The sequence below is a fragment of the Tripterygium wilfordii genome, chromosome 3, assembly GCF_013401445.1.
Source record: "Tripterygium wilfordii isolate XIE 37 chromosome 3, ASM1340144v1, whole genome shotgun sequence".
Taxonomy (NCBI): domain Eukaryota; kingdom Viridiplantae; phylum Streptophyta; class Magnoliopsida; order Celastrales; family Celastraceae; genus Tripterygium; species Tripterygium wilfordii.
This window is the reverse complement of record NC_052234.1, coordinates 1,411,878-1,470,280: the sequence shown is the minus strand read 5'-3', so window position 1 is coordinate 1,470,280 and position 58,403 is coordinate 1,411,878. Positions and strand designations below refer to the sequence as shown.

Here is a 58,403-nt window from a genome sequence, read left to right as displayed (position 1 = left end):
TCAAAATAGTTGGACATTTAGGTCCACTCCAAAAAACTTTATCCCTCATAAGTTCATTTTTATTTTTTACAATTATTTAAATCTGATAGCAGGATCTGAAGTTTTTTCAAAACAATAAAGTTATCCGACCAATGTTACTGTTTCAAAACAGTAACATTATTCAATCAATGTTACTATTTCAAAACAGTAACATTAGCCAGCCAATGCTACTATTTCAAAACAGACATATCCGATGGTCGTTTTGCACGGTATATGGCTGGGCATTGTCTGCTTCAATGAAAGGACTCCAACGGTGATGGTGGTATGGAGAACCGCTATCAGAATCGGCCGAATCTAAAGTTTTTTAAAACAACCATTTTCGATAGTTGTTTTGGGCCATTTTTGACTGGGCATTGTGCGTCTCAGTGAGGGGAGTCCAACTTTAGTGGTGGTGTAGCCAACCGTCGCCAAAATAGGTCGGATTTGAGGCTTTTGTCTTGCGGTGGTCGCGGCTTTCCAATCATTTTCAGGCCAAATGGATTGCCGTTGGCGGTGGTGGAAGGTCGGAATATGTACGTGTTGATGTGAGCTTCAGTTTAGGTTAGATACCAACGAGCAACAATAAGGAGAGAGGAGGGAGAAAGAAAAGAGAAGTCTAGTTGTTGTGGGAGGAAGAAGACAATGGTAAGAAAATAATTAGCATACTAATGATACCTTAAAGGGATAAAGTTTTTTGAACTGGACTTGAGTGTCCAAAAGTTTCACAAGTGGTACTGGCTTGGAATTTTTCCTATATTTAACTCTTTAATTGTTAAGATGGGGACTAGGAGAAGATGTGAGGCAAGTATGATTATTTGTACAGCAAATTTAATTAAAAGGATTAGCTAGGCTTACAATGTTTAATTCAATCTAACTGTATTGAGAAATATATATGGGTGCAAAAGATAAACATGTTTTAAGGTAATTTCATGTAAGGATAATATAGCAAGTTTAAACTGATTTTGGGCCTTAAATTCTTCGTTGTTCTTATTCAATTTATGAACTAAATTTAATCATTGTTCTAATATACCTTTCTATTGCTCCATGATTCAAAGAGTTTTTGCAACAACAACATGATGATGGAGCAATAGAACGGTATATTAAAACAATGATTAAATTCAGTTCATAAATTGAATAAGAAAAATACCAAAATTAATCGTTGCATATTAATAAATATCATGATTGATTAATCCTCCTCTGTTTGATCATTTATATTTATCTTACTATACATGAAGAAGAATTTATAAGAATATGATTTCTATAATATATGGTTAAAAATTAGAGAAAATTCTAAAATGTCTAATATTTTTATTTATTTATAAACAATATGTAGCAATAAATATTACCAAAATAATTAATTCCATACATTATAAGATTCATTGCATAGTCCTTTAAAAAAAAGACTTATTGCATGATATATTGATCTGGAGGGGTTTTCAAATCCTAATAGAGAGACACTCGAGTCACTAATTAGAGTGGTAAAGATGGTGTATCACTCTAATAAACATGGTTCGAATCCCCCTCCATTTCAAAAAAATAATCCCAATAGAGAGTTGATACCATATATGTAAGACAAATTGCATATAGTCCTTTAGTCAATAAAACCACAACAAGCTTCCATATTTTACATGAATTTTTTGAATTCAACTTAACTAAAGTTATATATTTCTAGAAATTTCATTATTAAAAAAAAAAAAAAAAACAATCCAAGAGAATCAATATTGTTCAAATCTCTAAACTTGGCAACCATTTATTTGGATTAACATCAAGTACAATGGAACAATAAGCAGAATCCACATCAGAAATTCCCACAGAACTAGAACTAAACAGCAACCAACCAATCCAAAGAAGCAAACAAACAGAAAGTAGATCCAGATTTATGGCAATTCTCTTGTCTTCAGGCTCTACTTTTGCTTCTAAGGTTTCCAGAGAATGGTGGTTTCTGCAATCATCGAAGTAACAACATACGGATCCATGTTCGATGCTGGCCTCCTGTCCTCAAAATAGCCTGACAAAATAATATAGAGACGGCAGTTAGTGTTTGTTTACACTTAACAGCCATACAACAATCTAATGCTAATTCAGAACTTGTATTAGTGCAAGAAGAAAAAGTTTTTGATGTAATAAAAGAACGCAAGAGAAGCATGCGACTGATGGATTCCATTCCTATGTCAAAAGAATTGGAATGGTAACAAGTTCACATTCATCTCTTCTAGCTTTGCAGATATAAAAGCTGATTGAAAGCATTTGAAGAGATGAGAAAAGAATAAATTGCATACCCTTGCCATCTTTCTCAGTATCACGCCCAACACGGATGGAGGCTCCCCTATTTGCGACACCCTGTTATTATTCAGAAATGAGACATTGTTAGATACAAAAATCCAGTCATTCAACGCTTTTTGTTAAATAAAAAATGGTGCCACATACCCAAGAGAAGGTGTTGATATCAGCAGTCTCATGGCGACCAGTCAACCTTCTCTCGTTACCCTCCCCATAGGCAGATATGTGCTCCTTGTGGCGCAAACCCAGCTTTTCAATGGCCTTCTTGATCACCTCGATACCACCGTCTTCCCTCATAGACTTTGTGCTGAAACAATAATCACAACAATATCTCAGTCACTGCAGCATATGTATATCAACAAGAAATAATTTAAGCACACCTACCTGTAGTTTGTGTGAGCCCCAGCTCCGTTCCAGTCACCCTGATCATTCATGATTCGATTTGTAATATTAAAAAAATTAATCCAACTACATTGGTGTCATTACAAAGTAAGCATAACTCCTTCAACCATTTGATTGTTATCTTTGAACAGAACCATCAGATATTATGATATTTGTTTTGTCTAAAGGAAATGTTAGAGATTACAGACGAAAGAAACTTAGTTAGAGGCAGATAACATACCGGGATTGGTTTTGGGTCAAAAGAAAGGACCACACCCGCAATTTCAGTGATCCTCTGTGACCAAAAGCACCAACCATATTAGACGGACACCCAAAAAAATTTAGAGATACTGTTGCTCGGGAAGAAAATAATAGTACCTCGAGAATGTATCGAGCTATCCATACTTGATCTCCTGACGTGATCCCAACAGAAGGACCAACTTGGAACTCCCACTGTGTTGCCAGAACAGAATGTCGAAAAATTGATAAAAAGAAATGCATGGATATTAACAGAACAATAGATAAGCCTTGTAGTGAGAGTCGACAATATCACGACCCTGCATATATATATATATAATACATACCTGGCCAGGCATAACTTCTCCATTGATTCCGCTGATATTAATACCAGCATACAGACAAGCCTTGTAGTGAGAGTCCACAATATCACGGCCATATGCCTTGTCGGCTCCTGCTCCACAGTAGTAAGGTCCCTGCATAGACACTAACAAATATAAAACACCAGCACAAAGCAGAGTGAAGACAATATTTATACAGAGTTTACTAAGTTAATGATATATAACCTGAGGACCAGGGAAGCCTCCAACTGGCCAACCAAGAGGCCAGTTAACATCCTTTTGAAGGAGAGTGTACTCCTGCTCAATCCCATACCTGCCACATGACACGAGATAAAATTTACTACTGTTTTTAAAGAATAAAATACAAGTATCATATGAAGTTCTCAGTTTCCCCTCTCTGGTCTGCTCAAGAATCAGTAACTCAACTCGGTCTTGTTTTATGAGCTGATCAATATTGCCAGGCTTTTGTTGATATGATTTAGACCTCAAATAATCCAGGCATACAAATATTTGCTTAAATATTTTTGATTAGGACTCGGTGTAGAGAAGAGACATTTTGGGCCCAATAAGTATTGACATATAAAGCCAGTCAAAAGCTAACCAACCACCAAAACCAAAACTTTAATCCAATTTGTTTGAATTCAGAGAATAATGAAATTAACCCATAAAAAATCCAATGAAAAAAGATAAACTTTACCATACCAAACCATCAAAAGATTGATGTACAAGTTGCCGAAGAAGTAATCTTCAAGGAAAAAAGAAAGCAACAAAGAAGGTTTGCAGTCATTTTCTATCCTATCCCCTAATGACAATAACAAGAAACAACCACAACCACCCATTTTCTATATCTTATTATTAGCACTGAGCAGTATTGTGTTTTAGCATTACTCACCATGGCTCCTCGGCGGCAACGTCTGGGTGGTTGAAGATCTTGGCAGCATTGAACCTCTTGTTTGTGGGTATGGGCTCGCCGGCTGGAGTATATGCATCACACATCACCTATGTTCGAAAAAGGCATAAGCAATCACCCTTCAGCTTTTATCATAATTATGGCAATAATAAAATTGAAAAAAGGCCAAAAAAAATTGTAAATAATCACCAGAATATTGTTTCCTCTCCTGAACGGATCCTTGAAAATCGCCTGGGGACTGTCAAAAGGTTGGAAATAAATAAATAAATAGAATCAAAAAAGATTCTGGAATCTGAATCAAATCAGAGAGATCTTCTTCTTCATTTTGATCAAACCATCGATTCACGTACTAGAGAATGACTTCGCTGTCCTCGCCGGGGGCTTGGCCGGTGCTGGAACCATCGTAGTTCCACTTGGGGAGTTTTGATGGGTCACTCACCGGTCCTGAAAGTGTCTGTCAATTCAACAAACACAACAGGATCAAAGTCAAACACGCAAGTTCAAAGACTCAACAAACAGAGAAAACTTACAAAAAATTACCCACCCTTGCTTTGCTTCTCAAGTCCATGCCAGATCCACCAATCCTGCAAAACCCAATTGCAAAATCATGGTCAAAATGACATAAAATGGTTGGAAACAATACAAAAAATGGATCATGTCGAGTGAGTAATACCATATGTATTCGGCTATGATTTTCTTAGTTGTTTTGGAGAGGTCGAGGTTGATGAGATCGTTGAGGAGAGACATGGTTGATTGGTTCAGAGATAGGGGAGTGAGAAATTGAGAGGTAGATAGAGAGGTGGATGGAAGAGTAATGGCCAATGGGGTTTTCTATAAATAACACGAGGACCGACCAACTACGAACACAATTTTGGTTTTTTTTTTCCCCAAGAAAAATGGAAATATCATTAAAGATTCTTTAACAAGGAATTTTCCCAAGAAAAATGGAAATATCATTAAGATTCTATAAATAAAATAAGCAAGAAAGGTAGAGGAAGAATATTCAACGAGGGGTAGGAATTCAACTACCCCGTCAAGGCTGATTTTGTAATTTTGCTTGTTTATTGACGTCAATATGCGCTGGCATTTGTAATTTGGAAGTTTCTTTACGGGGCAATGTTACGTCCCAAAAATGTGATCATAAATTCATATGACATTAAAATAATCATTGATTATAAACATATATATGGGATCCATTTAATATCTAATACTTCATCATTATTGGAAAATTTTCGGAATCACATTTCGGAGGTGTCGAGCATTTTCGTTCTTTTGTTTATTGCTATTGTTAATCATTCGTGATTCTTGCCATCCATCTTTTATTTCTCCCACTTTTTGGATATCTTTATTTCTGATAAAGGATATTCGCCAAGATTTGAGGAATTATTCCGGTTCACTCACTAGAGGACTCAATTTTCTCTCACAAGAATCTCACCCACAATTTGACTTGTGATTTGAGAGAAAATTCATTCAAATATTTGAGGATTTACATAAAACTAAAGAAACTCCAAAGAACAAACAAATTAAGAGGTGTGAATCTTCAACATCATGTACTATTTGGTACGAGAGATCATTTAGTTTCACCAATAATGCTTGCATAGATGATAGATTGGTATATCATGTTAAGAATAACTAGGCTTATAACCGTGCAATGTACGAGATTATTATATCGAATAATGTACAAAATAAATTTCATAAATATCATGATGAAATCTTGTATTTTTGTTTTTTTTTCTCTTCTACGTATATTACTTGAAAATAATTATTTATAAATTATGCGTTGAATTTATTTATTTTTTTAAAAAGGATAAGTTGAGAAATGTAGTTTAAATTAAATTTTACTATTTTTAAAAACTTTTTTTATTAATAGAAAAAACTATAAACATTTTATCACTCTGGGCATATATCAATTTTAATGTAATATTAATAGAACTTAAGAAAAAATAAATAAAAACTTGTATCTCAATTCAACTAGATAACTCTTTCCTGAATTAAACTTATTTCATTCAAATACTTGTTTTAAAATTCTTTCACCTGTATGTGTTGAACAATTAAGATATTTAAGCAAATAAATTTATAATCATGATGATGACTGAATAATTTATTTTAATTTTTATACATGCACAAATTATTAATTTCAAAATTAAAATTTATTTTTTTATATTAACCTTGTAGTAAAGAAAGATATAATATCACATGTGACTTAAAATCAAAATTTACAGATTTTTCTATTCTCAAAAAAATATTTATTGTGCTCAAAATCTTTTTTTAAAAATATAATATTTTACTTAAATAACATCATTTTATCATTTATGCGTTGAAGTAATATGAAAATAAAACCGATAAGTTGAGAAACATGTATATTACGTTTAATATAATATCATTTTTATCATATTTTTAACCTTTTATTTATATATTTGAATATAATATTTATAGGTTAGAAGAAAAAAGGAATAATATATCTTGTTTAATTAAATTATAAATTGAACTTGTCATCTTCAATACTTTTACGGAGCCATATCACTTAGTCAAGCACCCAAAAACTGCTTATGTCAATCAATAAAGCACTAAAAATTACACATGTCATTACTAAAGAGAGGTGGTTGAGTTGACAATCGATTGAGTTAGATATATGTGTATTCAAGATTAGATTCTAATGAGAAATATATTTCTCAACGTTATTTTTAAAAAAATATCGTTATAATAGAATTTATTTTCAAGAAGTTGACTATTCAAGCCCATTGAATAGTGAAATGCAACTTATCCATTCAACCTCTACAGACCTTGGGCTTTCGTATGGAAAGCCCATCAACTGTTCTATTTGTCAAAGAGAGGTGGTTCAATTGATTAAATTAGATATATGTGTGTTCAAGATTCGATTATAATGAGAAACATATTTCTCAACGTTATTTTTTAAAAAAATGTCGTTATAATAGAATTTATTTTCAAGAAGTTCACTATTCAAGCCCATTGAATACTGAAATGCAACTGATCCATTCAACCTCTACTGACCTTAGGGCTTTGCATCAACTGTTCTATTTGTCTTCTCAACAGTCCAATAGTTGGACTTTACGCAGGCCCACTCTGATGATCCAAAGTAAAACGACACAGCCCATCTCTAAAATCAACAAAAAAGAATTGTTATTTTATTTTACCTCATTTGTTTATTGAAAATTAACAAATATTAGTAATAATTTAATAAACTCGTCTGGTTTTCTGAGTCACAACCAGGTAGATTCAAGTATTCAACACCAGTAGGTAATTGCAGCGAAAGCTAAAAACTTCTATTTCTGATTTCCTTGTAAGGTCATACGAATACGAAGATCTAATTCTCGTTCGATTTTCTGCTCGACTCTCCACTGTTCCGTTGTCAAGGATTTTTCTTCGAAACTTATTAAATGGTTCTTCTGATCGGATCTTCTACACAAATCTTCGCGGATCTCTAGAAGGTTCATTTCGAATCACTATTTTCTGTTTGGTTCATGAGAAAATGACGTCTCGGATTCACCGACACGTCTGTGCTTCAGCTCTATGTAGCTGAATATTGTTCATGCACATGTGTCTTTATTTCGCTGTTCTTTTGATTTTCGCAGGGTAATTCTCTTTTTGTGGTTCATTTGAAGATCTTCTTCATGTTATTGACGACCATCAGCTTGGAAATCACTGAAAAAATTCAAACTCTAAGTCGGAGCAATGTTGCCGAATAGGTTTTCGATTTTTGGAAGCGGGAGATCAAACAATGCCGGCAATCTCAAGAGCAGACTCGAGCCAACGCTAAAATTAGAGACGGATAAGAATGTGTATAGACCTGGTGACTCCATTTTTATCACTATTGAGATCGGCAACCCCAGCAGCAATAGCGGTGACGAGAATTTCGCTTCTTCACTTTTGATTGAAAAGCTCGGCTTTGAAATTAAAGGGATTGAAAAGTTGGATACTCAGTGGTTCGCCACTCAAAAACCATTGCCTGGATCGAAGCATAGGAGAGGTTGGTAGTTTTATGGATGGTGGAGATATTTGATAATTGATTGTTCTTTCATTGTCTTCTTCAATTATATTTGAATTTTTTAAATATTAATATCAAAGGAAACTTTTGGTTTAGAGAACCTTAGGATGATTGGGTTTCTGGCTGTTGAATTAGAAGTTGGATGTTGAGGATGAAGTACAAAGAACAAAAGAAATTGCTACCTGTAGGATGTAGTGCCTTTTGGCATTTTCTTATTAAGTATTGTTTTAATTAATTCTACCCTACCTACTCACATTTAGGTGAACATGTTTTTATGGACTGCTCAACACCATGCGTAGTTGCTAACCACATTTTGTCCTCGGGTGCCACTAAAACATGTAAGTCTAGTTTCCTCCTTCTCAAAGTTATTCAAGAATTTGATTTTTATTTATGTTCACATATGTAACAAGTTGTGGCTCGAAATTTTCAATCTACAATGGTGATACATAAATAATTTGTAATAAGCAGGTTGTTGCAACTATGCCGTAAATTTTTTTCTGGAGGTTATGAGTTGCGGGATTTTTTTTCCTGATTGATGTCACTTCATATACAGTGAATAATATTATATTTCCTTTATGAAGTCGCCATAATTAAAAGTCTATATGGAAAAACTCTTGACATAATTTGCAGATGTGGTGCGGACTGTCTTGCCTAGCATTATACCACCATCTTACAGGGGTGCTACCATCCGTTATCTGTACTATGTCAAGAGTATCTTATCTGGTCAATGGCTGATACTGGAGAATGGCAACTCCGATCGGGAGTCAATGGAAGAACTCACTGAACTGGTTGGCAGTCATAATTCTCTCTTTATCAATTTAGTGAAACTTGAGTAAAATTTAATTTATAGTTAGCAAATGAATTTTTTAATGTAGTTAATTTAAGTCCCTCTTTATGAATATTTTTCTAGAGTGACATATTCATCAGTCAAGGGATTGTTGTCAATAGTTTTTCAGTCGAAAATTGAAGATGGAGTTTTTTATGTTTCCATCCTGCCTGGGGCTTACAATTTCATGTTTCAAGTATCAACTTATATGCAGATTTTGTGCGTGTACAATTTGGAGAGATACCTGAGTACCTGTTTACGTATAGTATGGATACATTACATTTTTGGTATGGAGTTGTAACATGATACATTTTGAATCTCTTCAGGAAGTTCGTGTTCCGCTACAGATATGGGTCACTCAGAAAAGCAATGGCTTGCTTATGGAAGAGACACAAACTGATGGTGAGTTGCTGACATTCTTTCAAGTCTCTTTCCCCACTTCTGTCTAATTTTAAGAAGAGTCAGCTAAATGATTATTTTTGGTTTATCGCTCATTCAATAACTTCTAGTTAATTCTATTAGTGAAAAATGACCTATTCTAGATTGTTAATATATACTTTAGGGTTTAAAGTTGGAAATGTATCTAGTAAAGTTTGGAATCTTTTCATCACTGATAATTATTTTTAGTCCAATTTTTTTTTCCTGAGTAAGTCTATTTGCACCCCACGAGATACTAAGGGCACCCCATTTTCTTTCCAAAAAGCCTACTCTCAAAACACCCCAGAATCCCTATCATTTTTTAGTCCCAACTATGTTTAACTTCCTTGAAACCCTAGATACCCAATTTGGTGAGCAAGTGCCACCAACTATGTTTTTTTTCCCCGAAGAAACTTGCAACTGTATCTTCCATCTTCGTCAGTTTCTTGGTTCTCTCTACCACCAATCTCTCTCCTTTCTTCTCCTTCTCCTTTGTAAACATTCTCTCCTTTGGGCTCTTTTAGGGTGATCTGGGTATCTCTGTTTTGAAGATGTCATTTCAATTCAGCTTTCTTTAGCACGATCTTTTTCTCCTGTCCATAATTGCAATGGTGGTATATAAATTGGATCTGGGTGATGTTTTCTATTCATGGTACTATTTTGTGTTATATGTTGTATTTTAAAGTGGGATTTCTTTTATTTAATGTTGCATTTTACTCAGTTTTTTTTTCCTCTTTTAATTTCTGAACTCTACTGTTTTTTGGTGAGATAAAGTAATTGTTCGTGCTTCAAAATTTGTTTATGCTTGAGAGCATGTGGTCATTGAATTATTTCTCACATCTATATGAAGAATTACTCGGCGAAAGAACACAAAAGATTCATGTCATGGTTTTCGAACGTCCTAATCAAACGAAATTTAAACCCTTATATCGGGAAAAGCCAGAGCTAAAATAGGAAAAGTTGGGGAAAAGAAAACTTCCTAACCTCTCTTAAGAAAGTTTCTTTTTGACCTCTACCGCAATTTAGGATTTTACTACGTCAAAAAATCTCATTATGTGGACAGTGGACATTTGCTGAATGATGATGTTACTTCTTTTTAACTTGTTTAAGGATCATTGAACATTATGTGGAAACATAGGGCAATTTTGAGGCATAACTAATGTGTTCCAATTTTGAGGCTGTGATGTTACTCATTTTAAATCTAACAGTTGTGTATGAATATTATTAAACCTTAATCATGGCTTATGTGTTGATGCTTTCAGGGATTGTTCCTACAACAACCATCCAGTTGGATATATTTTGGAAAGAAATGGATGGAGACTCTGAATGGGTAGGTTCTACTTTTTTTTTTTTCTTTGCATTCTGAATAAATTTTTGTTGCCTGAAAAATGGATTAATATAAAGGGACTGAGTCACATTTCTTTTTTTGGAATGACTTTCATCTTGTTTAAAATGAAGTTTTTCTTTCCCTGGAAATAAAGCTATGGTTCACTATGCTGATCTTTTGGTACAGACTAGAGCAAATGATGTATATGATGGAGTCGAGGAAGGGTATGAGAGCTCAAGAGATGAGATTTCATCTGTCTCTTCATATAATCCTAATAGAGAAAGTATGTACAAAGCCTTTGGAAGTTCGCTATCCTTGCAATCATCTATGGCGAGGTCTTCAAGTAAGGATGCTCAATTTTTTGAAGGAGAGCGTGCAAGTTTATCTTTGAATCTCCCCCGTCTATCAGTGGCTGAGGTGTTATATGATTATAGTGCAGGTGAATTTATCTTGAGAGTGATCAATATGTGTTGACTCCCTTTTTCAGCTTCGACATCTTATTGTGTTGTTCTTATGGATTTCTTGATAGCTACACTAGTGAAGCATGAGAGGAGAACATGTGGCCAAGTGGTTGAGTCGTAGGGATGCAACCTAGAGGTCACATGTTCAATTATGGGAAAAATCCTCTCGACATATTATGTGGGGGGTAAGAGCACCCACAATGGGGTGTTTTTGCTTGCCCATGGATGGCAAAAAGTTGTTTTTGCCGGGCCAGCAATCACTTTTCATGGTACAATAGTTGGATTTTGCTGGCCCATTTTTGTTGGGGCCAAGAGGGGGGCATGTTGTTTGCCTTGCCCCTATGTTTGCTCACTTTATCCAAAGTAGGATCCATTTCAACACACACACACATTTGTACCTTTAAATGAATACTAGGTCCCACCTCTATTACACAAAAATCACGTCAACAAATTTACAAAAGCCATCTTATTTCCATTCCCAGCCACATCAGCAAAACATGTCTCCCAATACAACCACATCAACGAAACACAAATCCCCCTACATTACCCATGCCCCAGCAAAAAACCACCATTGTGGCAATGGTTGCTCTAAGGTCTATGTAAATCCTGCCTGTCCCTGACCCCGCCCGCTGTGGGAGCCTTGTGCGTGGGAGTTGTGTACCTTTTACCTAAACTAGTGAAGCATGCATTTAGTTTCTTTTGAACTATACAACATATATTGGAAATTTTTTGGTGAGTTACTAAAGAAGTTTTTATGCAGATGTCTTGTTGCCTAACAAGTCAACAGCCATCATTTCTCCAAGCCAGCAGCAGAAAGTTAGAACGCCCTTTTCTGCAGATGACTCTACAACAGTATCCTCTGCTCCCGGGTCAGGATCCATGAAACCTGCAGCATGTAAGCTGGCATGCATACTTAAAAAAAAAAAAAAAAACAAATTTCTGATCCACTGTAGCGATTTAGCTCTTTAATATGTCAATTCTGGTAAACTTAGTTGCTGGAAACATTCTCTGCAGCAGAAGGCTTCATTCGAGGAAGTTCTTACAATATCAGGATGGATGATCAAGTTTTGCTTAGATTCTCCCCTAAAAATTCTGATTCAACGTATTACTTCAGTGATATGGTAATTACTGTTGATATAACATTATCTTTTGTTGTAATGGCAATTTTTACATGACACTTCTGTTGGTTTTGTGGGATTAATGGTCTCATTCCCTTGTGTTAATGGCAACAGATAGGGGGAACTCTTACATTTTTTCATGAAGAAGGAGCTAGGAGATGCCTTGAGGTAATTGCATGATACAAATAGAAATTGGTTGCAGATACTTCTGATCGGTGAAGTTTCCATAGATGCCTCTTAGCATTGACTAGAAAAATTGGTGTCGTTCAGGTTTCGATAACTCTGGAAACTTCGGAGACTATAAATCGGCGCTTTGTTCATCCTTCTCGGAGAAATTCCCCAACCATTACTAAGGTAGATGTATCGTTGCTCTGCTTTCTTATCAGTTTTGACGAGTTTTATGTCATATCTATCAACCATCTCTCAGCTGTATGGTTGGTGGTGATTTTCATTTGAAATGTCGGCTCTCTTCGTTTTGGCTAGTATCTAAAACTAGTCTACACTGCATGTCAATTCTGACATCACCAAGTTCGGTCTTGCACCCAGCCACCAATTAGGTGACTTGTTTAGTTGTCTATGTAATCTGACATGACCTGAAATAATCTGAGAAAGGTAAAGTTCGCCTAAAGAATTACTGAGTATAGGGCATTAAATTATTAGTATACATAAGAAAACCTTTTATTTTAATTTATTTTTATATACTGCTTTTACCATCATTTTGTGTCTATATTCACTGGCTTTGAAGGAGAAAAGGGTGGGGGTTGGTTGTTTTGTGTAGGTTAAACAAGCCTTTTTCATTACTTGCCATTATTATTCTGATTAATCTTCAGGACCTGCCAGTGAGTTGTAAATGTTGCAATGGCAAGCAATTTTGTTGACAATCAAATTTATTCTCTTAATCTCTGAAACTTATGCAGTCTGTAGGATTCACATTCGCTTATGGACTAACATTATGCTTTGTTTATTGTACTCTTGTTGATTAGTTTAAATTATTCTTTTGATTACGGTAGAATGAATGTTTAGGCAAATATATCATTGGTGTGGCAGTGGTACTAACTATCATTGCCTGTTCTTTAACTTCACATAAAATAATACATTTCACGCTCTAATGTACAGTTTTTGTAAAAAACATGCAGCATAGATAATTTACGAAATACTCCTTTTTCCTGTCAGAGTTTGCCCATGGGTGCTTTTTATTTATTGAACGTGTTTTATATTCTCTATGCTTCTTGTTGTTGATGTTATTTTTTTATTTGATAATAAAATATGCTTATTTGGAGATGCAACACTTAAAATTTGGAACTGAGATTGAGTTTTGGGATTTTAGATGTGAAAAGTGATCTTCTTATGATTCCTTGCATATCCAAATAACTCTATTTGTGGCTTGTTTCTTTTATTTCTTGTAGATTCAGAGTGATCATCATGAAGTTGTTGCGGATTTGGTGCAGACAAGCTTTCTTTTTTCCATTCCCATGGATGGGCCAATGTCTTTTTCCACTCCTCATGTCTCTGTGCAATGGGCTTTACGATTTGAATTTTTTTCTACTCCGAAGAATGTTGACTTGACAAGGTATTCCAAGTATTTAAGCCTTCGGAAATTTTTTGACCTATTATAGCAATTATTTTTTAGTAGAGAACACTAGTTCATGGAACATAGTTGACAAACATGTTTCAGATGGTTTTGCATTGGTGGCATGGAGTGGCTATAGTTGTAGGCTCATGAGGAGGGAAACAGAGAACAGAAGTGTACTATTAGGTCCAAAGTCCAAACCATCATTAGGATTGAAGAGTTTTAGGGGATGAGTTTGATATGATATTGGGTGACAGATTTGAGCGGCTAGGAGATTGTAAATCAAGTTGGCAATTAGGGAATTGGTTTGGGGAAAAAAATCTCACCTTAAATAACCTGCAGTAAAAGGGGTATCACTGCAAGGCTAGTTCTGAATCCATTGACCATCTTCTGTTGCATTGTAACTGGTGTAGAACCAATGTGGACTTTTCATAGCAGTGTTATGGCTAAGCTTATGGCATGGAATAATCTCTCCAACTTTAACACAAAAAAGAAGTTTCCTATGGCTATTCTTTTGTGTTTATGGAAGGAAAGGAATGGGAGAACCTTTGACAATATCGAATCTTTTGTTTCTGTTCTTATTGCCTCCTGATATCCTTGGTGCACCTGCTTGGTGCCTTATGAATACAATTCTAACAAAAAAGGAGAATTTGGCATCACCAAGTTATTTTTTTATTATGTTAGATTGATTCTTGTCTCTGTAGGAGCATTTCTTTCTCCCCTAGGATCCATGTTCCCCATCTTAAGATGCCATCGACACACCTGAGTGTTCTATACCTTCTGCTGTTCCTTAAAAATAGCAGTTCAAACATGAGATTTTGTTATATTCTTTTGTAAGGAATCGTTGTACAAATAATTTGGTAAGTTAACAGTTAGTTTTGGATTTCTTGTTATTGGATATATTTTTTTTGATTTTTTTTTTCTTACACCACTTTCTATATTAGGGTTTATAAACAAAGGTGAAATATAGTGCATGATTATGTGTTAGTCATAAGATTAGAATACCTTTTAACTGAAGATCCATAACCTGACCGACCGCAATTGGCCACTTTTGTATCCGTTTTGCTCCCTGCGCACTTATTTGAACTCAGATTTTAGAGCTTTTAGTATGGGTTTTTTTTTTTTATTTATATTGTCAATTTTATGTGGGTTTTTTAGCTGCGATTTATAGTAAACATTTCAGAACCTGTGTATATAGATTGCTAGATTTGTCCTTCTTTGTAGTTTTGATTCTGGACTCAGCACTCTCAGTGACGTAGAATGATTTCTGAAACACTCGGGTATTTCTCTTTTCAGATATGAACATCCTCTTCTGATAGAAGGCAGGGACAAAAGCGAGTGGATTCTTCCTCTAACCGTGCATGCACCTCCACCTGCTACTCCAGCTGTTCGCAACCGAAATGAGAAGCCTTTTTCTGTGGAACCCTTGTGGGTTCATAGCTGACAGGAAAGTTGTTAATCTTGCCAAACTTCGCTTGCCAACTATGGGCTTTGGTTGTCTTCACCCCCCCCCCCCCCCCCCCCCCCTCCCCCCCTTCACACAAAATTGTGATGCTCCAGGTTCTAATCTAGGTTTTCAAGAACTTGATTTAAGACATGAAGTTTAGCATCCTGGGGCACACAACAGTCAGGTAAGAACTAAGAAACCTTTTGTTGATGGTAAGGCCCCCAATTTACCGCAACCTTTTGTGGACTCACCAGTAGGATATGGAGACAGGCAGGCGGGTAAATCGGTAAACTGGAAAACCCTTGTAACATAAGAGTAGTCGGTTTGAATAGTCTTACCTAACCGATTATGGCTCCTTTGAGCCAATTTTGTGCAAGCTTATGATTTTGAGCTTGTTCTTTTTAACAGTGAGTTTTTAAGTGGAAAATTCTTTAGGTGACAAATGGAGCATCTGTAAATTTTGCGCTTTGTAATACTCCACCAAACTGTACAAATTCTTATTTTATACCACTGATTTTTTTAGGAAGTTGTAATAAACAGAGTTTATGAGTGTCTTATATTTATGTTGTTAAAAGCTTAACCTTTAATATGTAAAAAAAAAACAAAAATTGCTTGGATTTTCCCTAAAGTTGAGAACGATTGGGCCAAAACACACGGACTTGGGCGGCCCAACTCTGAGCCCAATATAGAGACCGTCCTCAAGTGAGCTGTTCATTTACAATTGCGTGGGCCTTATGGGGCCCAAGTTTGATAGGATTTATAGAAATAAAAAAATCCCATCAAATGGAAAAATATTGGAATAGAAGGAAAAAAAAGTGGGTCCTCCGGCCACTGAAATGCCAGCTGTGTCCGCCTAGCAAGGGATGATGCAGATCCAACGGCTCAGAAACATAACAAAAGGAGTGCGCCTCCAGCGAGTGAAAGGCTGCCCCCGACGGACATAACCAAACCCTAACCCTGTAACCAGTGTATAAATAAAGCGGCTCCAAAACCCTACTTCTCAAAAATATCTCAGAACTAGGGTTTTACTGAGCCCAGTTCTTAATACTTTTGTTTCGCAAACTAAGCAAAAGGTAGAAGAGAAGGCCGTTTGAATCTTCGTCTCTCTACTATGGGGAAGTCTAGCAAGAAATCAAACACGAAGGTATGGATTTTGATCCTGTATCCTCGTCCTTTTATTCTGTCTAGTTTTGTCTAGTTTTGAAGGCTTAATGGTTCTTCTTGTTGGTGTTCGATGGATGAATTGGAAGTAATTTGTCGTTGTCTTTTGTTTTAGGTCGAGGCGGCTCCTGCTGTTGTTGCTCCTACTCCAAAGTCTGGAAAGAAAGGTTTGGGCTGTTGTTTGATGTTTAATTAGTTTGCAAATTTATTCAGTGCCTTCGGTGATACCGAATTTGTATTTTACTAGTTGGATGGTCGAAGTAGTATCTGCCTGCATAACTACGTCTAACTATTGGCCCAGATGCATATGTAGTGTTGATAATTCGAATTCAGCAAAGTGTTTTATGTGAGATTTTTGTTTCCTGGGTCAGTTTTTGAAGCTTCTGAAGAATCTTACTGTCCTCGTGAAAGCTGTTCTTTTTGAATATATCATTATAGACAGGGTTGGGATGAGTGGATGACCTGTACTTTCTTTTGGGTCTGCCCCTTTGGTGATGTGGGATAAACCTCTATTTATCCTACTATTTTGATATATTTTAGTCGAAATTTCCAATAGGAGTGGCATACGCTAATACATTTTGTTTGTTTCTAAGATTCTTGTTGGAATTTTGTCATGTTTGCTTGCTCCATGTGCTTGAGTTTGTGCTATATAGATTGCAAATGAGTTTGTGCTATGTAGATTGCAATTTGCAAAAGCTCCCTGGTTCTGTTTTTGACTTTTTGATATTGAAGCTAGTTATTTGTGCAACTTGTGTTTTTGGATGTCACCTCTTTAGTCTTGTAAAGTTACCTTCTTGGTCTTTTAGGTAAAAGAACTGCTGGAGAGGATATAGAGAAGCTAGTGAGTGCAAAGAAGCAGAAAGTAAGCGAGCAGCAGGCTCTTCAGGAGAAGAAGAAGATTGAAGTGAAGACTCAGAAGAAGAAGAAACATGAATCCAGTAGTTCTGATGAGTCTTCTTCCTCGGAGTCTGAGGATGAAAAGAAGGTGAAGTTAGTTGTTGATTGATATTGTTAACATGTTTTATGGTTTGGGGTTGGAATCATGACTGATTCAAAATTTGTACATTTTTATATGCAATAAATATTCGTCCATCATCAAAGGCTTCCAAAGTGGTTTCTTCTAAGAAGCAAATAGTGGATCCTAAAAATGCCTCTGTTGCCCCTGCAAAGAAAGTAAAGCCTGCAAGCAGTTCAGAAACTTCAGATAGTGATTCTGATGAGGATGAGGTAAGATATTTAGACATGAATGCATTTTTTTTTTAATGTTCTCTTGGTATATTCATAGTTTTGTTTGTCTGATGTCTAAGAGGATGTTTGCGTATATTGTAGGGCCCCAAGTTAACAGTGAAATCTAATAATTTGCAACCAGCTGTAGCCAAGAATGGCTCATCTGCTGCTCAAAAGAAGAAAGTTGAGTCAAGTGATGACTCTGAAACTGATACCTCAGATGAGGAGTCTGATGACGATGAAGTAAGTATATAAAATTGTTTTGCATTTCATCTTAAATTTTATTCCTCACTTTAAGAGTATCTTGCTACTTCCTTAATAGGTTTTTGACTGATAGCATGAGTCAACTAATTTTTTTTTACTGATGCTGGGGGACCATATTTCAGGCTTTCTAACTTATATGAAACTATGGTCTTGTGGATTTTTATGACAAGGCTACAAATAAGATTTGTCTTGTTATCTGTCATAGGAGCGCAAATCAAAGGTAACAACAGGATCCAAAACACTGTCAGCACCAGCACCCAATAATGGTCAAGCAACTACTATGAAAAAGAAAGCTGAACCGAGTGATAGCTCTGATTCGAGTGATGACAGTAGCAGTGATGATGAGGTGAGAATATTTTTTTTCCTATCGAATAAGAACTTTAGCTTTTCCATTTATTGTATTGAAACAGTTTCTGTACTATGAATGTATTCTTTTGACAATGTTATAAATGCTGACGTCTGATAGGAATGGACGGAAATAACGTAGGATTTTTTAAAAAATTCAATGGAAACATATTTGTTCTTTTATTGTGCATTATTTTGAATTATTTGAAATATTACCTTTCTGTGGCTTGGGAATTAATGGTATATCTTGATTCACAGGAGAAGACAACTAAGGCGACTGAGCAATTGAAGAAGTTGCCTACACCCACCTTGAAGAAAACCACAGTTGTCGCCTCAAAGGAGGAGGAATCCAGTGAGAGTTCTGACGAAGAAGATTCAGACTCGGATTCAGAGGATGTGAGTACTGTTTTAACTCTCTTTGGGATATAATTAATGTTTGACTATTGTTGATGAGTTTTCTTGCGGTAGACTCTCCCTTGTTACTGTAATGAATTAAGACTGGATTATTGTTTTTTTGTGATTTTCTTTGTTTTTTTTTTATCTCATTTATGCCATGCAAATGATAGCAGGAAGATGTCAAGAAAGCCTCTGATGCCACTAAGAAATCAGCACCAGGGGCAATGCCCAAGAAAAAGGAATCTGATAGTTCTTCTGAGAGTGAATCTTCGGACGAGAGCGATTCAGATGATGATGTGAGTTAAATTAAATTACTTGTTTAGCTCTATCAGATATGTCCCTCCCTGTAATTTTCTGGGTTGCACTTTCTTTGTGCTTTAATAAAAATTTTTCATTCAAAAAAAAAATCAGATATGTTAAATATTTTTGTAGTTCTGGACTTCTGTTCCCTTTGTTTTGTGGAGATTTAGCCTCAAGCCAGGAGGGGCAAGCCAAGCTATTGTTATGCCTTCATTTCCTTGTCATTTGGTTTATGTCACCATCATGACCTAATTTTTTGTGGGATCATATTGTGTTTCAGGCCAAGGTTGCCAAGGTTGCCCCATCTAAGAAGACATTACCGGCAAATGAAACAAAGAAATCTACAAAGGTTAACCCTCCTGCTCCCCCCTCCCCTTTAACATTCTTGTGCTTAGCATAACATGATGAGTTCGTTGACCCTGCCCACTGCACGAGTCTTGTGCACGAGAGTTGTTTACCGCATGACTGAACTTGCGAACAAATCTTGTAACTTTTGTTAGATTGGATTGACTTGACTTTTTTTAAGAATAGTGTCATTGAAGTTCTCCTATAAGTTCAAATGAGTCAAATGAAACAATACAAAGTGCAATTGTCCATGATTTGTTTTGAAGGATAGACAGTGCTGGTTTTAAATTTTATTGTGCATAACTTTTTTTGTTCAAAATTTTTTTGGATGTTTCTGCTTCAGGTTAGATTTGATATGTTTTGGATGAATTAGGTGCATCTTTTTAAATTGTTGTAGATCATTGACTGTTGTGCTTAATCCCAAGTTCTCCTTTTTAACCTTCAACTTAAAATTTGTAGACAAATTTTGTTGTCTAGCTGAGTTAGGATGTGGGATGATATTAGTGTGTGGAGAGGCGATTGTATTTGGTCTTCGCGCTATTTGTTGGTCGGAGTTCATCATAATTTTGCTTCAATTTGTGTAGGAAAAGATGGAAATTGATGAAGATGACTCTGAAGAAACCGAGGAGGATGAAAGTGAAGAGGAAGAACAAGCTCCCAAGACACCAAAGAAAAAAGTATTGCTTTCCGTCTCCTGTTTTAGATGAAATTAAACTGGTATTCATATTTTTATTATCACACCCTGGTAAACGTATGCCAGGGTGTTGTAATTTGATGTCCTTTGAAATATATTTCAATGTGTTGATCTAGCAAGTGCATATTCTGGAGATAATTCAAAATTGAATGCTGTATTTGGGTGGTGTCCATTGTAGGTGCCCATAATTTATTTTTCTGGAGTCTAAAAGAAATCAACATTGATAAGAATGTCTGGATGCAATTAGTAGAAAGATAGAATTGTGTTTTTCTGAGGTCTGCCTTTAAATTTTTTGACGCTTTTTTGTGAATATGATAGCTCCTATGTTGTGTAGTATACTGTGGTTGTCACCTCTCAATTTAAGAAAAGTGAAGTAAAACGCTCTTCAGTGGTGTTTACATTGAGCTGATGTGGAGGTTCACATGTTGCCATTCAATAAGGATTTTTGGGAGATGTGATAGCTTATACTATGCACAGTTGATGCTCTATTCAAAAAGATATAATCAGCTCCCATTTTAGAGAAGTGAACTTTTCTGAGCGACTATGGAATATTACTTTCTTGCTAGCAAAGATGTTTGCATTAATTAGACTGATTTTGTGAAATGCAGGTCACTGATGTTGAAATGGTAGATGGTGAAGCACCAGCATCTGCCAAAACACATTTTGATACAGCCTCCCAGAAGAAAGATGTAATTATTTTTTATCCTCTCTTTTGTAAAACGCTGATTAACCTATTTGTCCCCCTGTATTAAGGCCAGTTTCATTATTAGCTTGCCTCTCATATCATCTTTTAAGCTAACACTTCTTTTTCCCCTATGCAGTCCAAATCCCCTATTACTCCACGTACGCAATCCACAGGATCAAAGACATTGTTTGTGGGCAATCTGGATTATAATATTTCTGTGGCTGATGCGTATGTCTAGTTCCCTAGCTTTTTTTAAGTCTGTAAATGCTGTGAAAGCTGGTTTTGTCTGACAGAATTAGTTTTGCAGGGAAACTTTCTTCAGAAATAAAGTTGCTGATGAACTTGTTGAGGTTCGTCTAGCGGTGGATCAAGAAGGGAAATTTAGAGGTTTTGGGCATGCCGAGTTTGCCACAGTAGAAGCAGCCCAAAAGGTATAGTTTGCTATCCTATCATGTTCTCTAACAAAGAAAATGTAGGTGGAATTTAATGTATATCTGAATTTTTTCACTGCATACTTTATTGAACAAGGTTGTTTATTCTGTTCATAGTTCATACATATGGATATCTTAATAATATCATGCTGGGTTACTTTTTTCCTTTTTTTGAGAGACAGTGTTTAATGATGTAATGTGATTATTTGATTATCATCATTCTGGGTCAGCTCCTTTTTTTTTTATGCTTTTGAGAAAATGGTAGTTTTTTGCTACACAACAATTTTGTTCTCTTCTTTTTAAATTTTGGTACTGGTTTGTTGGTTGTAATCAATCAATATAGAAGTGTTATCTCCAACTTGAGTTCAAATTGGTAGATTGTAGAGTTAAAATTTGATGATCATCATAGGTGAATGAACATATAGATCTATGCTCAGTGGTGAAGATTTTACCCATATTTTGGCTGCAGTCACAGATTTAACTTTGGTTGATAATTCTGTGAATAAAAGTATGGCAGCCATTTGCAGCATTTCAGCCATCTGGTTTTAGAATTTTATATTTTTTTCAGGTTTTTCTCGATGTTGGTGGGAAACGTATCTGCCTACTTTTTGCTTTCATATATTGTTATTGACTAGTAAATACAATCTAAATTACTTTTTTTTAGATGCCTTGCACTGAATTTTGTTCAAATGAAGTTTTCTAGTGACTCTCTTTCTCCTGCTTTGCAGCTTCACTATATTATGAGGTTTTTGGCATGCTTGGTAATTTTCTTATATTTGCAGGCTCTTGAATTGCAAGATCAAATGTTGGGTAGGCGTCCTGTTCACCTCGATATGGCTCGTGAAAGGGGTGCTTATACTCCGCACAGCGGGTACAGTTATACTAGTTTCTATGTTGCTGTTGTTCCATTTGATCAGTGAGTTGATGCCACTTCTCTTTTTTTTTTCCAAACTATTGTAGCAAAGAGAATGGTTCTTTCCAGAAGGGAGGAAGAGGTGAGTCTCAAACTCTATTTATCAAGGGTTTTGATAATTCACTTGGGGAAGATAAGGTAAATGCTCTAGCTTTCCTTACCTTTTGTAGTGTTAATGTTGAAGTTCCACAGCTCATCTGTGTGTACGAAACCTACAACAAACAGGTTAGAAGTTCACTTGAAGAGCATTTTGGTTCTTGTGGAGAGATTAAAAGGATATCCCTCCCAAAAGAATATGGGACTGATACATTGAAGGGGTGAGTATCTTCATCTTTTAGTCCCTTTTATGATTTTAATGCCCCAATTTACTTTGTGTCAATTTGTTGCTTCATCTATTTTTCTTTATTATTATTTATAATTCCGTTAGTTGTTGATGACTAAACTTAGCATGGTCTACCTTGTGTATGTGCACATAAATCCTTTTCACATATTATAATTACTAAATTTTGTACCTTGAATGAAATAGATGATAAGACTTCCTCTGCCGCTGTATAATTTCAGTTCATGTAACTTCACATATTTTTCTGCTCCCTCGAGTTGAGGCTGAAAATATGAATATTTGGGGTGTGATCATTCCAGCACTAATGTACCTTTTGCTATTAGAACTATGTGGTTTAATGTTCCTGTGCTAGAGTAGTATTAAGATGGGGCGACTACTTTGGAAAATACTCTTGTTGCACCCTTCATTAATATTGAAAAGAAGTGGAGAAAACATAAGATTAGTTACATTTAAAATAACAGTTTAAGAAGCAAATATTCTATGATTAACTTCTTTAGTTTGATTTGAATTTTAATTATTGTTATATTACTGGTTTATCTGCTACGATGTAGCTCATTGGTCTTGCTCTTATGGGTTTGGTTATAAAAACCAATCGCAGGATGGCTTATCTTGAGTTCAATGATGGCCATTCTTTCAACAAAGGTCTAGAACTGAATGGAACTGAAGTTGGTGGTAATTACTTAACTGTGGAGGAGGCAAAGCCACGGAATGATAATCGTGATGGTGCTAGTGGTGGTAGAGGTGGTCGTGGTGGTGGTAGGGGTGGTGGGGGCCGTTTCAGTGATAGAGATAGTGGAGGGCGTTTTGGTGGTCGACAAGGCGGCGGACGTAGAGGTGGAGGTGGTTTCAGAGGACGTGGAACGCCAAATAAACCAAACTTGGCCGCTGCTGGCACAGGTACATAGATTCATAGCCCATTTTGTGAGTTTATTTTAGTGATTTTAAATCTATGAATCATATCTTCGCTGCATTGCTTTGCACCTTCTTGGTCTGTTAATAACATCCTTATCATTGAATTGCTAATTTACTTAAAGAAGTGTTATCCTGTAAATTCTCACCTTTATAGTAAGGAATAATGTGGGCTGAACTTGGTCTTGTTTAGCCGAAAGAGAATTGCTGCAAATTTTTGTCTATTTATTTCTGTTGTAACCTCTGTCTGTTTTTCAACTTATCATTAAGTTATTTTTTTTTATTTGAGAATTTCAATAAAATTATCCTTTGGATATTTTAGTTTGTTCCATTTGAGATTTTTTTGTTCTGGTGGTCATTTTTTTAAAAGGGTAATATTACTGTGTTTTAATAATAAAATTGTTTAATGATCTTTTCTACTGTATTGTTTTAGTGAATTAAAATTGCTTAATGATCTTTTTCTACTGTATTGTTTAGTGAATTGAAATTGAAATATTGTATCATGTTTAATATATTAGTGTTTATGAATGTCAACAAAACTCGACCACTTCTAATTTGATTCAGATGTTGGACACGATTGTCAAAAAAAGGATTAGTAGTGGAACTATAATTTATAATTTAGTAAATCAGTTTATGAATAATAAGAAAGTTGACCATGTCAAAATTTGATTTAGATTTCGGACACAAATGTCAAAAAAGGATTTGTATTGGAACTATGATTTTGCTTGCTTAATGAATCCATATCAAGTAGGTTAAGAGTTTACCATCCAAATGAGTGTCATTGGATTTAGAATTGGCTCTGCAGTTCAGATTGTGTGGATATGTTCATAAAGATATGCCTGATTAAAATCAGCGGCCTTTTGCTCTTTTGCAGGAAAGAAAAAGAGATTTGATGATGATGAGTAAAGAGCAGATAAGCATATGGAGATGGGGCCTTTTCTTTGTTTTTAAGATATGTTTTTCCTATTTTATAGCAATGACATTTGAAATACTGACATGCTGCTACTTTGACATTTGTGCTTGCTTATTTTTTGTATTGTTCGGGAAGTTGACTTCCAAAATTTTGAACTATTTTTTTCGTTGGAATTGTGTTGTGAACTTGTGATCCTTCACTAGTTCTTTGATAATCATCAAAAACAAAACTTCATCGCCAACAAGAAACTCTCTCTTTGTGCATTTGAAATGAAGTGATTAATGGAGTCAATTATAACTTTGAATTGAAATCCTAGCTTGGGGACCCTCTTCCACATAAACAAAACTGCAGTCTGAATCAGGGTTTATGACTTTAAGCCATTCAGGGAGCTGATAGATGTTCTTTTCTCGTGTTGGAGAAAGACCCCAAATGGACCCTGACAGATTCTCAATCACCAGCTTGAGGTCAGTAACTGGCTTTGCGGATGTGTTCTTGATTATCACCTTGTGGCGGTAGTAAGTGGTGGTTCCAACAGTCCAGGAGCTAGTTATGGAGTGAAGGAACTTAACAGGAACGTCTGCAATGATTTTGTGAGTTTATTGATCAGTTGAATTACTTCTGTTTTCATCAGTTGAATAAGTTATCTTACCTGATTTTGAGTTGGCCGCTGCTGGTGTTTCTTGGTGATATGAACCTGGATTATGAAGATGGTGACGTTAGAATTATTATGTCCATTGAAAAAGACAAACTCTGGCATTGCCGAAGCTTTGATTTCCTTTCTTAATGTCAGTTACTCTCTAGTTTCTTGAGCAAAAAAGAGAGGAAGAACTCAATGATTACTCACCCAGTGTTGCTTTGTAGGGGGCTGGTGTTTGTTTTGGATAGGAGCCTGCCAGTCATGATAAGAAGATAGTAAATACGATATATACATTTAGAGACCCTGTGATTATGTTCAAGTCTATGACTGTTAAATCCCTACCTGTGGTGCCATATATGCTGTGTAACTTGGCAAATAGGCCTACGAGAGGAGCAGTGCCAGAAATCGTAGGCTCAGTTTGTTCATAGTTAGACCGATCGTCGTTAAAGTTATCGTTCTGATCAGGACCTCCAACAAGGGCACCATGGATAACATTTGGATTTCCTTCACTTCTATGGTACCATAACTCGAAACCTTGCACGCATTCAACCATTGAACGGAGAGTGAAAATAGAGGCAATTGAAGCACCTCTATGGTGAACATGAACTGGGTATTTAGGGCCATATCCAACCAAGTAACTCATGGTCTTGGGATTTTGACCTAGAATATAGTCAGCCTGCACAACAAACAAAATTATCAGGACATGAAATGAGAGACCTCTGCTGTTAGTGAGTGAATCCCAACTATGAGTACCTGGGATTTTGCGAAATTGAGAAGCTCCTGAGGTTGAACTATGCCCTCTGGACAAGTGAGCTTGGTATTGGCAACAGAGAGATAGTCAGAGTAGACAGCAAGAAGAAATGCAGAGGTGGTGGCATACTGCATGTTGTTCCATTCTCTCACATACACTAAGCCCCCTGGTTTTGAAGATAACACAAGCAAATGACAACATAGAATGTGAGCGCAAAGTTATCGAAGAAACTGCTGCAATGCGCGATTAGTTAGTAGCGCGATTGTGATTGCATACCAGGAGTTTTCTGGACATTGTAGCCGTCATTCTTTTGCAGACAAGCACAAGCAAAGTAATCAGCTTTGGCCTGATATTGCTTCAATGTCGATGCATATGCACCGCCATCTCCCTCCATCAACACCTGTTAGCAGCATTGGATTTTCAGTGGCTTACATATTGATCGTCACAGTTCTACTACTCTAGATAGCAAAGCTGAATTGTGTACTGAATTGGGAAAATCATAATTAGGGTTACCTTTGAAAGAAGGACCTGGAGACCAGCATATTTGTTATCCCAGGAAAATTCCTTGACAGCCCATCCAGTTCCACCCATATACACAGCATTATCCACAACATACTTCAAGTAATACTCATCACCAGTTGCTTGGTATAGCCACGCAGCCGCCCATAACAACTCATCCTTTACCAAGAACATACATTTTTAAGAAACAATATAACTGAAATAACATGAATGATTATGAACATAACTGTTTCAGGGGATTTCAGTAGTGTACAACTAACCGAATAACCGGATGAAGCATAGTATTGCTTAGCATTGGTGATGCAGTCATCGTAGAGACCTCGGAATCTATCAGCAAATGAGAATAGCTGCAACGAGCAAAGATCATCCGTCAATATAAGTTTGAGCTGCTTAATTACACTCCTTTTTTTATCGGAAAAAAATCTGTCTTTTGTATAGGCATTTTCACCTGTTTTGCATGAACCAAGAGGAGATTAGAATAAGAAGAGTTGTACTGCTTGAAGGCAATGGCAGATGCAGCTAACGCAGCTGCAGTTTCACCGGCAAGGTCTGAACCGGGATGATACTGATCCAGCTTGTATGCATTCCTTGGTGTTGTCATGTCCTCTGCTCGCTCCCAGCAGTAATGATCTGAATCTCCATCCCCAACCTGTAAATTTCCATTACTTCATTTACATCATCATATATATTTCAATCTATTTACTTCACAAATTATGTATATATATGTATATGTATATGTATATGCATATGTATATGCACCTGTGCCCATAGAACATTGGGACTAGGATGTGCTTTGATGAAGTAATCAGTCCCCCATCTAATGCTCGCAAGCGTATGACCCATTTGGTCTAAACTGGTGATTTCTTTCCTGTACTCAACAGCTCCCCAAGCCAACATTGTCACAGTAAATGCCATTGGCAGCCCAAACTTCACATGATCCCCTGCATCATAATATCCTCCCACTAAATTCACCTGCACCATATGACATCATATGTTAAAAATATGTTCCTTTCAATCCAAAAATTTTGACACTAAAACAACATTTCTGTTTTTATATTTACCCCTTGAAGGAAGCCGTCCTTGAGTCCAGAATCACCACGCCATTTGATTCGCTGGTTGGCCGGTATCTTACCGGACCTCTGAGCCTCGTAAAACATGAAGGTCTTGTCCAGTGCATCTCCATAGTTGAAGGCAAGCCCTGCTGCTGCTTTCAGGCTCAGCAAGCCAATTACAAAGAGGAGGTTGTGTAAACTGAACTTGTTCATCTCGTTGGCTTCAAGGACTGCTCGGGCTTTTGTTTTGATTGTTTCTACACAAACAAGAACACATATATATATAAGGAATTTGAACAAGAAGAAGTGAAATGATTCATTGATTTGGTTGGTTGAATAAAACACCAAAACATGGTGGTAGGATTCACGTTGTAGTGAGGCAGCAGGGAAGTAGAGCTTCCCACGTTGTGTTGAGGTTATGTACAAAATTGGTACTGCATTGGCGTGACACGTGGCGTTGATGGACTTCATTGTCCCCCCACAATAGCTGACCCACCAGAGACTTTATAGTTCCTACTTGTTTATTTTAAGTAACAACCATAGAAAAAGAAAACAAGTGTTAAGAAATATGATTCAAAGTCTTAAGACATACGGTTTTGTAGCAAAATGAAGACTGGTAGCCTAATTAATCTATGGGGCTAAACCGTATGGACTCGGGAGGTTCTGAATTCGATTCTCATTGTGAGCAAACCTTTGTGGCCACGCGTTAAGTTTTGGCTAAGCTTACCCTAACCTCAGGTGGGAAATTTATGTGCGTGCGGGCCTAATAGCCCGAGTTTAGGCTCATATCGATTGTTTGAAGGACAAACTTGTATGATGTCATTATGGGTTAAAAACAAAAAAAGAAGAAGTAATAAGACTAGGACTGGGTCGATTTTACCGGTTATTATTTGTCAACCAACCCATTATCGATTAGTCAATAATCAACCACCAACCGACACACCATGGAGTAGGGCTGATAATTTCACCCGACCTATTTAGCACCCCATTTAGTGCTCCCGTTGGAGTAATGATTTTTGAGCATGAGGTGTTAAAATAGCACCTTGAGCTAAAAAACCTCTAATCGGGTGCTATATGATTTTAACTACCAAAATAGCACTTCAAGTTAAAACAACATCACTCCAATGGGAGTTCGGTGGTGGGGTGGTATATTTAGCACTTTAAGAAAGGGAAGGGCAGGAGGTATAAATGGAGGGAAATGTAGTTAAGAGAGAAAATGATGTATTTTAGATGGGCTTGGCCCAAAAAAATCTTTTTAACACCCCATTTTAGCACTTTGGGTTGGAATTAAGAAATTATACCACTTTATTTTACACTATTTAAGGTGCTAAAATAGGATTTTAACACTCCATTTTAGTACCTTGCATTGGAGTCGCTCTTATAGAGGGAAACTAGTTGCATGCCCGCGCTTCGCGCGGCACATATTTTGATTGGAAAATAGAGATGTGTGGAAGTTTTTCGATACTTTGTTAACATGAAGAGCAGTAGAGCTTTAATTGTAGAAAATAGAGATGATTGTGAGATGAAGATAAAATATGTACAATACTTTTTTAATTTGCGAAGAAATTTTTTTTCTAATAGGGTGTAAGAAATTTGATGCATAAGGAATAAGTATGCTAAGAGTTTATCAATTTTTATTTGTGTCGCTAGTATTTACAAAGTGTTATAGGTCACCAAAGACATGTTTATGAGACAATATTGTATGGTTAGGACAACGATCTCTACAAAGTGACATTTAATATCGGGAAGTACAATGTAGCATAAGTATTATTTTTGAAATGATATTTTTGGAATAAAATTCTTAATATTTTTAGAATAAGATTTTTTAATTTATATTTTTGAAATGTTATGTATGACTGGTAGATTTGTGCCTATAATCACTTTGACCTTCAACAACTCATTGAATTCTACCGTGCTTTCCTATCACCACTTACATGTTCCAATACCAAATGGGCTGAATTTACTTACACATTAGAACAATATAGCATGAGAAAAGCTTCTCATGTTGTGTATGTTGCAATCCAAACAGACTACTAAACCTGACCAAACTCTAAACATGTACAATACATCAACTAAATACTACAAAAACACACAAAATACATTAAAAACACACAAAAATTCCCACAAAATGATGGTAATCAATGCCAAAAACACACAAAATATTTTCAAACTAAATACTACAAATGAATTTCATTAATTGAGTAATATCAAAAGACTCTCATAATGAGCAATACATGACCTTTGAGAAACCAAAACAACATCAAACCACTCCTATGAAACATTAAATTCCCATACAATTCAATATAATTTTAAAATTATTTGAATACTATTAACTGTATGAGTGTGGTTGTGAGTCTTAAAGTGTATAAATGTAGTTGTGGGTATTAAAGTTTTGCAATATATTTATGTGTGCGTTTGTGGTTCTTAAAGTTTCTAATATATTTTAAAATTTTCTTTTGTCTATGTAGACTTTTTTGTAAAGACGTCCACGTGGCACCTTGCATTAAGGAAAAGCCTTGTGGATCCTTAGTTATATATATATATATATAAATTGATGATTGATGATTGATTGATTGATGTTAATTGGATTCTAACATATAGGAGATTCTAGGGTAGGATAGGACAGGATAGGGTCGCGTCACTGAAGCAGCGCCATCTTTGTGTGCCAAGTGTAATACAAAACCATATAGTTTAATTTAATTTGATTTAATTATTTAAATTGACTCAATAAATAATAAGATTTGGAGTTTCGGAATCGTTAATCGTTCAGACTTTCCCGGAAAAACGGGAACCAACGTAAATCCTCTCACGATTATCTTCAACTTGTGGATCTGCAAAATCTGTTCATCGCTTGGGGTTGTGGTTGTGGATGGTGGATTTGAGATGCAGATGGGGCGGGAGAGAGAGGCGCGCTATGAGAGAAACCGCGGTTACGTAGATCATCGACTTGTCGGATATCAAGAGCATAGTCCTCCCAATGCTTCTTCGTTTTCACCTGGTGCCGGTGCTGGTTTTATCGAACACCGTGTCTCCAAATACGACACGCCCGTCGGCATCGCAATCAAGTATGGTGTTGAGGTAAACATCAATTGGGATCCATTTTTGCATTACCGGATCATGAATATCGTTTCAGTAATTGGTTAAGATTATGTGGTTGGATTGTTTGTATGTAAGTCATGCCTGAAATTTGTTGGCTCTTGCCGTTTTATGATTGTATGTTCCTTGTAGGATTCATTTTTTCCTTCAAAAGAGAATGTGAATGCAGAGGTGCTGATAATTTGGGAATATCCGAGTGAGTTTATGAATTGGTAGAGAAATTCACAAAGAATAGTTCCATAATTTTTCATTGAGAGAACTTTTTAAAAGTATTTCGTGTAGATTGAGCAGATCATTGAACTTTGTTAGCCACTGATCAAGCTTATGCATTTTCTTGTACTATTGTTTTATGTAATCTTGGGTAATATATTATTTCCCTGCCAGGCTGCGAGGCAGTTGATGTAGTGTAATTGTTTATGATATGTTCAGGTGTCTGACATAAAAAGGATTAATGGCCTGGTTACGGATCATCAGATGTTTGCACTCGAGTCACTTAAAATTCCACTACCAGGAAGGCATCCGCCTTCTCCTTGCTTGTCAAATGCCGCTTCTACTCCAGGGTGCTGATGAAATTAATTTTGCTCATTGTTCTATGTTATTGGTTTTGTACTGTGCTGTTCTGTTTTTGAATGACATGAATTTTATGTGAACTTCTTAGTGATGTTATGTTGAAGTGTAGCATTTTGTAGGTATACAAAAATCTGACTTGCTTGCAATGCTTTTGTGAAGCTAGGTCTTTTTCATGGGAAGGGAAAGCAAAACTTTTCTTGATGCGTGATAGTTGGATGCAGAGTAGTCGAGAAAGCTGTCTGCGTTGCAGTTGGAATATAAATCCACTATTGCAAAGTATGCATGTTTGAAAGTTTTCTTTACTGAGTGAAAGTTTTTCATTACCAGGGTACACCTCATGGTTTGAAATTTGGGAGTTTAATTAGGAAAACATTATGATCTTTCTATTTTTATTTTTTGGTAACACTATACAAGGATACAACTTGGTTAGCGCTTTCCTAATGTTGCCATTTTAGAGAATGAAAATACTAGATACTAGAAAGAACGTGACGGAGAAGTTGGAAGTTATAACTTGGAGACTTGGAGTGAGATCATATAATGAACGTCGGAATAGCTTTTTGGGTTTTTTTTCTCATTTGTGCTGGGAAATAAAATTATGGTTGATGCCTCTATTTTCAAAGTGGAATTGAATTTGCGCTTTGCCTTGTGGTGCTACATGTATGAATATTTTCTAGGGAAAGGAGATAACAATTTTATAGTGCACCAAGTGTCTTGACGGTGATTTAAAGGCTGTGGTCCTGTGGAGATGCATGGTAGTTTTGGTTGGTATCACAAAGGTAGTAGTGTCAGGTGTTTTCCTTGGCAATAGGAAGAGGCCTGGATCCATGATGGAAGGAGGGTGACAGGGTGACAGGGCGGTGAATTTTATATGTAGACGATTTTTTAGTCTGCGGTGAATTTTGATTGCCCTCCAGCATATTTTCTGGAGTGTGACTCTGAAGTCTGGACTCTGAGACTTTCCTGCTGTATTTTGTTCTAAACATTTACTTTATATTTGGGACCTGCATTTCATATGTTATCCCGTAAATTTTAATACCTTCCAAAAATGACACTTTTATTTGATATTTTCTTGATATCCAGTTAAAGAACTTGTTGAGCACAAGAAATTTTGATTTTTACATGTGCTTGGGAGAGATTGTGCAACTGTTGTTAAAAATAGAAAAATCCCAGTTTTCTGTTCAATATGCTGGTATTGTCCAAGATTAAAACCCATTCTTTGATCCGAGGAGTGACTCTTAAAGCAACTTTCATTAGATTGCGTAAGTGAGAGAGAGAAGAGAATGAGAGCTTTAAGAGGTAATGACTATGTTTTGACCATGGTAAGTCCTCCCTTCTTTTAATCTATAACACATTGCCATAATGACAGGTAGCCTTTAAATATAATGTATCACTACTTTACAGGATTCACCTTGGCTAACGATGGTGATATGTTTTGCAGACAGAGTAATGACAAGACCCGGGATTACCATTTGCACTGTAAGCCAATCGATTCATTCCAGTTCTTGAATTCAAAATCTCCCCAGCGAAAAGTATCCCCTGCAATGAGCACTTTACAAGGATATTATGGGCTTAAACCAGCAGATCAGGAAATTACATTTGAAGGTTGTGAAATGGAAACATACAGTAAAAGAGATCCTATTCTTCAAGAAGATGGTCTGTACCGTACGCCCTTCCCCGCTTCTAACAAGCCTTTGAGCCGACATCGCAAGTCGAGGAGCTTAGTCAATGACCTTCTAGATCAGAATGGTGGATTTGCAGAAAATGTGTCTGTAACTGAAGATGGAGAAAATGACAATGAAAAATCAAATGAGAAATTGGTTAGAAGGCGTCAGAAATCTGTAGCCGATTTTTCTCGCACGCAAGAAGTGCTACTGAAGGATGAAAATGGCAACGTGGGTGGGTTTTCAATGATCAAAGGAAAAGGTTTAGCCCAGAGACAGAAAACATCCAGCCGAACCGCTCTAACATCTGATGCTGAATTAGGTGGACTGAACCCAATCCCCTTTGTCAATGCTGAGTCTCATTTGGCCAATGGATTTTCTAGAGTCAGGAAATCCTCAAGCACACCGAGCTTGCAGGATGAGGAGAATAGCTGTTCATCATCTATCTGGCCAACGTCCAAGTGGAGCTTGAAATCAGATTGTCAAGCCCGTTCCATTGCACCTGCTCCAAGACCAAATTCAACAAGTTGGAAAAAAACTGCAGTTGACTAGTTCAGGTTCTACCATCACATTTTTTATATTTATTTTTTCGGGTCTTCAATCGCTAGCTGTTAAGAGGTTAAATTGTGGCGAAGGAAACAGGGGAAAAAAAGGTCAAATAGTACAATAGGGATGTATATTAGTCTGACGAGAAAAAGGGGAAGTTTTTGGCAAAGCACAACAAGAAAGTTCATATACATGTAACCTGTTTATTACGTATTAACATACATATGATTTGCTCCTGGGATTTTGACATGGATGATCTTCTTTCTCATCCGTCAGACTGGTCAAAGACATTGGAAAACTACAATATTTAGGAATGAGCAAAATGTATGATCGTTACTTCTAGATGCTTTTCATTTTGTATTTCATGTCACCGTTACTGTACATTTTCTTGAGTGTTTGTTTATCAATACATTGATGTTTCAGAATCACAGGGATTATCATCCCTATGTTTGAAAGAACTTATCATTCTGTTTACACAACCAGATACCCCAATGAGTCCGGCTTATACCTGATTCTCAAGGATTTGGTAACCTAAACAGAACCAACTGATAAAGAAATATTTGAACACATTTTGTTTGTCATTTGATATTTCATCTGTTGTTTTTGACAACTTTTTTTAATTATTATTTAACAAATCATTCACTTTATCTCTGTAATTGTTCAACACATAAATCATTCAATAACAAAATCTCCGTAGCTATTCAACAATCAAAAAGGTAACAAGAAAAAAAAAAGTCATAATGAACATCACTATAACTACAAGGAATTGACACACTGCAACAGTTTCCTTTACACCCTTTATCATCAATTCCACTCTTGGGTATGTATCATATCATAGCAAGGTGACCCAAACCCAGGCAGAGTCACGTTTCCTCATAAAAATGGATGACATAATTACTATACATATAAAAAAGGAATGAAACTTGCATTTTCTTGGGCTGGCACATTAAGGCACTGGACAGTGGAAATAGGCATCAACCAAAAAGTCTTATCTCAAAAAGTCTCTCCACCACGCCCCCGGCCCCGCCCCCCCTCCTCATTCGGTCTACTACTTTGCATCAAGTGTAATCTTTATCAGCATGTCTAATTATCAGCATTCAAGTTATCAAGTAACTACAAAAAAGTTAGTCCAATCAATAGCAATCTGAAACTCCAAGGTACTCAGAAACTGATATAGGGTGGGAGAGAAAAGCTAACCACATTTCTTCCATAACTTCATTTGCATGACCCTGTATCAGACTACCGTGCAATTCTAGGTCACCTATCCAAAGGTTCAAGTTGATCGAATCCCACTAAAGTGATCTCAACTGCATCAATGTTGTCAAGTATTTTGGACAATGCAGTAAAAGCAAACATCCACTTCTTAGCTCGAAATAACACCAAGTAGCATGGGCAATCTGAGACTCCATAAACTGTAAAGTGATGCAAGAATGTGAATATTAAGGTGTTAAACATTGAGTGGAGAAGGCAACAGAAAGTATCTATAACTCTGAATATCAAATACTATTCAATATATATATATATACACACACCAACGTGTGCAATGACGCATCGTGGAAACAAGCAAATCAAACACAAGGCTGAAACACAGAAACCATCCTGTTGCTAAAGAAGACACTAGGGAGAATCATCTTTAAAGGGGCAAAGATAATCGTATATGAGAACTGTTTTCAATCAATATAAACATTCTGACAGTTGTTTCGAGTACTAAAAGCCGTGTAAAACATTTTTATTTTAGCCTGTTGTCAATGCCAAAATTCTAAACCTTAGCCCTTGGTGGCATCTATGTTGAAACACAAAAGACGTAAGCATTTCATATTTAATGGTTGCCAAGATCTTTAACATTATAATCTATACTTCCCAACCTGAAAAAACATGATGCGTAACAACCATCTTAATTTACACGCAAGTCTCTGAAAAGAAATGGTAAACAAGTCGTAAAGCATGAGATCACTCTCCCTTTCTCTTCATCCGCTCAAATACTTACATGAAACATGTTGCAATTAATTTTAGGATATCAAACAGAACTTATCATTCTTTGAAAAAAAACATGTTGCGATTACAAATTATCAGTGCTAGAAGAATATTTGCATAAAAATGTTATAGACAACAGTAAAAATCATTAAATTAAAATTTTCTTCATCGCGGTACAGGAAGAGAACAAGGAAAATTCCTTACTCGTTCATATCTGCTAACTTTATAATTACAGTCATATCTGTCATTTCGGCATATTTAAGATAACTTGCACACAAGAGATGGAAACATGCCGACATCCTGATAAACTTCAACCCAAAACTATGACCACATAATGTAAGTATACATTCAAAAATATACAAAATTATCTCACTGAATCATTTCCTTCAGCAGTTTCAACTATGATAATAAAAATTATTGTAATAACCAATGAGAGAGATTGCAAAGATTCAATAGAAGGTGAAGATTTATATTAGTTATATTGCTTCTCCCATCCTAATAACCTTACTTCCCTTTTCCTAATCTAAAAAGATTTCCAGTAGAAGAAACTACTTGTACCTTAAAATAATTTAAAAATGGATAACATTTATCCAAAAAAAAGAAAACATCAATAATTACTCTTCCCCAGAAAGATAAGAGTTAAATTAATATGACATAGTAAAATAAAACATCTAAGCACTTGCTATGTTCCCAAACAACAAAAAGAGTACTTCAAACAAGTGCCTTCTATCCATGAATCATCTCGGACAGAGTCATTAATACCAAAAGAGGGCATCACTATGAAAACTTCACAGAATTATATCCCAGAAAACATAATATTCCAATCTTAAATCAGAAAAAGTGTTGTGTTCAGCTGACCTAGTCCTAGAGTATAAAGATATAAATAAGAGGTTGTAAGAGTTTCTCCTCCTTAAACTCTCTTTTCTTAACTTCCCGCAATTTAAACCCCTATTTGTTGTTGCCGTAAGTGTGGGCTTTGTGTAAGAGTAGCCCTAATGTTGGGCCTTGTTTGTTGTGTAAGTGTTGAGCCGTCAAATTGTCCAGCCCACAGTTGAGGGGGAGTGTTAGAATATGTTACAAATTATGTAAAACGCCCCAACCTAACAAGTTAACTTATTAGGTTGAAAGGCAAAGTAACTAATTTTAATAGAAACTTTAAAATCACCAAACTTAATCCTTTATGCAATGCAAAAAAGTCAGAGCAATACCTGCCGATAATAACTCTTCTCACAGTCCCCAGCTTCTGAACACAAAATACTATCAACTCTTACAATCTAAGGCTTAGTTTGATGTTTCTGGTGCTTATTTAAACAACTTAAAAAGCAGCACATAAAAGCCTTTTCAATGAGTGAGCTAACATTGCTTTTATAGGAGTTACTCCTCGTGAGAAATGGTTTTTATTAAAAAATTTAGAAGAGAGGCTACTTCTCCTTGTTGGTTTTACTTCTAAAACTACCTTTTGCTTAAATTTTATCATTTGCAAAATAAGACAATTTTATAATTCTGTGATCTTCTATAATCTGCTTTCAATTAATACAAGCAATGCCAAACCAGGCCTAAATTCTTTATAAACAAGCTGGCCCAAGCCAACAAGCATTAAAAATTAATACAGCAAGGCAGTAGATAGGCACTACAATCATCCAATTACTGAAATAATTGAATCAGTTCAAAAAAAAAAAATTCAAAAACAAGGGCGAAAATAACTGCATCAAATAAGGATCATTAACTTCAACCTTTCACTTGAAACAATTTACTTTATATAATTAACTTGGTATAATAACACAACATAAGAAATAGATGTACTAACCAAATCAGAAAAATGGATCTACACTTCGAAGCAAACGTTTGATGGATACATTTGTCAGGAAAAAATACAATATACAGAGTCCTGCCAAGAGTCTCCACAAGTTCTCTAGCTTTGCTTCAAGTGGCTGCTAGAATTTGTCCATGACAAGGACCATCTAAGGAGGAGATATTACAATGCCTATCCATAACCTTTCACACTAACCACAGAACTGGGGAGGAAAATAACAAAAATTTGATAAATCAATCAGTAGAGGCAGGAGGAGAAGAGAGAGAGAGAGAGAGAGATGGAAGTAAGACCATTAACATTGTTCCTCCATACTATCACGAAATAGTTATACCCGTTGAGAAAAACTCTTTCCTATATCTCTTTTCCCTCAACCTCATAAAATTTATAGTAAAATATTGTTCGATAGATGCAAAGAGAACTTACGTGAGTTGTAGGCTTCGGACACATTCTTAGGTTGGTCGCCAACAGTTAAGGGCAGGCATGTCCGGTCCACATGGCAAAATTTGCGAAACACCAAGCCCTACAGAACGATAACATCAAGAATTTCCTTGATAGAAACCGGACCTCAAGCAAAAAAAATGTACATAAAGTCAGAGATAAAGCAAAACAAATCACTCTTTTACAAGGCAAGTGCACCTGGGCTTGGAGCACCAGCTTGTAAGTTGTTAGGAACAGGATGCTGAAAGCTCAAGTTATTTGCAGATGGCCTTTCCAGGGGTGGTCGAAAGTAACCTGCCACATATGGCACTTTAACTATTGGAGAGAATTATCATCAACCAAAGGTATAGATAATTATCATAGATGTCACATTGAAAGCATAGGTACGTAAGAAATTATGTGAGCTACCATAGCAAGATGTGATTAAACATTAAACATGCACGTTGTACATGCATGTGCTTGTTCACACTTGTAGAAAGAGACGGCCTATTTCACATTTTTACCACAAATCCATCCTACTTGTGGAACTCTACTTGCCACCTTTCATCAAATTCTAGACAGTAAATTTAGAACCCACTAGTAATATATATTTCACCTCCAATTACTATGGAGTTTGGACTTCCCTTAACTATTCAGAAAGCGTTCCATCAACAAAACTGGCACAACCTTGTAACCTCAAAAGCAGGAACTCCAACCACAGGATCAAGGCAAGCCAACAATTAAAAAAGGTCATACATCAAGTGATAGACAATACCACCATCCAGCATGTCAAATCTAAGCAATTAGATAATTTTTTTAATATAATTAGCAAAATATTCATTTCACTCATTTTTATAATGGTTTGGATAAACCCCTAAACCCCAACATTGATGGGGATGAAGGCTTTGATATGATCATGGCATCTATCGTATGACAAATAAGGTTGGAGAGGCAACTCCAACATCCAACACATAATTTCAGTCATAGCCAGCAGAAAACTACAGGTAACCAAAAAGCCAATTATAAGTGATAGCATCAAATAACATAAACTAATAACTGGCCCCTAACTATCACCATCAACTCAAACCTCACCCAACATACACTACAGAAAAAATATTACATCAAAATGTAGTATCAATTGGGTAGCTGCATACTCTCAAGGTAAGTACTGAACAACAGAATTCAAATAAAAAAATCCACAATGCCAAGCAATTATAAAGACAATCACATCAAATAAGATAAATTAATAGCTTTCCCACTCCCTATTAACCATCAACTAGAACTTCACCAAAGGTACAATGAAGAAAAATATTACTTAGGACAGGAGTAAATGTTGAGCACAGTTTCAGACAAAAAGGCAAAATAAAAATAACACACCTTCATGGACATAAGAGGGGCCCGGATTAGATGGAGTTCTCCTTCCACCCATCAACATCCCTCGTGAATTCTCTGCAGTAAATTCACTTGACACCATCCTCCACTGTTCATCAGAAGGGACAAATCGTCTGTGCCCATCAGGATGAGATGGTAAAGGATATGGAAGGGGATAAGAATGCTGAGGAGGTTGCAGATTTGCAGGATTTGGATAAGAGAAATGGTTGGATGAAACTTGCGGTATGCTTGGATGCAAAGGTCTTTGCACAAAAGATGTAGTACTTGGTTGAAACTGCTGACTTGGTTGAGGCGCCTGAGCATTTAAATACATGTCATTATGTCCATAATCCATTGACCTTGAAGAATTAAATCCAGAAAGTTCTCGAGAACTGCAAACCCCCGTTGGCACAAAGCAAGATGACTGCTGTGTTCCATTTCCAGAAACTGGGGCAATTTGGTCACCCTGCATATAGAAAAAAATATATATACATAATGTGATAAGTATCAATTCAGACTAAAAAAAAAAGAGTAGAAACTAAGCCTAACTTACTCCAGAAGTACAAAACTTGTGAGGAATAGGTGCTTGATATGCCAGCTGTGGTGATGACCGAAGCGGTGCTTGAGGGGGTAACAATGGTTGGGCCAGCAATGCAGGCTGAGTTGGTACTGATGGCTGAGGTATAACCGCAAATGGAGGCCCTGATGGTGGTGGCGGACAACCTGAAGTTGCTCCTGGAGGGGGTGGCTGTGATGGAAGAGTGGGGAGTGGTGGGGGTGGGGGTGGGGGTGATGGAGATGATGGGGATGGGGATGGGGGTGGTGGTGGTGGATGAATAGTGGGTGGGGGAGGTGGGGAAGGAGGCAAAGGTGGGGGCAGAGGAGGAGAGTCCGGTGGTAATGGTGGCGAACCCTCTGGTAAGGGGGCCAACTCGCTGGAATTAGTTGAAGCTGACTCCATTATCCTATCTAAGCCCATACGCTGTGAACCCAATTCGGAAGCACAGCTTGCAAACAAAGGTCCATCATCCTTTGAGTGTCCAGAAACATCCTCCATTTCTAGCTCACCATCCACGTCCTCTAAGATGCAATGACGCTTGTCATTTGAAGTAATAGCACAAGTTTCTGATTCTCCAATCACAGAAGGTAGTTCATCTAGTGATAAATCACCTGCTTCCCTGTGGAAATTGCTTGGAAAATCGTCTTCATCATCTTCAAATACACGAGGACATAAAAAGCCGCCAGGCAATTGAAATGTAGCATTACTGATAGATAACCAAAAGAAAACATACGGTCAGTGCCTCACAACACACAGTAAAGAGAAGAAATACATAACGGTGAGTCATTCTCTCAAAACATGGAATTTAAGTAAAAAAGGTTCTGACCTGCCATACTCATCAACAAGCATGCCCTCCATTTCTCTAATGGGATCATCCACAGCACGCTCAGCTCGAGATGGTCGACGAAGGGAAAACCCAGAACCCGTTTCTTCATTTGAAACCCCAATATCATCCATATAGCGACGCAATACAGATTCAGGGAGGATTTTCCTCTCAAGCCACAAACGCAAAACCTGGTAAAGAAGACAAATCATATTATACAGAACAAAAAACCCAAGAATCCGAACAGATATTGAAGTAAAAACAATACCTTCATACACTGACGGCGATTTTCACGAGCACCAGGTCCAGGAGGAGCAGCAGCACCCAGAAGCCGGGGCAGTGCCGCTTGAACTGTAGGGATGTAAGAAGCACCAGCAATACCTGAACAAAATAACAGGCAAATAAATCACATCAGGGCATAACATGAAATAATAAAACAATTAAAAGAAGAAAGGCAATAAATATTTTCTTTCAACAAATTATTAACAAATAACAATCATGAGAATGTCAAAAGAGAGCAACCCAATATCATTATACACAGAGACATATACTAGTGCCACATTCTATCAACCTTCTTAATATAAAAAAAATGCATCCTACAAAATATTAACTGATATACCTAATATGAGAGAGAGAGAAGGGGGTGGGGGGGTGGGGAAGAGACCTTTATCTTTATGGGAACACTGGGTGATTGAATCCACAAGAAAGAAGAGGTCAACTTTACGATGAAGACTAGGCTCACTCTCCAACTTCCGGATGAGAAGTTCCACAACCTTCATAAAAAAGCATGCATTGTAAACATTACACTAATATAGATGAAAACCAAACAAGATTAAAATCATCATTATCATGATATCATAATTAATCCGTATATGAAAATAAGTAAGGATCTATTGCATAAATTTTCCTATTAAGAGTCACAATATTAATATCATCTCTATCTAAATTCCCTTCACAAATTCAAGGGACTATACGGTATACCATAATTTGTCTATCTGCAACAACTATCCCCATGATTACTAATATTTTTGTTGGGTTAATTGATTGAGTCGCCACAAGTACTCGCACTAGAAGACCTACGAGGTCAAAATGCATCACTTTCAGATTATCATCTCCAAAAAAACCCACATTGACCTTTAACTTTGAAGCTATATGAACACAAATTACAGGAAAAGAATTTTTACAGCACTCGGTGATCTGATAAAAAATTTACTACTCCAAAAAAAACAAAGACAATTCTTTCTACGGCCCACCATCATCCAAAGCCAAGAAATAACATCAGAGGTTCTTCTTCAATAATCTCCAAGAGAATAAGCAAACTCTGAATAGAGTGATAATTAATTATATTGCAAGTGATGTGAAAGCAGACAGCTTGTAGAACCATCAACCATGCAACCATGTCTATGCAAGATGGCCGGCCACCTAAAATCCGAGCAATTAAATATAAAGGAAAAGAAGATAATAGTTGACTCACTACCAAAACCAAGTAAAGGAAGTAAAAGTAAACGTATGGAACTAACCAACAACCCAAACTACTTCCTCATTTCCTACCTCATTTGCAATACCGTACTTGGCACAATCAATGGCATGACGAGTTGCTCTTCCAATACTTTCTTTAGTCCTTGACAAAGTTTCTATCATCCCTTCGAAAGAGTCACGGGCCACAGCTGCCTCAGTACCACCACTCAATGAGCCTCCAGCAGCCCTATATCCTGAACTAACTCTCCTCTCCTCAACTTCTTCATTATCAGGTTCATTTCGTGATGCTGACTGATGGCTATGAGTTGATGGTGAAGTAAAATTAGTTTGAGATACCTGTAATTCAGCATGTACGCTGGTGCCGGAGGAAAAAGGCTGAAGTCTAGAGGGGGTATCAGTGGAAGGGGAAAAAGAAGAAGAATTTGCAAGAGAAAATTGTTGCGAGTGAGCTTGTTTCCTTTTTGCCTGAGCTGCAGCTATAAGATTCTTCATGGAAGTAACAGAGTCTGCAGTCTTCGAGTCGATCAATGAACTAATTTTATCTTCATGAACAGCTTCTAATCTGCAACAGCAACATGTAATGAAGATTATAACAGATCAACCACTTCGAAAAGAAACACTATAATCATATGATAAATAACCAGGCATACATTTCAGAAGATGAATGATACCCGTTTGAGGCTTCAGTTACAACAGTAGGCTCACTCAACCGTGAAACCACTTTTGGGAAGGTTCTTGGTCTTTCTCCAGAAGAAGTTTGCCTGTTTTTTTGACTTGCTACCTCATTTTGGCTAGTGTTCACAGGATCAGAAATCACTCCCAAACTCTTACTAGACACAGCCGAGACCTTTTTCTGACCACCAGTACCAGCAACTTTGACCACAGGTTTAATAGTTTTATGCTGCTGAACAATTGGTTTGGTACCAGGAAACAAGTTAGGAGACTTCATAGGGGAAATCAAGACTGGTTTTGGCTTGGGAGAACTCAAGATTGTTTTGACCTCCTCGGACGATGAATTCTCAGGTTCTGATTTTACCGGACTAAGAAAATCACGAGTACCAGGTCTCTCTAATCGGTCCAGTGACAGAGAAGCAATGAGCCTAAGACCCGTGGGATCCTTAGCACTCTGCTCAGCGTTAAGGGAACTCTCATAATGTGTGTCAGCACTTCTTGAAGTTTCACGAACAGATGGAGGTGCTTTAAAATTTCCGCCCAATCCCCCGTGAACTGGAGTTTTGGGGTTATCATCATCATCTTCCTCAATGCGTACTGCTCTCCTCCTTCTAGGAGGTTGAGGAAGCAGAATTTTATTGCCACTAGAATTCTTCATCTCCAGAGAACTTTTGTCCACTGGATCTTCGGATTTCATAGTGGCAGAATCAGACATGGCCTCAAAGGCACGTCTTCGACGCTTTGTCAGTGGAAGCACGGTTTCATCACCAGAATCATCAGATCCAGTTTTACCTTTTCGGGAATGATCTTCTGATTTAATTCGAGATGCAGATCTTTTCAACTCTGATTCTTGTAGTGCAGCAGGCTTAGAACTTGCTGAATCTCTCTCCATGGTTTTCTGGTGAGAACCCTTAGTCCCATCAATCCGCTTAGCCCTTTTGTTTGAATGAAGAACTTCATTATCTCCCTGCACTGATTTTCCAAGTCCATATTGTGCTCTCTTTTTCTTCTCCGAGAACTCATTCTTTAAACCAACATTTTTTTGAATTTCATCTGATACCTCGGAACTTTTTCTGGCCTTCGCCAGGTCTCTTACTTTCTTAATGCCAGTGATATCAGAATTTGATTTGACAGCATCCGGGGAACAATCCTTCATGCGCCTAACAGAACTATTGGCTTTTAATGAAGTTTCCTTCGAGCTACTACGTTTTTGTCCACCCTCAGTTCCCCTTTTGGAAAAACCTACCAACTTCTTTGACTTGTGACCATTTACCACTGTCCGTCGCCCATTATCAGGCTGCTGAATACTTTTAACATCATTCAGATCACCAGTCGTCTCATCCTTTACTTTGGAAGGATTGTCCCAGCTAGACATGGACGATGATTCCTCTGCTGCTTGTGCATCATTTGATACATTATCTTCATTTCCAGAAGATGTAATTGGAGATACAATGTCCTTTGCAGGACATGGAATAGTCAGCTTTTCGTCTTCACTCTCAGGTTCACCTTGTCGGCAAGAGTTGTGCTCCAACTTAGTTCCAACGTCTCCTCCATGTCTCACTGAACGTGTTTCATCTTTTATGTCGATCTCTATACCATCATCTTCTATCCTATTAATAGAGGAAGCCTCATAACCTGAAGCAGATCTATCAGTATCGCCTCTCAAAGCGCTTGGTTTCTCTTTATGCAACTCTTCAAATGCAGCACAGATCTCCTTCACTGCTTGGGCAAAGAACCTGGGTTTACCTTGACACCGAGCAATCAATTTACTCTTTGCCTCGCTAGTGAATGCCTGAATATCGGTGGGGCTAACAAAAGCACTGCGAAGTGAATGAAAATAAAACCGAATGAGAATCCAATTTGAAGCAACAGCCAACTCAAATCAAATTGATAATCAAAATAAGCATCAGAAACACAAAGAATATTTCATGATAAAAGCAAACCAGAAATATTATTTAAGATACTGTTCATTTAACTCGACCAAAATTTAACTCCAATGCCGGTTATGGTAACCAAAGCAAAACATTAGTACAAAGGCAAAAACTAAAAGTGACAAACAACAGCATATTTTAGTTAAATAGCCTACTGAAGAGACATAAATGAGCCTGGGAAGCAAATCTCCCTCACAAGCAAGAGTGAATATGTAGAGACATACATAGTACGTAAATCTCAATTAGCAAGTACTTGTAGCAAAAACTGAAGAATAAATTACATCAATATTAACTGTACGATTGCTTCCTTTCAACTCATTCAAATTTTCATATTAAAATGCATTACTCATATCTCAACTTAGGTTTTAGCATTTGAAAATTTCGATACAATATAGGTAGAAATTTGAATTGGAATATACTGACATAAGGAGAAAAACAAATTAGAAATTTTTTGACTCATTTCATACTAGGGTTTATTCCCGAGGAACTTCACACAGATATTGGAATTAGCTGAAAAAAAACTATTGATAAGAGTTTTAGGGGAAAATCTAAGTGAGAGTTCAAGGAAAATAATTGTTCTGTTTCAATTAGGGTGTATTCATAGAAAAACAAAATTGTAGATATTGTAGAGAGGCAGATGAGGTGGGGAAGAAAGAATAATATTTACCAGCAGAGATGTTTGCAGTTGGGTTAGGGACGAAGATATTTAGTCCAAGTCAAAGAAAAAAGACGTGTTTAAAGAAATTAGAAAAAAGACAAAATCATAAAATAGGGAACTTATTTTTTTGAGAACGGGTATGTGAGCTAGAAACAGACTATTTTTAGAAATTATAAATCCTCCCCCCCTCCCCCCAAAAAAAAAGTGAAAAATGGAACACCCCACTGGAACCAAACAATACCAGAGTCAATGATTTACTCAAATTAAAAAAAGGTTTTGAGGATAATGCTCAAGTGTGAACAGCTTACCATAATTAAATACTCCTTTTCAGCATTAGCTGTTCATATTAAAAACGTGCTTGAAAACCAAATTTAGTACAAGTGAGAATGTTGAGGTGGAACATGATTGCACATAGAAAGATAGAATGATAAAATGGAAATACTAGGTCCAGAGTAGAAGTAACTCCATTAGAGACAAGATGAGAAAACAAAGATTAACCAAGATAACTTGAACCCAGTAGGACAAAATGGAAAAATTAAGTAGAAAACTATAAAATTGAAAGGGGAAATACAAGGGTGAAAGTAATAAGGATATGGATGTGAAAAAGTAATGAAGAGTTATAAATATGTGGAACAAAAAGAAAGGTGGAATAATGATCAATGAAGATAATCAATCTAGAATAGATACAACTTCATTGAAGATAAGATGAGAAAAAATCATCAAAAATGAATTGGACCCAATATGTAAAAATGTAAATAGGAATTTGAATATAAAAAAAGAGAAGTGTGTGAAATGTGGATGGAAAAAGAAAAATGAAAGGAGAGCCTACCCTTATATAGGATTTATCGGCAATCAATGTGGATTGCAAGTGTTTTTCAACTATGTATGGATGAGCATACCATAATATTCAATAGGATCAAGACTTCATTCTCACATTTATTTTCATCGTGGAACCAACATCAACAGAGTTTGAGGATTTACCTATCCAATTCAAGTTTTTTCTAGTGCAAAAAATCCCCCCCCCCCCCCCCACCCCAGGTCCATGGCTTCCGCAACATGCGTGAGAACAAGCTCATAGATGTGGTTGCAAAGCATGTGGAGCAACTTAATCACTTTAGCTAATAGCAACTTCCAAATATATTTACTCCTCAATTTTATTATTTTAATAACCAAACAACCTTTGAAATTCGAAAAATTTAATAACTACCTTCGAATCCCAACATATAGAGCCAATACCTTCAGAATCTCTATCACGATGCCCCTAAGTTATGATCTAAGCATCGTTTACCTTTCCCTTCAAAGTTGACTAGATTCTAAGCAATTAATATTACATCTCTTTCAACTTTCAAGCCATTAAATATCACCAGCTGGCCAAAAACTTAAGATGATGGGAATGGTTGTCATCTGATTATTTAACCATAACTCTAAAGTTGCCCCAAAAAAGTGCACCGAACTTAACCCTAACCTAAGAGGCCAAACAACGACATTAGTTTTTAAAGCAATCGTCATTTAGCCACAAGCTTAAGGTGATGATAGGGTAATCATTCAATTATTTAACCACCAATCTAACGAGAATAAGGTATGATAAACTTGCCGCAAAGAAAACATCCAGCAATATCAACATTTTTCCTGAAAAGCAATAAGGTTTTGCATTTAATGGAAAATCTTCACAAACGTGAGGCTTCTAAACTTCATGTCTTCATGCAAGCATTTCCCATTTTCAAAGATAATTACAGGAATTTTAAAAACAACATATTCTCTTAGAAAAATATAATTAAATTTCTTGCTACTCATAAATTTTTCATAAAAAAAGTACTTACATTTCTTCGGTTCCAAAAAACTGAACAAAATATTTCTTTGGGTCGAGAGGTTTATCCCAGTCTTCGGGTCGGCTTATCTGAAAATTCAGAGCCCCAAAATGTTTGGAAACAGAAACACCGAATAACATCAATGAATTGAAAGCAAAGAAATCAACTGGAACAGTTATTGACGTAGTAAAAAAGTTACTCCATTGCAACAAATATAAATATATAATATATATTATATATTGCACATAAACCACTCACTTATTGAACAGAAAATTTATTTATCAACCTTCAATCATTTAAAAAATCCACAACCATGTACCAGAAGCTCGTCAATGCCCAAGAATCAATCTTCCATTTACAACGCTAGGATATCATAAAAGTTAAAACTATCAAACAGCTCGACGGTCATCTCTGAACCAATTCAGTATGACTAATTTAACAAATAAATTCCCTTTCAATCATAACCATCAGGTACCATCTAAAACAAAGAAATTCTTAAAAGAAAGAACAGAATTCAATAAAATGAATCGGAACCATGCCGCAAGGCAAGGGCTTTCAAGAGGAATGTTGACGTACAGAATCAGCAAACTCGATCAAAATGCTAAAGATTAGTTAACACAAGGAGATTACAAATAAAGGAAAACCTAGATCACCGTACCATTCGAATACTACATCAACAAACGCAAACTCATACAAAAAAACGATTCCAAAAAATAAAACATATTACATATCACATCAATTAGAGGGGCAACCTTAATAGAAAAACAACTTCAGATTCTTCAGAAGTCAATACTGCGAGCTCCACAAGTCGGAAAAGTTAGTCTCAATCAACTTAACAACACAGTCACTCATGATTCTTATATAAAAGAAAAAAATTGGAGAAAACCCAATTACTCCACAATCATCTTGGCCACCAAACCCCACCACCAATTACATAAATCAAAACTATAGTGGAACAAAACAAACAAGAAAAGCACACCTTAGCCGGCCAGTAGGGGTGTCCCTTGACCTTAGCGAGAACGAGATCGCCCAAAATTAACTTACTATTTCCCTTGGCCTTGTTCGCTCCTTTTTTACGCCCCGGAGCCATAGGCGCGCTGATCACAGAAAGACAAACAACCCGAAGAACACAAAATTCTTTCACAACGTGCACTCCCAAACAGGCAGCACCGAATCGAATAAAGAAATCCAAAACCCCCGCAAAAAATCCTCGAATGCTATCTAGAATTCAGCCGGCAACCACCGGAACGGTAGGGTTCCGGCGAGAGAGGCATTTGGGTAAGAGAAACAGAGGGTAGGTTTGGCATTAACAACTGCGGAGATAAAAACTAATGAATTGCAGGGAAGAAAAGATTAAGGCGGTCGAGAGAGGGACGGAGAAAGAGTAGATTTTTTATGTGAAGGGGTCTCTCTGGGCAAGTATTTGGATACGGGATTAATTTGTATTTTTTAGGATTTCAAATGGACTAGTTCGGGAATTCACGCTACTGGTGGTGCCGTGCGCGAGCGCGTATTGTCGGCGGTTTTACGGCGTTATTGTGGTTGATGTATTTTTCATTGGGTTCATAACCTCACAATCACTCTTCATAATATTTGATTTAAGTATATAAATGATTTTTCCATATTTTAAATGTTATTAATTCTAAATCATTACTAGTATGATTTAATTTTCACATATTACATAAAATCAACACTCTATCGAGTTACATCCGAACCATAATTGAAGTGGTAAGAATGATATATATGACTCTCTAATGATCTGGGTCGAATCTTGTTTGTTCAAAGGAAGAATATATAGTAGTGTCCAAAAATTCCTTTACACATTATAATAAGATCTCAAAATGGAAAGGCCTACAACAACATAAAAATAAAAATGAGGACTTTTGTTTGTGTGTGTTAGCATCTATGAAAAAACTCTCATCAGCTCAATGAAAACCCAAATGTAAGCTGGAAAAAGAAGACAAAGAAGATAAAACACAAATATCCCACATCAAAACTAATATATTTTTAAAACAATAAAAAGGACAATAACATACCATAAATTAAACCAAATCAAGAACAGTTTTAATTTCAAGTAAAAAATGCTGTCACTAGCATCCCACTAACACTAATCCGCGCCTTTCTTTTCTTTTGGTAAGTTAATCCGTGCCTTTCTCTTTGCCTTCATTGCTAACAGCATCAGTAACCAACGCCATGGGTCTTTCATCAATCACCTCATCAATTATCCCAAATTCCTTTGCTTCATCAGGGGTCATAAAATAATCTCTATCCATGTTCTTCTGTATAATCTCAATTGTCTGCCCTGTGTGCTTTGAATACAATGCATTCAGCGAATCCCAAACTCGAACTATTTGCTTTGTGTGAATTGTCATATCCTTTGCCTGCCCACTATACCCACCTGAAGGCTGATGAATCATTACGGTAGCATTTGGAAGGGCACGACGCTCACCCTTCGTACCTGCAGCCAAAAGGAGTGAAGCCATAGACGCAGCCTGACCCAAACAAATGGTATTGATTGGGGATCGAATGTACTGCATTGTATCATAAATAGCAAGACCTGTATGAAGACAAGAAGAAAGCCACCATCAGCTCATAACAACAGGATCCTTTCCAATGCATCTCAGGAAATCATCTAACTTCTATCAGCCATAATGCCAATTAATTGGTACAAGTCCCTAAAATAAGGCACCCTTGAATCCCAAAACCCTTTTTTAAATCAGCACAAGTCTCAATAAGTTTCCATTAACACACTAATACTGGAATCACAGGGGGCTTTGGTGGTGGCAGTGGAGGGCAAATCAGAACATAGGATGAGGATCATGTCAATCCTGAACAAAGAATGATTTTTTCACTTGTTTCACTTTTCCCAACAATGAAAGAATGAAATAACTATTAATATCTTTATAAATGTTGCAAACATTTTATGTGACAAATAGAGACAATGAACCAAGATTATTCACTAGTATCGACATAAAAATCTCGTGTTCTTATTTGAGCCAATTCACAATTTCCATGACAATCCTCCCAAGCACCAGATTGCATCTTAGGACATCATCTTAACTAAGAACATTTCCTTTGAGGCAAAAAAGAACTTCATTAAACAAGCACCTACATGCAGACAACCCTGCGACCCACTACAGAGCACACAGATTATCTATGAAAAATCAACTCGAATACAGAGCAAGCGGATATCTAAAAAAAATAGTCCATAACATCCAATAAGTGGTAAACATCTGGTCAAGGATCTTAATGAAACCAAATACAAAGGTTGAAACATCGTCAATCCTTAAATGATAAATCTTGTTATTGCTTGAGTTTTTGCAGAAAGGTTTGGCCCACTGGATACCAAGAAATCCCACATAGTGCAAACCCCTTGTCAGTGATGGGTAAAACTATTCCTCTTGTTTGCCCATAAGACGTATATTTACCAAATGAAAACCACGTCTTCAAAGATTATTGACTAGCCTGAACTAAGAATTGTCTTCACCAAGCACAATTGTGGTCAGATTGAATTGAGATATATCTAATTGGTCTAATCCTTACATAAGGTGCCCTCGAAACCCTAAAATTACAGGATCAGTCTCATTCACTAATTTGTCCCATAAAATAATTTGTCCCACAAAAGTAAAGCGAGAAAAGGAAGATAATTGATTTAAGGAAATACCAGCAGTGACATGGCCGCCGGGGGAGTTGAGGTACATGTGGATGGGCTTGGAAGGGTTTTCAGACTCGAGAAATAGAAGCTGAGCCACCACCACGTGCGCCGTGTCGTCGTTGATTGGTCCATTGATGCAAACGATCCTCTCTTTAAGAAGTCTGGAGAATATATCGTACGCCCTCTCCCCTCGAGAGGAGTGCTCTATCACCATAGGTATCAAGCTGTATTGGCGAACAGCACCGGCCATTGACGGCCTCAGCAGGCTCCGGGCAGCAGAGAATCTGCCGGTGGCGCCGGAGATGAGTCCCCCCATCAACATTGCACCGAGGGAGAGGATTTGGGAAATGAGAAAGGGAGAGATGGGGGTTTAGGGGTTCAGTTCAGATATAGTCGATGTTGAGAGAGAAGACTCCAGGTTAAGACTTGTGGTTTTTCTCTTTATTTACCTGAAATTCTAATTCAAGATTTTAATTGCAAGGCTCGCTTGTTAAATGTCAAATTTTAATTACAAGACCGCAGTTATTTTATTATTATTATGAAAAAATTTGCTTTTTTATTTTGAAAAAATAGGTTAATACAATACGTAAAAAGCAAAGGATTATGATCATCGGACTTCGTTGGATTAAAAATGTGTATGTTCCAATAATTGAATACAAGATTAGTCAAAATTAGGGGCCCAAGCCCGATTTTGATCATCGGACTTTGAGTTGGGCTTGAATGGTAAAATGAAGCCCAAGCCAGACCTGGACCCATAATGTTTGGGCTTTTGGGCCCGTGCCTCACACTTTGATTATTTTTTGAAATTTTTTTGAATATACAATTGAATAATTACACTAAATTTTTTATACAATTGAATAATATTTTTATAGAGGGAGAAATTGCATCATATATATTATATATACATCTTTTGCATCATATATGTTTTCAGACTGGGTCTCGAGCTGGCCCAAAGTTGGCCCAAGTAGTTTGACTTCAAGCTGGGTCATGCCCTAGAAATGGAGCTTAGGCTCGCCCAAGGCATAGGATCGGACTATCCAGGCTGATGCAACTTCGAGCCTGGGTCGAGCTTTGGTCAATGAGTCCGGGCTCGTATCGGGGCTCAATTCATGGACCAAATTGAGAGACCTAATCAAAATCATGTATGAGTGTGTAGATTGGAACGATGACAAATTTTTAAGTGACTGAATTGAAATGTGTAAATTTTTTTATGACCGCGTTGAACTGTGTTGAGTTGCATTAGCCTAAGAAAAATATTTTTCCACCCAAGAGCTTGTTTTCACTTACACCCTCTCTTAGTCATGCATGACGGAAAAATGGTATAATCCAACACATTCCAAACCAATATAATCCTCACACAAATTTCAAACTTAGCAACACAACTTAACATACATTGATCACTCGAAATCAAAAGTTAACGATCTCATTTCTGAATTCCAGCTTAAATTATATTTTTCTTCATAAAGAAACTTTAATTTGATTATAATAAATGTACAAGTTAAACAAATAATGAACAACATCATATCATAACTTGATGGTTGATACAATTTTTAGCAATAGCAGGTAACCTTTCTCATGTATTTGTTCCGCTTAGAAGGAAAAAAAAAATTGTGCAAAATCTAAAGCAAGGGAAGTGGAAGAGATGATTGAGAACATTTGAAGCGGCTAGGGTTAAGAACTGTCGGAGAGGTGAAGATATTTACTAGGAAAACTTTGTCCGAGAGACAGGTTCATATAAGGCCGTTTCATCAGGGTTCAGGGGTGTTTGATCTCTCTATAACTAAACCACCCCCAAACCCTTATGCTGGGAGGAAAGTAATGGGGATGGGGATAGTTTAAGAGGTGACATAAACAATCCAATCCTTCCTCAGTTCATGTACCAATCAATAATTAGATGACTCCCCCTCCCAACTCTCCCCTCGCAAACCCTCTGGAACTGCTGTGCAAATCACAGCCTGAGTTTATCCACCAAAAAACATGGTTCATCCTAACGAGATCACGAGAAACACTCATAAACAGAAAAGTTAGAGCAACAAATGGGTCTGCATTAACGGCAGCACTGGCACAAACAAAAGATAAATTTCTCCTCCCAGCAAAAAGAAAAGTCCATCTTCGATTTCCAAGCCAAAAATGACAAGAAGGGAAAGGGAAATACTAACCAACAAGAAAGAAGATCGACGATCCTAGCTCTATTTGACTAGCCAGCTGATCTATTTGGTAGGGTTAGATCTATTTACGACATCATCAATATGAATTTCAAATAATATATATGTTATCATTTTAGCCAATATATATATACTACTTTCAAAATGTTCTGTCAAACGCACTCTACTCCTTCATGATATACAATAAGCATAAGAGTTTGGCCAACACAGCCAATGGTACGTATGAAACATCGGGTCAAAGTTCCATAACGGTATCACCATTCCACGTAGCATGGATGAGAAAAGAAATATTCCCTTGAAATAAAGCACACCACGACACCACAGACAGGGAAATTAAATGATGGATGGAGATTGGAGAACACTTCTTTTAAAAAAGGCCACTCTACTAATTAAGACAATATTTGCACAAATAATGCAACTCAACTATTGAAGCAAAGCTCTGCAAAATTCCCATAAAGGTCTGGCCTTCATTTCAGCAAATATATTCAAGAAAATTGGTAAAATATATGAGCATGAAAGTTAGATAACAAATCTTGTAATTTTTAAGATAAATTTAGAATTCAACGATTAAAATTATTGATATATTGCATCCATTATGTTTTTATATAATAATTAATTATTTAGTGCTCATTTACCCTAACATTTCCCCTCTTACTAAGCCTACAAAATGTTCGTGTAAATTTTGGAAAAATGCTAGGTATATAAGCAGTGATATCAAATTCATACGTTCATATTATGGCAACTTTATGTAAGGCCAATTTTGTTTTGTTTGAAGAGAGAGTAAAAAAGTTGACAAATAATTCATTCTCACCGCCAATCTACGATACACCCATCATCTCCCCCGAATCTTTTTATAAGTATGTATAGACATGCACCTAATATAATTTTAATTTGATGGGTGACCTGCTAACTTGTTATCTCTCTCCATGGCCAAGAAAGCATTATTGAAAGAGGTCTGCACACGTATTATAGAGAGAGGCAGACAGTAGTAACTAGGTAGGTCCAAAGCATTCCACATCAACTTTGTTGTTAAGGAAAGATCGATCCGGATTTGTTCTATTCAATTTCAACATAATAGTGTCTTCTACCTACTTAAATCTATTCAACCTTTTTTGTGGGTACGTGTTTCATAATTATGTTTCATTGTTTCAATTCCCTGGAAACAAACAAGAAAGTTATAATGAGGAGGCCATGTATACATGTATCATGAATGTAGTGTGCATCCCTTTCAAGTCCCTACTAGTACTAATTGAGAATATTGAAGTGGTTTGCACATGTATGGTCCCTTTCTATTCAATCTTTTTGTGAGTGTTCACCATTATGTTTCATTGTTTTAATTCTCGGGAAACAAACAAGAAAAATAATGAGGCCATGTATATGAGTGTATACTTAGTGCGCATCCCTTTCTAATCCCTAGTACTCATAGAGAATATTGAAAGAAATCAAACTAAAAGTACCACTATGATCTACCATGCTTATTAAGATTTGTCTATCTGCTTATAGAAAACAAACATTTGCATTGTCATATATCCTCCCTCACTCCTTGTATAGGATGGGTGTCCGGGGTCTATTGTAGTCTCTATTGGGCAAATGTTTAGTATTCAACTTAGCGAATCAAATATTTTTTTTCCGAAACAAAAATAAAATCCATCATGATCGAAACAAGTGTTTGAGTTTATATGAACTGATAGTCTAGAATTGCTATTTTATGTTGAATTTGATTTCTTTTCAAACAAAAATACATTTTTGGATTCGTTCAACTGAATACTACACATTTATGATTTCATCTTTATAACGGGGCTGTTGATGGACAGCTTAGAACTCTAACATAAGTCTTGGAACTCTGGAAGAATAAACAAAAAAAGAGACGTACGATTCAATGGGGCTACAACCATAAAAGTAGTAGCTTCCATTTATTGTATTCATAACTTCTCCTTCTGCTCGCTTTCACTATCCAACGATTGCGACATCTATTAATAACCAGAAAGTTTAGAAAATGAGGTGTAGGTGTAATCTTTATGTGTGTGTATATATATTGGAAAAAGATAATGGGTGTTCTTAGTGCATAATATCGGGATTTTTTTCTATTGATCAACATATATAATAATAGTGTAATATATTCAACCTTTTCGTGGGTGCTTCATATTATATTATGTTTGATTGTATAAATTCCCAGGAAACAAACAAGAAATTGAGAAAATATTGAAGCCATGCATGTATATATGTATTGCGCATCGATCCCTTTCTAAGCACTAGGAATCGCTAGCATACAGAGAGAGTCCGGATAATAACCACTGCTTGGACGGGATATGGAAAGTATATCATGTGACAAACCAGTGTTCGACACCTGTCTCCAATATAGCTCTATTTGCTAGGCCGATCTTTGTTCTCTTCTGGGTCGGCTTTACCCTTTTCTTTTAATCATAATTCATAGAGCTAAAATGGGTATCTTACTAAAAAGTCTAAAACCCTACATTCAAGTTTTTTTTTTTTTGTTAATGGCACATGGGCAACAAGAGAGAGAAAACAAACAACAAAAGATGAGTCTCTGCATGCACTCCATAACTTGAACCAGTGTGAAGTGAAAGGAGGATACCATGTAAAAATTCTGGGCCCCCATTATCTTCCCCCTAAAAGGCCTATTAGAGGGAAGGAGGACTTGTTATTATATACAAGATTTTTACTGGGTTATTGGGTTATTACTCGATAAGACTTTTGTCCAACACCCCCTCGCACTCGTAGACTGGGTATCTCTGCCCAAGGCCCAACGAGTGGACTTCTTATCGAGGACGAGTGCAAACCTAGCTCTGATACCATGTAAAAATTCTGGGCCCCCATTGTCTTCCTCCTAAAAGGCCTATTAGAGGAAAGGAGGGCTTGCTATTATATACAGGATTTTTGCTGGGTTATTACCGGATGAGACTTTTGTCCAACAGGCCACACCTTAAATGCATAATTGAGTATTTTGCCTATTTATATATAGAGTGTGTTTGGCCAACCCATTATTGAAGCGAGGGTAGGGAAAACTTCAGTAAAGACACACCAGAGAGCTCCATATATTATTAAAGCAAGCAAAGGTATTTATTTTTAACAATCTCTGAAGCAATTATGGAGACTCCTTTTTCATGATACAATGAGCAGTAAGCGTCAATAATGCAAGCCATCATATCAAAGTTCCATTTCTGGTGCCACCTTGTAGTAACCGGATTTCGTCCGATCCGAAAAAGAAAAAAATAGGAAAAGAACACAAAAAATGCAAAAGCTCATTTCTTTGACCTATAAGCACATAGATATTCATAATCCCTTTCTTGGATCCTTAAATACTCAAATCTTGACCCAATAAGATCAAATCTTAGAAAATATCTAAAAATAAGAGAATTGTTTTAATCTTTTTATTGTTTTTGCTAGAAGAATGGAAAAGTAAAAAATAAGAAAGAAAAAGCCAAGAATAAAAAGAAGGAGACAAAGAGAGAAATGTGGCACAAATTGGGGAAAGAATAAAAAGAAAGAGACAAAGAGAGAAATGTGGCACAAATTAGGGAAAGAAAAAGAATAAAAAGAAAGAGACAAAGAGAGAAATGTGGCACAAATTGGGGAAAGAAAAAGAATAAAAAGAAGGAGACAAAGAGAGAAATGTGGCACAAATTGGGGAAAGAAAAAGAATAAGAAGAGGGGAGAAGAGACTTTGGGGAGGGGAGAAAAAAACAAAAAAAGAAGAGAGGAAGAGAGGAGGCGTGAGAGAGAGGAAGAAAGGAGGAGACTTTGGTTTTTTGGTGAAGCAAAAACAAAAAAGAAGAGAAAGAAGAAAGGAGGAGATTTGGAGAAGCAACCGAGCAAAAGAAGAGAAGAAGTTTGGTTTTCTTTGTCTCCTTGAGAAGGTAATGACTCAAATTCCTTGATTCAAATTTGGTTTTATTCTATGTGTTTGTTCGGACTCGTTGCCAATATGTTTACGTTATTGTTCAAACCTTTTGCTCATAGATTTGGTTCATGATGTGGGTTTTTGTTTTGTTCGATATTGATGATGATTGACTAAGGTTATTCCTTGTTTTTACCCTGCTAGTTGTAATAGATTTGCTGGTTTTGTGCCGGATTTGGTCTTGTAATTTTCAAGTTCTATATAGAATGATAATCGGTGGTATTGGTACGGGATTTGGACTTGGTTTTGCAATACTGGATTTGGATTTGACTCATTCATAATCAGTCAATATGGCATGCTAATATACTGAATATATTTGTTGTTTGTTTGAGTATATTTTGATGTCCGGTTTGAGTATAATTGATGTTTTGTATATATGTTTTTTTGTTCAAAACCCGGCAACATTAGGAATAAGTTGTATAGGTTTTTTTAGAGATTTATGTTTATATGTGTACGGTATGTGTGTATTTATACATGGTTTGGATGTGTGTATATGCATATATTGTATATATGTTTATATGTATATGTAAATCTTTAAGTATGTGTTTGGTTTGATATTATATTTGAATACCCATATTGACCCCCATTTTTGTGTTTATTTGTTGGGTTTGGATTGAGTTGAACATTATTTGGGCCGGGATCAAGGAGAACTTGAATAATTTTAGGATTTTGCTTAAGATATTCTTTATTCTTTGTTTAAGTATGTATATTTGGCCCTTATGTTGAGTATATCACCCCCATTAACATGTATAACTTGGACATTAATTATTTGGATTTTTATTTATTTATTATAAGTATATGAGTTTAAAATTGAATATAGGTCATTTCAATTAAGAAAATCATGAGTTGATTCCCTTTATTCGAATTATGGACCTTATTTGATTTCATTTATTAATTTGCCATAAGTTGGCAATAATAGATTAAGTTGATAGATGACACTTTTCCAAATAATCATTTATACCATAAGTTGGTGTTTAAAATTAAACCTACCAAAAGTTGGTAGGACATTTTATTAAATAAACCATAAGTTGGTATCTAAAATTAAACCTACCAAAAGTTGGTAGGACATTTTATCATTTACACCATAAGTTGGTGTTTAAAATTAAACCTACCAAAAGTTGGTAGGACATTTTATCATTAACACCATAAGTTGGTGTTTAAAATTAAATCTACCAAAAGTTGGTAGTGTGGCTCCAAATAAAAACTATCATAAGTTTTAGTAATATTACAATTTTTTTTAATGCTATCATAAGTTGATAGTATTCTTACAAATCTTTTCCCAAAACTATCATAAGTTGATAGTGTTATTTCAAACCTATTTCCAAATAAAAATCATCATAAATTGATAGTAATATTCCAAGCTTTTTTTTCAAACACTATCATAAGTTGATAAGTGTGTTGAAAGTAATAATTCAAACTTTAACAATTACACCTTGCAAAAAGCAAGTTTCCATAAGATAGCCATTAGATTAATCCGGGTAACCGTTTTCAAACGGGAGTTGTGGGGTGCCTAACACCTTCCCCACACTCAATCGATCCCCGTACCCTTTTCTCTGGTTCGCAGGTCTTTTCGGTGTCCAATTGCACCTTAAATCAATTGGTGGCGACTCTAAACATTTTTCATCCTCAAACGCCGGTCCGCGTCGTGACCCCGGTTGCGACACACCTCTAACAAGGATGCATGAGAAAAGAAATATTTCCTTAGGATAAACCACATCACAATTCACAAACAAGGAAATTAAAGGATGGAGATTGGAGATAACTTCTTTCATAAAGACCACTCTACTAATTGAGACAAAATATTTGCACAAATAATGAAACTCATGGCTATTGAAGCAAAATTCCTAAAAAAACCCTGGCCTGACCTTCATCATTTCAGCAAATTTATTAAAAATATGAGGAAGAAAGTTAGATTACAAATCTTGTTTTTTTTTTCAATATAAATTTAAAATTCAACGATTAAAATTATTAATACTCCGTTATGTTTTTATATAATAATTAATTATTTAATGCATCCACTTTTACCATTAATCTTTTTCTCCCTTCTTAAGACTACATAATCTTC

At 36.4% G+C, this 58,403-nt stretch overlaps 7 protein-coding genes and 1 long non-coding RNA gene across 15 annotated transcripts; 3 read left to right on the top strand and 5 right to left on the bottom strand.

The window, feature by feature from the left end:
- Nucleotides 1-1,737: 1,737 nt before the first annotated feature.
- Nucleotides 1,738-5,039, bottom strand: LOC119993949 (glutamine synthetase nodule isozyme-like). Its single transcript, XM_038841190.1, has 13 exons — nucleotides 4,841-5,039; nucleotides 4,712-4,751; nucleotides 4,518-4,621; nucleotides 4,357-4,405; nucleotides 4,150-4,256; nucleotides 3,483-3,570; nucleotides 3,264-3,392; nucleotides 3,058-3,132; nucleotides 2,921-2,974; nucleotides 2,683-2,720; nucleotides 2,446-2,605; nucleotides 2,298-2,358; nucleotides 1,738-2,026 (listed from the first exon to the last, which is right to left on the bottom strand). Exons 1-13 carry the CDS (start codon nucleotides 4,912-4,914, stop codon nucleotides 1,935-1,937), a joined length of 1,071 nt encoding a protein of 356 aa, XP_038697118.1. The 5' UTR covers nucleotides 4,915-5,039; the 3' UTR covers nucleotides 1,738-1,934.
- Nucleotides 5,040-7,429: 2,390 nt separating this feature from the next.
- Nucleotides 7,430-15,806, top strand: LOC119993933. The gene is made up of 13 exons (XM_038841188.1): nucleotides 7,430-7,616; nucleotides 7,761-8,155; nucleotides 8,434-8,511; nucleotides 8,804-8,961; nucleotides 9,326-9,401; nucleotides 10,679-10,746; nucleotides 10,930-11,182; nucleotides 11,965-12,099; nucleotides 12,219-12,325; nucleotides 12,437-12,490; nucleotides 12,593-12,676; nucleotides 13,729-13,892; nucleotides 15,189-15,806. Exons 2-13 carry the CDS (start codon nucleotides 7,861-7,863, stop codon nucleotides 15,334-15,336), a joined length of 1,620 nt encoding a protein of 539 aa, XP_038697116.1. The 5' UTR covers nucleotides 7,430-7,616; nucleotides 7,761-7,860; the 3' UTR covers nucleotides 15,337-15,806.
- Nucleotides 15,807-16,330: 524 nt separating this feature from the next.
- On the top strand, nucleotides 16,331-24,461 carry LOC119995311 (nucleolin 1-like). 2 transcript variants are annotated; one of them, XM_038841782.1, is made up of 18 exons: nucleotides 16,331-16,483; nucleotides 16,616-16,667; nucleotides 17,307-17,485; nucleotides 17,602-17,727; nucleotides 17,830-17,970; nucleotides 18,197-18,337; nucleotides 18,595-18,732; nucleotides 18,903-19,028; nucleotides 19,313-19,381; nucleotides 19,962-20,054; nucleotides 20,680-20,760; nucleotides 20,893-20,984; nucleotides 21,064-21,187; nucleotides 21,970-22,058; nucleotides 22,148-22,238; nucleotides 22,326-22,417; nucleotides 23,039-23,337; nucleotides 24,224-24,461. In XM_038841782.1, exons 1-18 carry the CDS (start codon nucleotides 16,451-16,453, stop codon nucleotides 24,253-24,255), a joined length of 1,998 nt encoding a protein of 665 aa, XP_038697710.1. In that variant the 5' UTR covers nucleotides 16,331-16,450; the 3' UTR covers nucleotides 24,256-24,461. The 2 variants fall into 2 exon arrangements, with proteins under 2 accessions (XP_038697710.1, XP_038697711.1); XM_038841783.1 differs by having other exon boundaries at nucleotides 16,332-16,483; nucleotides 18,906-19,028.
- Nucleotides 24,462-24,511: 50 nt separating this feature from the next.
- Nucleotides 24,512-27,466, bottom strand: LOC119995312 (endoglucanase 5). Its single transcript, XM_038841784.1, is given in 10 exon segments — nucleotides 24,512-24,956; nucleotides 25,107-25,151; nucleotides 25,242-25,575; nucleotides 25,653-25,816; nucleotides 25,927-26,050; nucleotides 26,164-26,328; nucleotides 26,430-26,516; nucleotides 26,618-26,818; nucleotides 26,929-27,141; nucleotides 27,231-27,466. Coding segments are annotated over 10 exon segments (1,944 nt in total). The 5' UTR covers nucleotides 27,435-27,466; the 3' UTR covers nucleotides 24,512-24,549.
- A 2,480-nt stretch (nucleotides 27,467-29,946) lies between these two features.
- LOC119995088 lies at nucleotides 29,947-33,508 on the top strand. The gene is made up of 3 exons (XM_038841464.1): nucleotides 29,947-30,299; nucleotides 30,747-30,877; nucleotides 32,326-33,508. The coding sequence occupies exons 1-3, from the start codon at nucleotides 30,105-30,107 to the stop codon at nucleotides 33,098-33,100; spliced, it is 1,101 nt and encodes a 366-aa protein (XP_038697392.1). The 5' UTR covers nucleotides 29,947-30,104; the 3' UTR covers nucleotides 33,101-33,508.
- Nucleotides 31,221-32,650, bottom strand: LOC119995089. The gene is made up of 2 exons (XR_005467609.1): nucleotides 32,510-32,650; nucleotides 31,221-32,435 (listed from the first exon to the last, which is right to left on the bottom strand). It is a non-coding gene; the product is annotated as an uncharacterized LOC119995089 (long non-coding RNA).
- On the bottom strand, nucleotides 32,914-48,038 carry LOC119995087 (ENHANCER OF AG-4 protein 2-like). Of its 7 annotated transcripts, none has more exons than XR_005467606.1 (14): nucleotides 47,579-48,037; nucleotides 46,612-46,688; nucleotides 42,181-44,022; nucleotides 41,603-42,092; nucleotides 40,716-40,824; nucleotides 40,320-40,432; nucleotides 40,055-40,242; nucleotides 39,223-39,934; nucleotides 38,676-39,135; nucleotides 37,518-37,613; nucleotides 37,305-37,401; nucleotides 36,876-37,083; nucleotides 34,292-34,506; nucleotides 32,914-33,050 (listed from the first exon to the last, which is right to left on the bottom strand). XR_005467606.1 is itself a non-coding variant. In XM_038841462.1 (12 exons), exons 1-11 carry the CDS (start codon nucleotides 47,687-47,689, stop codon nucleotides 37,331-37,333), a joined length of 4,269 nt encoding a protein of 1,422 aa, XP_038697390.1. In that variant the 5' UTR covers nucleotides 47,690-48,037; the 3' UTR covers nucleotides 34,157-34,506; nucleotides 37,305-37,330. The 7 variants fall into 7 exon arrangements, 3 of the variants coding, with proteins under 3 accessions (XP_038697390.1, XP_038697389.1, XP_038697391.1); XR_005467607.1 differs by lacking the exon at nucleotides 32,914-33,050 and adding an exon at nucleotides 34,152-34,207; XR_005467605.1 differs by lacking the exon at nucleotides 32,914-33,050 and having other exon boundaries at nucleotides 34,157-34,506.
- A 528-nt stretch (nucleotides 48,039-48,566) lies between these two features.
- LOC119987388 (ATP-dependent Clp protease proteolytic subunit 2, mitochondrial-like) lies at nucleotides 48,567-50,704 on the bottom strand. The gene is made up of 2 exons (XM_038832285.1): nucleotides 50,264-50,704; nucleotides 48,567-49,156 (listed from the first exon to the last, which is right to left on the bottom strand). Exons 1-2 carry the CDS (start codon nucleotides 50,574-50,576, stop codon nucleotides 48,738-48,740), a joined length of 732 nt encoding a protein of 243 aa, XP_038688213.1. The 5' UTR covers nucleotides 50,577-50,704; the 3' UTR covers nucleotides 48,567-48,737.
- Nucleotides 50,705-58,403: the final 7,699 nt, after the last annotated feature.

Coding starts and splice junctions, on each gene's coding strand:
- LOC119995088 (XM_038841464.1), top strand. CDS start 30,105: ATGCAGATGGGGCGGGAGAGAGAGGCGCGCTATGAGAGAAACCGCGGT. Junction 30,300..30,746: donor CAATCAAGTATGGTGTTGAG/GTAAACATCAAT, acceptor TGATATGTTCAG/GTGTCTGACATAAAAAGGAT. Junction 30,878..32,325: donor AATGCCGCTTCTACTCCAGG/GTGCTGATGAAA, acceptor TATGTTTTGCAG/ACAGAGTAATGACAAGACCC.
- LOC119993933 (XM_038841188.1), top strand. CDS start 7,861: ATGTTGCCGAATAGGTTTTCGATTTTTGGAAGCGGGAGATCAAACAAT. Junction 8,156..8,433: donor TGGATCGAAGCATAGGAGAG/GTTGGTAGTTTT, acceptor ACTCACATTTAG/GTGAACATGTTTTTATGGAC. Junction 8,512..8,803: donor CTCGGGTGCCACTAAAACAT/GTAAGTCTAGTT, acceptor CATAATTTGCAG/ATGTGGTGCGGACTGTCTTG.
- LOC119993949 (XM_038841190.1), bottom strand. CDS start 4,914: ATGTCTCTCCTCAACGATCTCATCAACCTCGACCTCTCCAAAACAACT. Junction 4,622..4,711: donor ACTTGAGAAGCAAAGCAAGG/GTGGGTAATTTT, acceptor TTGAATTGACAG/ACACTTTCAGGACCGGTGAG. Junction 2,975..3,057: donor TAGCTCGATACATTCTCGAG/GTACTATTATTT, acceptor TTTTGGTCACAG/AGGATCACTGAAATTGCGGG.
- LOC119987388 (XM_038832285.1), bottom strand. CDS start 50,576: ATGTTGATGGGGGGACTCATCTCCGGCGCCACCGGCAGATTCTCTGCT. Junction 49,157..50,263: donor CGGCGGCCATGTCACTGCTG/GTATTTCCTTAA, acceptor GTCTTCATACAG/GTCTTGCTATTTATGATACA.
- LOC119995311 (XM_038841782.1), top strand. CDS start 16,451: ATGGGGAAGTCTAGCAAGAAATCAAACACGAAG. Junction 16,484..16,615: donor GCAAGAAATCAAACACGAAG/GTATGGATTTTG, acceptor CTTTTGTTTTAG/GTCGAGGCGGCTCCTGCTGT. Junction 23,338..24,223: donor CTTGGCCGCTGCTGGCACAG/GTACATAGATTC, acceptor GCTCTTTTGCAG/GAAAGAAAAAGAGATTTGAT.
- LOC119995087 (XM_038841462.1), bottom strand. CDS start 47,689: ATGGCTCCGGGGCGTAAAAAAGGAGCGAACAAGGCCAAGGGAAATAGT. Junction 42,093..42,180: donor TATCATTCATCTTCTGAAAT/GTATGCCTGGTT, acceptor TTGCTGTTGCAG/ATTAGAAGCTGTTCATGAAG. Junction 37,402..37,517: donor AGCTGGTGCTCCAAGCCCAG/GTGCACTTGCCT, acceptor ATCGTTCTGTAG/GGCTTGGTGTTTCGCAAATT.